We start from the raw sequence: 72,089 nt of genomic DNA on the forward strand, positions 1-72,089 counted from the left end.
TTTGAATTCGAATAGAGAGAATTTTTGATAGTAGCAGTACTTTGTACTTTGTATTCTGTTTATTTTGTTGTATTTTTCTTAGATTTTTATTATTCTTTGATACTTATACGATACTTATTGTATCACAAATATCCTGCAACGATTGAAAATCTTCAAGTATTTTCTTCAAAACAGAAATTCTTATCTTTGGTATTGTAATTGCAAACAAAATATATATATATATATATATATATATATATATATATATATATATATATATATATATATATATATATATATAAAACATATTATAATTACACGAATTTTTTTTTTTAAACTTCAAATTTACTGTTTTTACAGTAAAAAATGCAATCAAATTGATTTATTACTCAGGGAATCTCAAATATACGAAATGTTAGGCGCAACTCAATAATGACGTTCCGCATTTTCGCAAGAAACACGAAGATCGATTATACGAACTTCGACTCGCGAACGAAGTGTGCGTGAAATTAAACGAAACATTTCACTTCAGCGAACCCGACCGGTTTATCGGTACCACCTCTCTCTCTCTCTCTCTCTCTCTCTCTCTCTCTCTCTCTCACTCTGGCTCATTTCAGATTTCTTAGATTGGTTCTACCCTCTTTTGTCCAAATTCGCCGACTCACCGGCGTCTTCGATCTGTAACATTGCAGGCGCAGTACGAGCGAAACAAGTTTCGAAGTCCGGAGATGATTCGACAAAAAAAGCGAGCACCATCTACTACTACTTGCGAAGTTCGAGGCATGGCAGGCATGAGTACGCGATATTATCTGATTTCGTGTACAGTTCGATAAATCCAGCTTTACCGGTTGCATGGTAGATCAATGTCGCTATCTACGATATTCATTCTTTGCAAAATGAATATCTAAGAATTAATATCGAGCATCTCTCGAGAAGACGTGGATCAATCGTTGGATTATATTTAAATATTTGTTTTGGCTTTTGATAATTTCAACATTTCGAAAATATTTTTTTTGGACAATAGTTATTTATACAGTGGATAAAAGAGATGTTCTTTTATGAATTATAGACTTACTAATGAAATATGAATAATTATGACACTCGTAAGAAACAAGCTGCAACAAAAAGTATGGCTGCAACATTAATATATTCATTCTAGGATATTTTAGAATTACGTATCTTGATACATATGTTAATTTGTCTATATATGATAAACAATTGTACTGACAAATTTATACGGACATATGAATTTATACCGCATATAAATTGAATTTCATTGGGTCCTGTGATTGTATTAATCGATTCGCTATATTCAATTTTTCACCTCATTAATGCAAACTATACAATTTCAATTAATCTATTTATCAAAAGACAACATCGAAAGTCAATTTAGAGTTATTTAATTGTCTATTAATAATTGTATATTAATTATTTTGATTCAAATGTGTAATAAATTTTGTATATTTATTGATATATTTTTGTGTAATATAAAACGATTGATATTGTAGAAATAAAATATAGAATATAAATATAGATAAAAGATAGTTATTAAAATAAAGGCGTGCCAAACAAGTTGATACTGTAGAAATAAAATATGGAACCTGATAAAAACTTCATTGGAAAATAGTGTACACTAATATTAATGTATATTTACGCACATTTCTTGCTTTATTTATTTTATATTTAAAAATGCTTCGTATCTTCTTCGATTTTCTTTTGCCTCTTTAAAATGGAATCCAAATTAATCGAATTATTGTGTCGTATTCAAAAAATTAGTAAGTTTACGTCCACATATAATATAATAAAATTCATATCCTCCTTAACTATGATCTAAAGAATACAACCATCTGGCTAACAAGAAAGATTTATCGAACTGTACGCTCAAAGTGTAAAACTTTATTATTGTTTGATACGAAGTATGGAAAAGAAGAACAGAATTTTTTAACGAACCTCATGTAAATCGTATCTACATTGTTATGATCGCGATTTTTTTTCTGGTTTCAAAGCGTTACCACTTCTGAAATTATCTCTCCCTTCCAGACAAAGATATCATTTTAATTATGGCCTCCTTAATTGCACAGGGCGTTGAAAATGTGGTACAATTTCGCTCACGCAAAAGTATTATTCGAGCTTCGTGTATTCTTCGGTAGTGGATGGTGTAATTTTCGAGCAATCTTGTTGCAAGATTAATTTGCGTGTTTATATCGACTCTCAGATTTTGGCATAATAACCTCTTTAGTTTTTACTTTGCTTTGTTTATGTTTATATGTACATACATTAAACACGTTAATGAAATTTGATCGTCAAATTTTGAGAGAAAGGGATAATAATTCATGTTGTTGATACAAGTTTTTATAAATACAATAATAATAATTTTTCAAATAATAATTACAAATTCTATGACTATTTTTTTTTTTCTATATGTAAATAATATTAACATGTAAATTACCGACAGTATAATCTTCATGGAAAATCATTAATTGATTTAACTTTGGTCGATATTCATTTTTCTATTATTCAAATTTTACAATTTGCATGTATTCATTTCTTGTCATGTATTCACGTCTCATTTACATCCCAAGATCATTAATTAAACTAAATTCCGAATCAACCATTGAGTAACCTCGAATGCATTAAAACCAACGAAAAATTATACAAAAAATGTACGAAGAAAATAATTTGAAATATGTACAGTGACTCACCCTCAAACGAAAGATAAAGTAATTTCGAAGGTTATTTTTATTTTGTAGCTATATTGAATATTGAATAAAAACTGGATAAAACATTTTATTACATTATATATCATTTCTTTCCAATTTCCATCAATCCTCTAATCTAATATATAAAAACAAAATATCACTATACTCTATCAAAAATTTTCACTTAATTAAGAAGAGAGAAGAATCACGGAGTTTACATGAATATTACAAAAGGAAGTCGTGTTTCAAAACGCGGATCCCTAAAATGTCATAAAAAATAACGATAAGAACGATAAGAAAAACTCGGAGCCAAAATATTTCATAAATCCTGTATAATCCTTCCGTTTATTCTTCGATCTTTTATCTCCTCTATCTCATCGCCATCTCCCACCAATTCATCCTCCCCGACACATCGTCGAAACGGATGCGTATCTATTCGAATGCGACCCCCGGTTGCACGGATGTGTATCTGAAACTTATGTACCAGAACAAATATTTCCGGAGGCACGATGAGCCTTCCATTCGATGGACAAAGTATTTATAAGCACACTGAGTATTTATTCCCTTTCTTATCTTCCTCCACTTTTCCCCTTTCCTTCCCCTTCAAAAAATACGTGTGTATATATACATGTATATACGTTACAATGTACATTTTAACCTTGCTACTTTACACGCGACATGACCAACGCTTGCTCGCTCTTTAACTCGCTCGTGTATTGCTCTTCCGCAGGTGTATATAAAATCATCCAGGTGTATGAAATTCACCCTTGCCCGGCCAGCAGACCAGTAATTTTGTTGCATTAAAATACGAGCCGCGACGCGCAAAACAACCGCCTCAGGAACCATTACGCGATCGTGGTTAGCCTCAATGCTTGTTGTTGGTGGGGTGGTCGCGATCATCTTCGACGACGATCCCTTTACGATCACCTCACGATTTTCTTTCGACGTTTGGTAAAGGTGCAATTAAAAAAAAAAAAAAAAAAAAAAAAAGAAGTTTTAATGGTATGGGAAATTTACAGAAGTTTGTGAATGTTATAAAACGATCTTTGAATGTTATAAAACTTGAAATTGGTATTCACTTTGTAATAATATAATAAAGGATATGAAAATTGCATCGAACGTTTTCGAGAAAATTTTGATGATTTTGGTTAATGGATTGTTTATTTCTATTTTTAATTATGTCATGCTAAAATATTTAATTTTAATTGCTAATGTGCGATTAGAAAATTAATTGAGATGAATTTATCTATATGGTTTTTATATTTGAATAATGATGTAACAACATGAGGAATGTTAAATAGAAGAAACTATTTTTGGGTTTAAATTTGGTATCCAAATTTTTGGAATAATTGAATAGTATATTCTTGCCAATATTGAATAATTATTTTCAAATAGTTATTTTTTTAAGTATTTTAATTTGGCTTTTAAAGAATAATGAATTGTTTCTTTGGAAAAGTTTGAAGATTGTTTAAATAAATTCTCCTTCTTTATTAATAGTCAATAAAAACAGAAAGTAAGTAGTTTCAAAAACTTCGTAATATATCATGATTTTAAAATGGAACTTATAAAATAAAGCGTATATTTTACGATATAAAACTTGATAATTATGTTGCCAAGAACATATAACTTTTAGTATTTTTATGTTTTTCATTATATTTTACAATTTTAAAACTTTTGTAGCGACCGTGATAAAAGTCAACTAGATTAATGAGACAGACCTATGCGGGTTGTCAATCATTTTCAAGTTTGAAAATTGTACTTTTACTTATCAAGTTTACAAGCCATTGTTAAATAATAATTGGATAGTTATGTTAATTAAATTTATTTTTTTAATAATTATTGTATTAAAATCAATAATAATTAAAAATAAAATTATCAATCATCACTCGATAAGTTCGATACAAAACTGAATCAATTAATCTTTATCAAAATTTCATTTAATATAACATTTTCTATTATATGAATTACGAAATACACATCTGGATTAAAAAAACAATATAAAAATTTCGAATAAATCGAAGAATTTAAACGATCATTTAATTATTCTTTGAATAAATCTTAATTCTATATTTTCTATCCATGTTCTTACTATATGCGAACATAAGAAAACACGATTCCTTTATATCGTAAGCTTTTTCCTTCGTGCTCACCATCGATCGAACAAGATGGCTGCATTAGTTCTGCCTCGTTTCGCAGGTGCAACACACGAACTTGCCCCAGTACGAGTTGCCGCACTGCAATTTCGTTGCAATGTACTCCGCATAATGTTTCAGAAAATGTATCGTTAGCATGATTGAAACGTAAAACGCGGGGCCTCGATGAAAGCTTCACGCCGAAACTGGCCGAGGTCCATATTTCGGGTAAACCGTGTTTTTTTACAAGCCGAAGCGAATTCCTTTCCCCTTCAAGTTCTTCCTCATTTATTTCCTTTTTTTATTTACACCTCGAAACTACATAAAATTCATTTACAATCTAATGTCTTATTCTTTTTTCCAATCTCTTACGTTATAATAATTGTCCCAATAAAATATTTCCTCGAGTTCAATTGAAACTAACCGAATAATTAAAACATAACAGGAAAAGAAATTTTTGAAAAAAAAAAATAAAAATCTTCAAAAGCGCTATTCCTTCCAAACAACTTCCTCTAATTAATAAGAAAGTAAAAAAAAAAAAAAAAAAAAAAAGAAAACTTCCTCCTCAATTGAACATTCAAAGGAAGTGAACAATATCTTTTTATTAACCATTATTCCCTTCGAACGATGTACTAATAACACGTTATCAAAAGAGAGAGAGAGAGAAAAGAGAGAGAAAAAAAGAAAGAAAAGAGAAATTCGGTGCTAACCACGTCGTAAACCGTGGAGCAAAGCGCGAGAGGCGAGTTTCATCGCTGGTAAGAAATTAAAGGGATTAAAATCCCAACCGTTTCTTACTTAATTAATTCGCAATTCTCGCGGCACGTGTCCTCGTCTACTAGAATACTATTGCACGCTTCTCCACACGCGGAAGCCTTTAATCGCGCGATCTTATCATCAACGACCACAACGACGATGCCATCGTTCTCTTGCCCGTTGCCAGACCTCGCGCATCGCGATTTAATGCAACGTTAAGGTTAAAATAAAACGAACAGCCAATTAAATTTCTCCGAGTGACCTCGGACTTCCTTACCAAGTTTGCTCCTCTCTCCGGGATTTTTTAACTTCGTTCGAATGCGGGCGCCACCTGCTTACGCGGCTCTAGAAGAACCTGCGCACACTCCATTGCGCACATTCGACTGCGCACGCAATCTAGGATTGATATAAGAAATTCAAACGAGTTTGCGTTCAGACCGGTAAAATTTCAAATATATCGCGATAATATCGGGAAAATTGTGTATTTTTTATTCATTTTGACTCGTTAACAGTATTACAGGAAGAAAATCACAGGATTTTGATGATGTTAAAATATAGAACGTTCTAAATTATCTGGAATTGTCTATAAATTTATTCGAACAATTCTTTGGATAATCAGAATCAATATCTAACGAAACAAATAAAAATTAAGTTAAAAAGAACTTATTTACTTCAATTTGTCGTTAGAAGTTCTTTCCATTGATGAATGATATGTTTGCAATGATTTACAGAGAATTTTTTATCATATCCCTTTCAATTTTCTTTTATTTTCGTTCTGTTTCAAAGGAGAATCAAGAATATGTAATTTAATATTTCTATCGTAACGATTCTCAATTTGTGGATCGTGATCATGGATTTAAAGTAATTTTTCACGGACATTAAAGTTACGCGCAATCATTGGCACGTATGCCGAATTGATGTTGCACAGACTTGTCAAGGAAAGTTCATTGGAAAAATAGGAGAAAGTGATAATGATGGATAGATATTTTATATTATTTTGATGAATTAACGCTTGCGTGTAATTGTCTATCGTGTTTACCAGTAAAGGAAATCTCTATCTAATGCGGTTATTTTTGGCATAGAGAAAACACGCAACATTTAAGTTACCGATTCGCTTCAAATTTTATGCATAATTAATGCATATTTTGTATAATAGCGTATAATATAAAGTAATTTTTGAATGCACAAGCGAAGCAATTATGCTAACTTAAAATTCCATTAACTCAGTTGCATAATAAAAAATGTTTCTTTACCTATTTTAATTTATTTTCCAACGCTTCCTTCGTAACCTAACCATGTAATTTCCTCTTAAAATTTAATTAAACCAAGAAAATTGAAAAACGGTTCAAGGGGGTAAGGTAAAGGGGAAGAAAAATTTCCTTCGCTTCTACCATTTCAATTTTTAGTTCATTTCAAATTCCACCCGTATCTCGTGCGTATTTCTTATCCTTTACGCGACCAAAGTAAAATACAAAGTAAAATCAGAGGGTGAAGAACTGAACCGAACTGTTTAATTATTCTAGAAACGATTAAGGAAATGTTATTCTTCGAATAAGACAGACACGGAGCTGCCATAAAGAACACGGCTAGACGATCGATAAGAAAAGTAGGAAATGGGAAATTTAAATAGGTATCATTGGCGCCAAGTAATTAACGAGCGTGCCTATGTCGAACACGTGTGTAAACGCGATGCGCCGCTCTTAAGGAAGAAACTGCTTGGAATCGTTAATTTTCCGTCGAATCTTCCGAACGCAGGTTACTCGTTCACAAGGACACGCAACATATTTCACCATAATGGAAATTTTTCGATCGACTTCTGAACGTATCTCTCGGTTGCTGGAAATTCGATCACGATCGATTTAAATATTCGATAGGTTGAGGAATAGAAATTAGACCCTACCTACTTTCCTAAATCTTTGCGGATTGATGATCTTAATATTCGCTGTTCGTATGGAGTTAATCGAGTGGAAATGAAGTTATTGCTCAAACGAGCCAAAGTTGAAATTACTGTTAAGAAACTGTATGATTATTTTGAAGATCGAACAAGTGGAACAAACAAGTGGATAGTTTGTGAGAATTTTAAGGATATATTTTTAGCTAATGTAACTTGTTTGAGAATGTTACGTTATGATGTAAAATATTATAAAATATTGAATTGAAATTAAGTTATTTTTATAATTGAGTAATAATATTATAATATTAGAAAATTTATATTACTATTTGAAAATTGATATTTATTAAGAAATATTTTAATTGGAAATTATGTATGTAAAAAAATATTATAATTGTAAAAAATATTTAATTATATAATTAATAATTTTTACGTAATAGATAATTCATGGAATTATTTTTGACCCACATAACTTGAGAACTATGAATGAAAGGCTCGACTATAATCTGAATTAGAACTTTAAACATTGTACCGACTATCGACTAGAAAACAGGTTCTGGGTTTGATTAGAAGAGAATGTTAAATGTGTTCACACGAAATAGTTTTAGGCGGTGAAACTTTGAAAGGAACTAATCGAATGCGAAAACCTTGGAATTTAATACTTTGGACTATGTTAAAAGTTTCAAAGGAGAAAAGTTTTTTAAAGTTTTCTTTTTGTTTTAATATCTATTAAATTTATATTCAATTATATCTTTTGTAATTTAACTAATATTGTATGTATAATTATATTTTTAATGAAAATAATATAAATTTATATATTATTATTATTATATATATTTTTATATTTTCAAAAATTAAATTATTAGAATTTAAAAAATATAATATCTGTATTTTTTATCTTTAAAGAGTAAGACACATTATAGTTTTAAAAAAGAATAATCAAATAATAAATAATTTTGAATGAATGAAATTAATATCTCGAATTTTAAATGTAGTTACGCGGCAACTCCAAGATAAAAAGAGAAATAGTGTGAAAAAAGGACAGAGATAAGTAGAAATGTTAATACTAGCGCCATCTCTGGAGCCGCAAATGAAACACTTAGAAAAGGACAGGAAATAATGGAAAAGGATAGAAATAGCATAAAAGTAATCATTGGCGCCATCTGTTGAACGTTAAAGGTACTTCTTCAAAAGAATATAAAAAGATATTATCGACATTCAGAAGATAATAAACCTTATTCCATATTAAAAACAAAAAATATTTTATTCGAGAGATGGCGCTAATAGTCAATTTTTACTCTATCTCTATCCTTTTTTCGCTATTTGCTATCCTTTTCTTGTGTGTTTCACTTGCGGCATTCTAGAGATGGCGCTGATTTCAATATTTTTATTCTATCTCTGTCTTTGTTCAACTATTTGCTTTCTTTATCTATACCTTATGAAATTCATACGTTTGAAAGACAGTTCCGATATTTAATTAAAGTTTTTCTTTATCTCTTTTAAATACAAACTGCGAAGAATTATTAAAGATTATTAATCTTTTGTTTTATCGACAATATTAATATTTTGTTTTGTAATTAATTAATAAAAAATTAAAATAAAATAATTAATTTTAAAAAATAATGAATTACAAAATAATGAAAATAGAGATATAATAAGAAAATTAATCCTATAGTAAGACTAATAATATTAAATTTTTTTTAAATTTAAAAAAATTTGATAGAAATGAAATATGAAGAATATTGAAATGTTAGTAAAAAGAATATTAGGAAAGATAAAAATTTCTTTCAATATCTTATATACTTAATAGCTTTTATAATTTAATAATTTCACGTTTAATTATTTAATTCTTCTATTCCTTAATATTCTATCTACCAATATGGTATTACAAGTAATAGCTTTTCCTTTTAACTTGAGCATAGTAATTTAGGACACGCTTTGATTAAGCTGAACATGTTGACTTAAATAGGCGTGGAAATGGCATTAGTCTTGCATAATGTAAATTAAATAAGAGTTGCATATATTCTGTGTCGATTTCGTTTGTATATGTATTGTGCACAATACATCCTACGTAAGTACTTATAGAAGTAGTCATTGTAGAATGAATTGCACAAAACAAAGCTCTTCAACCCAGCCAAGTAGAGTTAAGTAGAACTAACTCTGAACTCTCTAATATCTTTGGCTTGTCATGAATTAATCAATTCGTGCCTCTATTAACATTATTGTAGGTAATAAACATTTTGTATGGGGAGAAATTCATAATATTTGATCATGATCAGCTTTATAATAATAAAGAGTAAATAAAATAATTTTTGCAAAAAAATTGTATTGTTAATATCTTATATTAATTTGGTATATCTTTAGATTTCTCTTTTCTCTATTTAAAATTTAAATATTTTAAAATATTTTTGAATTAATTATTTTGTCTGTACGAGCTTTCACGATATAATCTATAATGAAGATTATTTTATGATGATAAGTTTAACATAATCGTCATTTAAAAATTTTAGTTTTACCTTATGACAATTAAATGACAATTAATTAAAAATATAATTTATGTCATATTATTTAATACGCATATATTGATATGCATAAATATGTAAAAATAGAAATTGTTGACTGTCTGTATAATTGAAAGAAATCATTTTCTGATTATACTTGCTAAGTATTTTATGCTCTGTTTCATAAATAATTATCCAAGCATATTTAATTACTTAATAATAATTACTTAATCCGTAAATAAGATATCGTTTTTTAAAAAAAAAAAATGTATAAAATATTATGTATTAGAATTATACATATATATATAATTCTATTTTACATAAAAAACTTCAAATATGATTTATATTATTGTTAAATATCTGAATGAATTAAAAAAGAAAAGAGATATAACCTGATTCACAAACTTCTTTTTTTTTAGAATTTAACATTAAAGAGATTGACATGTACAATGAATAATAATAAAATTTTCCTCGTAATGCCAAAGATTAAAGATTTCAAAACTTCTGAAGATTCATCTATGTTCATTTACATATTACTAATCTCTGTTGAATCATTTTTCAATTGTATAAACACAAGGATAAATATTAATAGATATCAAATCAGAGGAAAAAAATATTCTAACACTTTTTTTATCGAATCAAATTATCCATTATTCTTACTCCGAATTCTTTAAAATTATTCATATTTCTCGAAACTAATATACATGTTAAAAATTAAAAATTAAAAAAAATTATAAAAACTAAATAAATCTATACAACCAAATTTACTTACATTTACAAATCGAATAATTTTTTTAATTTTTAATAATATATCACATAAAAATTATTATTAAAAAAAAAAAAGAACTTTAAAAGCAAAAAACTAAAAAGAAATCAATACAACGCGATAAGAAAATGAATCAAGAATTACGAAAAAATTAATTTTTATTAAAATTACGTTCTTCGTTGACTGAAAATATTACAGGTCTTATTCTGTCTGTATAAAAGGATGTGCATCCGTGGGCAAGACAGTTGCGCTGTTTGCGTGCAGTTTGCCGTTTACCAAGTCATTGTACTCGGCATGCACAGATCGTTATTACATATGCACATTGCATTAAGGCAGGTCGCTGATGCACGTCAAGGAAGCACTTTCGCGCAACAATCAACTCCCTACCGATTTCGCCTGTTTCCATTCGCGAAACACATCGAAAATAAAATCATCTCTCTTTATGAAAATCATCCATTCCCGTGGAAAACATCGACCATTATTATTAAATGATTGCACGACGACATACCGATTTCTAAGCTTTCTAGATTTGATTTTTAATATTTTTTTTAATGGTATACTTTCACCCTTTGATTAATATCCACTGAATACGATTTAATTTATGGATATGTGTCGTACGTAAGTACGTTTATCGTTTGTAATTTTTGATTTGATTAATTTGCTAGATTTTGAAGTGAGGAGAAATTGACATTAGAAACTAAGAGGTCATCAAAAGTATTTCACATGATATTCATGTGAAATTTGATGCAGAAGAAAAGTATTATAACTGCTTTCTAATGTTAATTAATCTAATTTAATATTTTAATTTTTTAACAAATATACAGAAGTTCTATTTTTGTTTCTAAAATTCTATATTAAATATGATTCGATAAAAAATTTTCATAAATCTAAGTTTCATAAATCTCCTTTCCTTGAAATCTTCTCAATTTTATCTTCATTGAATTATATCTCTTTTATATTAATAAATCATTATTAATACCTATAATTTTTATTTTCACAATAAAATTTTATGATTATTATTTAATAGAAATTTTATTATATGTTGTTAAGTAAAAAAAAAAAAAAAAAAGGAATTTACTTTTATTTTGCGAATATGCTTGAAAAATCTTAATCCCAAAATAAATAAACAAATATTACTTATGATAAAAGATTTATTACGAGCAGATTGCAGTTGCACGCGTAATTGTCGTCCTTTGAAAAAAAGGTTTTACCACGTGATTCACTCGAAGAACAAAAAGAACGATCGATCGCGTCGCTATTTACGTCGGGTAACTCGATCGTTAAAATTGCTCGTCTACCCTCCGTTTTCTCTTTTATCGTCGATCATTTAAATAATTCATACGCAAAATTATTCGCCGCCTAATGAATACAAATCACAGCTTAATTCTGACAGCTTTGAATTATTTCGATTTCGTTTCAATTCTTTTATCACTTCGACCTATGAATAAGAAATATATTTAAAAAAATTGCCATTTAACGGAGCCGTAGAAATCGTTAAAATTTAATTGCGAAAATGTAATAATTGCGCAACAATTTTGTAAAAATATTTAATGAGGAAAAGAAATTCTTCTTTTTATTTTATTTCTTTGAATTAATAAATGAATTATGGAATTATTACTAGCATATCATTATGAAACACAATTTAATATCACGTTTAATTCCTTCATTATTTATTGATAAAATTTCCTAATTTATTATTAATAATATTTATTATATTCGTTTAATGAAAATTATCGTAATGAAATGCTGAAATTCTTATCGTTATGATTCGTTAGAATTAAATTTTCATTTAATTTTTTAAAATAACATCTTTTTCAAATTCTTTCATGTTTATTTAATGAAGGAATTGTTTAGATTTAATTACAAATATATAATTACAATTATAACATGTTTTCATTATTTCAAAGTATTTATATTTATATTTAATTATTTGTATTTATTTGCCAATCAATCAATCTGAAGATATCGTTCTTCTATTTTATAATTATTTAAAATTATATCATTTTTTCTTATTTTAATTCTTTAAATTTTGATGAACTACTGTATAACAAATAATATGAAATATTTATAAAAAAATTATTAAAAAAAAAAATAAATAAATAAATATATAAAAATTTCATATTTTCTTAGATTTTTTTCGCGTTTATCACGATTCATATCAACGTATCCTAAAGACCAAGCTGAAAGATAACTGCTTATCGATGCGTTACCCCGCGATATTCACGCACATTGCTTTTGAAGGCTAAAAAGAGTTAATCTTCGCCATGGCATCGTGTAATCTCGCGTTACCTGCACTAGGTATTTTTACGTTCGTTGCTTCTGTATCGCGGTGCGTTATTACCGATGATTACCCAACGAATTCAACTTCGTAACGAGTTTCAATTCGAGCGAATATGATACAGGTATATTAATATTTATAGATCCGTTCGTGCATGACTTTCTTTACCAAGTTTCTTCTCATAGGTGATATGAGATAGACATAGACATAGACATGATTGTAATCGATATTATAATGTTTCATATTAATACTGCAAATTTTATTTTGCATATTTATGATTTTTCGTATGATATTTTATGCAAATAGTCTTGTTCTTTTGTTAAATATAATTTTTATAATTCGACAGAAAATTAATGATACGATAAGATAAAGAATCGAATTTGGATATTTTTTTTTAATCGAAGATAAAGAAATTTTTACTCTTTTTAAAAAATACTTATGATATTTAACTTCGTTAACTTCGTTAAATATCATACGAAGTTAAGATAAATGTTTATCGAGTTTTTTCATTCGTGTTTATGAAAATATGAATTTCCATAAACATCTGCAGTTTAGTATCCACTTAGAGTACATGTCGTAAAAGGCAAAGAAAATGCAAATTATTTTTAAAATAATAAAAGGAGAAATAATTTTTCTTTTAGAAAATTTTTAGAAAATTCATTCAAAATATATCTCTATGACTTTTTAACCGTTTAATCCGTAAAAAATTCATTTCCTATTTATGAAAATTATAATTTCGTGCGATATAATCTAGTTAAAGATAATATTCCAAAAGGAATCTAATTTATCATTTATTAGTAGAATATTGTTGTACTAGCCTTTGTTTTCAAGAAAATCACGCGAGACATGCACATGTTTCATTAAATCTTAATTAAATTCACAGTCATTGTACTTGTAATACATGCATGCGCAATTAAAAAAGAGCATTATGCTTGGACAAGTTATCTTATGTACTATTTTTATAAAACATTACACATGTTGATTCAATCGGTATTTAAATAATATATTGGAACAATAAGCATTGAAATAATATATCATAATTTACTTATTGCTTAATTATTATTTATTTTCAAATAATTATGCAACAGTATATTATTAAAACAATTTCTTTATTTGATATATTTTGTAAGAATTTGTTGAAATGATCTTTATCAAAATTATTAATTGCATCATAAAAATAGGTCTCTTTATGATTATAAGAAATTGTGGTGAAATCCTTACCTAAATAAATTTTACTTAAATAAATTCATTCAAATAAAGAATGATTTATTTAATCTTCTAAAGTAATTGAATAATTATTTGAAATTAATATCTTTTATCCTTATTACGAGTTCTCAAGCCTTAAAACTTCTATTAAAATCATTTTTATTTAGAAAACGAAATTAATCAAATCCTAATCTCTTTTAATTTAATAATGGAGGAATTACTTGTGAAAGTATTACAATATTATATTGCGATGTACAACTTGTGAAAGTGCGTGTTAAATTTCACTATATCATTCTGTGTACTAACTTTCACGAATATTACACATTATGGAAGACATATACATGTTAATACAGATATTGAAACAAATAAGAGCAATATAACAAGGTGCAAAGTCGGTTAATGAATCACTCTGCTTTTTCCCTTTTTTCTTCGAGCAATTGTAGAAAAATATTTATCGATTGAAAAGCGATGAATCACGAATTACGAAATGTTTTTACGTACACAATGAATTTGCGTAATGAAAACATAACAATTAAAATTATAAATATCACGAATTTTGGAAAATTTATTACAAATTTTTATTTGTTTATAAAAAATAATTATAATTTTTTATTGAATATTCTCGACTTATTGACCGATTATTATAAAATAATGGAAAAAAAAAAGATAAAAAAAATAGATTCAATTCTGTTATAATTTTTACTATTGAATTCCCTTATATATTAAATTCTGACTTCTTTTAAGAAAACACAAAAATTTTAAAACCAATTATACTAAAAATAAAGGATTGCTTAAACGCAGTATTAATCAAATCAAGTTGAAACATGTTGTTAATTGCAATAATTTATATGTTTTCTGAAATATATATATATATATATATATATATATATATATATATATATATATATATATATATAATATATAAAGTAATTTTTCCATTCTAAATTCATAAAATGGATATTTCAAATTATATTGATACAAGATATCGATCAAAATTCTCATGTTTTTATATAATTTTCGTTTATTATTTAAGAGACGAATTAACATGGCGAATAAATCAAACAGATTGATTTATATAGTTGTGCGGTGAAAATCTAATGTTTCAATCGAAGAAATATAAGTATCCATTAATCGGCATTTTTGTTGCTTTTGCATACTTTCATCACGAGGTCACTAAAAACCAATTTTTTCCTGCCTGATCGAGAATTAACGTATTTTCTTCGATTAAACAATTAGTCATAATTTTATACTAAAAATATTTTAAATAAAAATCGAAAGTAATTATTTTGATTATATCTTTTTAATAAATATTAATAGATAATTATCTAAAATAATTAATTTTAAATTTCAATTTTTTGCATAGATAAATAATTCGAAATCCAAAATTTTTTAAAAATTCATGACATATCTATCATACTAAAATAATATTTTACTTGATACAAATGTCACAATATTTTCGAATAAACCGTGAGTTATAATATAAACTCAGTTATAATATAAACTCAACGCGATTACTACACGGCACGTGTCTCAATTATTTTCTTTTTTCTCTGATGTTTGTTAAATTGCAAATATTCATTTATTTCTTTAACATAATAAACTCTACGTTCAATGATCATGACAAAGCTATATTGTTACTATTATACATCAAGTATTCAAACAACTCGTCATCAAAACGAAAAAAAAAAAAAAAAAAGTTTCTGAAAATATCTCCATTGTCTAGAGTACCATTTCACCTTTAGTTCTGAATAATCGAAATCACAGGAGAGGACGAGAAAATAGAAAAACCTACAGAGTGCACAGTGACGTACCAAGAGTGGGGGAGCGCCAGCTGACTGGTGAAACTGTCTCGTCGTTTGCCGCGCGCCGTTGCTTTGACAGTGTTATATCAACCTCCGCCAGAGTGAAGTCGTGTGTTCCCTTCGTTCATAAATCTCGCTCGAAAAAGAAAGAGTCAAACTTTGAGAAATTTTTTTTCTTGAACTCGAGTGATCCGCGTAAAGGAACCACCACGCTTCCTTTACGACAGTCTTGAAAACATTTTTAACAGAGAAAGAGAGAGAGGAAAAAAAAAAGGGAAGAGAAACAACAATTCGGTGAATAAATAGACAAGAACAAGGGAGAAGAGAAGAAGAAAAAGAAGAAAGAAAGAGGAAAGTTACCTCTTTCTTCTCTTCTTTAACCCGTTAGAAATACCCAAGACACGAGAGCAAACGAGATAAAACAAACATCAACGCGAGCATCACGGACACACAAGGGAATCTTTATTGAGACATTCTACGAATTTGTGCTGCGTGTTTTGTGAGTGATAAAAGCTTATCGTCGCGCGGCAACCGGAGACCTTTCGTGTCAGCATATAGAGAGGCGGATCGCTTTCCTTTTTCGAAAAGGCCTTCCCTCCACTACTGAGAAGAGGGTTGCTTCTTCCGGGGATAACCGGAAGTGGCTATTAAACTAAAGAAGGTAGAACAATGTCGACACTCGAGAACAGCCTCCCTTGAAGCTCCCTCTCACGTTCTCTCAAGATAATAATTCGGCCCTGTTAAGTCATGCTCTGTCTTATTGCCCTGCGTCGAAAGGTAGGTAAATGTTTTTTCTTATCCTCCCTCACTTCCCCTCTTCTCTCTTGCTTCGTTACAAATCTCGGATAGGAATGACTTTTGTTAAGAATCTTCATTGCGAAACGTGCACCTCAAAGAACGGTCATTACGCGCGGATTGAAGAAATTGCTACAAATTGCAATAATCGGCGCGGATAATACCGGGGATTCGTCAAAAGAACGTTTTCAGACCGTGACGATTATTTTTGTACTTATTCTATTTCTTTTTTTGTAGACTTCTTTTTTTCTGTAGCTGATTTCAAATTATCATGACAATTTAGTGATTAAAAAATATTTATTGATATTATAAAATATAGTTGCGAATATTATTAGTGTTTTTTGTGATATCTTTGATTATTTTGAGTATGGATCTTCTTTATTGAAAATATTTTATCCGGAATAAATTGTAATAAATTGTAATCACGAGAAATTATGAATAATTAGAAACAATGTGTCCGTAGTTTATATAGATTATCTTATATTATGTTTAATGTATTACAAGAGTAAGAGGAGATAAACGCAATGTGATTGAACGTAATAACGAACCAACAAAACGTTATTCTTTATTACATTATAAACTTGATCTCTAACTACGTTATAATAATAGCAGAAAAATCATAAATGAAAGTTATGAAATTATTTAGAATTTCTTCGTGAATGTAATCAGTGTTATTTTTCAAAACACATTATTCAAATTAAAATATGCAATTTAGAAATATCCAATAACCTTTAATCTATTGGAAATAAAATTTCAAATTGAATTTAATACAAATTCCTTTGTTGAATTTCATTCATTATTTATACCATGACTCTAATTCAATATGATAAGATATAAGGTTAACGAATTGATAAATAAAATACTAGGCAATTACAATAAAAACTTGATTGTTCTAAATAAATATAAATCTTCTTTAACTTTATCAACTACACACGATTCAACTATTGTAAAGGTTATGACTCGGAATTAACATGTTCTCTATCATGCAAATTTTGTTATTCATAATATTAAATTCGATTTGATTATAAATAATTCAAAAAATAAGAAGAAAAAAATACAATAAAAAAAAAAAGATAGAAGAATGTGACCAATGACAAAAATTCAGCTCAACAGAGGTGTCGGTGCGAACGAATTCCCAATTAAGAGCAATTAACGATAACGAGTTCGAAGAAGAGAATAAAAAATTCTCCAGAAGATAGCGAAATAATAGCGCGTAGAACAGAATGATCTTCGACATATGCATCAGTCTTCCGGCAGATGGAAACAAAAATATAGTTCGAAGAGGCCATACGCGTGAAAATATGAAGAGAAAATAGAAAAGAACTAGGGTAGCAAAATAAATGTTAGGATGTTTAACGTTTCAAACGATACGGAAAAAAATAGAAATTAAGCGAGTCTGCTCGCAATTAAGAATAATTAACGATAATCTTTTCGATAGGGAATGGAAAGAACACGAATATCTCGTTCGAACATGCAGGAAAAATATTTTTCAGCTTTTATCTTGACCAATATAATCAATAATTTATAAAAAAAGTAATTATCTTATTAGATTCTTCTCGAAATTATTCAACTTTTGTCTTTTATTTAAAAAAATATTTTCAAAAACACTCACGTAAAACACTCAATATAATTAAACAATCTGAAGAAATACATTTTCTCAAACAACAAAAGAATTCTTTTGATATATGAATACATTTTCCAAATTAATTTTATAATGCAACGATACTTTATAATATATATATATATAAATGTACCGATCACAAAGAATCCTTTTATACTCAATTTTGAAATTAAAATTCAAAATGCATCCTAACAAAAACAAATATCCGGATAGTTTTTAGCGCATGTATATGTAAGAGGAAAATCGTCTGACAAATCGACATCACGAAGGACAGGTTGGTATGAAATTGAGCCGTCACGCAGACTCGCGCGAATTTATTACTCGCTCGACTCGAGTTTCGCGGTTTCCTTTGTCCGACCGATAAAAAAAAAACTTTTCCAACATGAAAACACACGCGTCCCCCGTATGCATCTGGCGTATAGAGATTTCTATATTACCTCTCACTCCAATCTGCCTCTGTCCATCCCTCTCGGTTTCCCCAAGGATATAAATGGATCCGTCCTCGTCTCATCGAGAGGCCGATACGCACTTGACTTCCACGCGGAAATGAATCGTACATGTGATACAAGAGCCACTTCGTACGACAAAATAATTCATACATACATAATTTAGCGGAAAAACAAACAATCGAGCCCCGTTTCCATCGCGTCTAGGGGGTGAAAAATCGATTGTTAATGCTTTCGCGAATTCGTGCTTGTACAGCTTTGAATCGCGTAATCCATTAATATTTTGCGAAATATTCGTGAGAGGAGAGTTTATGGATCGGTGAATTGGTTCCTGATTTGGAGAAATTCGATTTCAATTCGCTGATTGCTGTAGGTGGTTGCGAAAGATGGAAATTAATCATAAATAATTATGATTCGAGTTTAATAGTAAAATATGATTGTATATTTTATGAGTAAGAATTTCAATATATTATTTCTGTAAAATGTAGATATAGAAGCATCTTTTTACTAGAAATTATTAAATATTTCTAATATATTTCAGTATAATAAATATTTAGAAAATTAATAATAGTAATTAATATAATTTTATTCAATTATATTATATTTTATAATTATATTTGTATGAAGTTCCGATTTGTTCGAATTTTATAAAATATCAATACTGAAAATCAAGCATACGATATTATCTACATTTTTCTTCTCCAATTAAAAATTAGAAATCTTTCTATCACGTTTTCTTGTAAATCCATCAATTGCATAGAATCATTCGCATGAATTATTAGTGATTTAAATTAAAATTTAAAATTAAAATATCTAGATTAAAAGAGAAACCGTGGATTTGAAACTGTAATTTAGAAAATTCAGATCAATCTTTGAAAATTTTGAAACGATTCGAAAAATAAAAGTTTTGATGAATAATTTTTAACACAAATCCAATTCTCGAAATCAATATTCAATTATGTTTCATCTTGTTAAAATTAATTTGTTTGCGCGGATAAAGGAAAATTATTTTTGATATAGGATGATTAATTTGATTTAAAAATAAATATATGTTCGTAATAAATATATATTCGTAAAAAACAGTTCATAATGCTATATTTATCTATCTGTGATGAATGATAAGATACGTTATTTATATTTTCATTCCCTTATTTATTTATTTATTTCCGTATATACGAGATAAATTCAATTATATACCAGATATTCATACAGTATTTATGTTATCTACATAAATTATCTACATAACTGTATGTGTCACGAAAAAAATTAAAGCAAATATTAATAAAAAAAAAAAAAAAGTTACACAAATTGAATTCATTGCAATATATCTTTTCCAGATACAAAATTTCATTTGCAAATAATTAATTAATCAAATATTTAATAAATTTAATAATAATGTAGTTAAATAACAACTTTCATCATTGTAAAAAATATTAACCGAATTTAAAAAAAAAAGCTAAAAAACAAAAGAAATTAAAAAAACTTTGACCGATACCTTCGTTAAAAATGATCACAATTAATTTTTTTCATTCAAATAGCATTCGTATCAAGATATTATTCATTAATATCCGTTATAATTATGATACTCGGCACATAGCAGCAAAAAGATATTATGAAAGAAAATAACAAGAGCAAAAAACGATGAAAAGAGTCTCAATGCTCGTGTGTCACCAATTTTTATGAAATATTTTTTTATTATATGTTCGATTTTTACGCTGAACGACTTTTATCGAATATTTGAAAGGATCTCGTCCCTTTTTCATCGCGTTCGTAAATTCGTGGGCAATGATATGTTATCAGATTATCGAGGCGTGTTGGTCGTAATCAGGCCGCTCCTATCTGTCGGCCAATTAACAAGTAGGTCATCCGCTCGTTTGTGGCAACCTAAAATGGGGAACCATGAATATCGGTTAACGGAGAATCCAGACGATCTACCTATATTACGTATTCTCTTTCAGAATTTTATTTAATCGAGTCAGAAGCATAATTTACAGGGAAAAGAATAGTATTTCTTATCTATTGTCAATAAATTTCGCTTTTGTTACGCATTCGTTCTGATTAAATCTCGTGATTCACTAATATTGCTGATTGAAAAAGCTTAATCCTTTGTGGAAACATATTTTATTATTCTTTTATATATGTGAAATGAATAATATATTCAAATATTTTCTTTATTTATCAATGTGTCTGAAGGATAATTAATTTATGTATTTTTGTAAAATTGTAAATACTTTAATATTAATAAAAATAATTAATTTCTTTTGTTTATTATTATAATATAATGAAATTCTTGAATTTATCTTGATTTTTTAAAATATTTTATATTTTCAATAATTTTTGAAAAAATTTACACTTATTTAATCTAACCAATTAAAGATTAAAGATTTTTTCGATAATCGAAATATCAATGAAATTTTTCTTATATTTTCTTATATTATTTCTTATAAATAAAAATTCAAGAACAATACTACAAAAGATATCACATATATTTTTAATTGATATCATTATAACCGATATCAATACAATACAAAGTATACATACATAGCGTAATATCGTCTTGAAATGGCCTTGGACTCGGAAATTTATTTCTGATTAAATAAGAAACATATTCTCTTCCTCATGAGTCATATGTGTAAGTTAATTGATATATATCGAGTATGTAAATAGCAGTTGATCCAAAATATTCTTTAAATTATCGGTCAACTAACGGAACCAGAAAAACAGTAAGACGCACACAGTGCAAAAGAATCGAAGGAATTTCTGTTAATCATGCATTATTAAGAATTGATGATGATTTGAATGGAAAATTTAATTTATAATGATCAATAGACATAACAGAATAATCAAATTCGAAAATAGAAATATTTTTCTGTTATGAGTTTATTAAATTACATATAAAATTTATTTCGAAATTATCATTATTTTACTGTTTCAAATCTACAAAATAATGTTTAATGAGTCTATCTGGAATTTTTCTATTTAATATAATTTCAAATATCAATAATATCGAATTCACTTTTATTGTTTTTTATTTTGACTTTTTTTATTTATACTTTTACAATTATTAATTTTCTAACCATAATTTTTCACATATATTCATTGAAATATATGAATTCTAATTCATAAAAAATAGAAAAATATAAGTTTTTGAAATTATAGTAAATAATTACTTTTTTATCTAGAACAAAAGGAGAAGATAAATAAAGATAAGAAGAAAAGCAACAATTTTCTTTCTCAAATCTTGGAAAACAAACTATATTTCATCCAAATGAATTGTCTTGCAGACAAATGGTTATGAATACGAATTTCCAGAGAACCCTGCTACTTGTTTGGTATACCTAGTTAAATCTTTCCAAGTTTGAAATTACATCGAGACCTAGCTAGTTCATGCTGCAAATTGGTATTGATTTTGATTCTGTAATAGAGCCACATGGCGTACTCATTTTACCGGTTAACTACGGAGAATTTCATCGATCGAATTCCATCGGATTGTTGCTGTTCCAGGTAGAAATTGATTCGCTAAACAGTACCGCATATAGTGCATTCTTGGTTAATAACCTTGACCTGATACAACATTTTGTGATTTTATACAAAATTTAATCTAAATAATTTCTATAAGTTACGAATAAAAAGTAGAAATTTACAAAAATTCTTATATTTCCAATATTTCTTTAATTTTTTTAATTATTTGGATGTTAAAATTGTACATAAGGATTCATCACATATAAAGAATAAATTTATTATTTCCTTTATGCTTTTTATATTTATGTGTACGTAATATATCTCTTTAATAAGGTATCATCTTTATCTTATTTCATAGAACATGTGCTCAAATAACCGAAACCTATAGGATATCCTTTACAATTAACTAAATTTTTACTGAATTATTTATGAAAGTTTAACCGGAAATAATCAACTTACACTGGTACAGTTATCTAGAAACAAATAGATAATATAGAAAGATAATGTCAACGTTTCTTACAATTTTTTTTCATGCAATAATTCGCCGAGAAATTGCTCATGATTAATCAAAAACAGAAACATTTTTCAAATGATTTTAAAAATTGGATTCGTAAATGAAATTAAAAAAAAAAAAAAAAAAAAAAAAAAGAATAGAGATCCACGGAAAAAACATAATGAAATTCGAATCATATATGTCATGATACTAGATTGTTTAAATACCGTACAATACGAGTAACCATGAGAACAAACCTGTATAACATCCTTCTATGGTGTATCGCGAATAGGCGGATGTGGCGTGATCATGGGTGTGGAAAGCATTATCGCACGTGTGCGGTTTGTATGCCATGACGTAATGATGTTTATAATGAGAAAATGTTAAAGAATGTACACGAAATAGATATTAACAGATCACAATAAAAATTAAATTAAAAAGAAATTCAAATATATATAGTTACGTATTGCGTGTAGTAATATATGTAATATATGTATATATGTATCTATTTTGAATATTTCAAAATTGTTTATAGAATAATGTAAAGTATATAAAGTATCGTTATTATAATTTTTACAATATTAATAAGATAATTTTATTTAATTACCTTATTAATATATACTTGGTGTATAATTAATTTTCATAATAATAATAAATTATAATATATATTTTACATAAATACATATACTGTGTAGAATTCTGAAAGTGATACGACTTATAACAACATGTATTATACATTAGAATAGCGTATCTATATATTAGAATTCTAAGCACATTTTTTTCATATAGCATAATGTTTTATATCAGTGATTTTTCGCTGTAAAAAATTAAAATTAATTCTATTCTTGAATTTTTATGCTCGAATTTTGAAAAACAAAAGATCATTCAATTTACGTAGTAATAACAATTGTTACGAATTTCATTTTTTTTTTTTTCCTCCAGACGACAAATATCGATCGATTTCTGTCAACTAATCGTGATCGTTTTGTAACGGTTCACTCCTTTTCTCCGTTTGCTTCATTTGTAATCAAGCACACATACACGTGCTTGTACATACGTAGAAAGGTTTGTCAAAGCAAACGTGTATGCGAGCAGAGGGGAATTTTGCTCGGAGGTTTCATGTCTTCGTCCGGGATATGACGATATCCCCCCTGCTTGGCCAGTGGCGTAAGCAACCATAAAAATATCCAGAGTACGTGTGATTCCTCACGGATGCAATGCCATCGAACAACAGATTACATAACGATTTAAGATTTGCTTAAAGAAATTTCATTTGTAATTTTACAATACGTTATAATACTTCCGATATTAATTTATTCAATGTTCAATTTTGTCTTTTTTTTTTTTTGATAAATTAAAATAGATTACATAAAGTACAAAGAAGATTGACTTACACTTTCCAGTCATACATAGTTATCTGATTATTACTAATTTTAAATATAATGTTTACTCGAATATTTACATCTTTAAAATATATATGTGTGTGTGTGTGTGTGTGTGTGTGTGTGTGTGTGTGTGTATATATCTCACTTTAGTTATTCTTGTAATTCTTATTCATTTAATTCGATTATAATAGGTATCTGATGACTTATGATTAGCAAATTTATATAAAAAGAAATTTTATGTTTCAAAAAGTATTATTTTGCTTATAAAAGTTTAATCGAACTTTAAGTACTTCATTAAAAAATATTTATTGCTAGCATAATCGTCAAGTAACCTGTACTTTACTTTCTATTCACATAAATACGCGATTCATAACTTTCTTCCTGAATTTTCAATTCATTTTACAATGAGAAGAGAAATGGCTCATTTCGTGTCTAAATAATTAAAACATTTTTACGATGATAAACCCTTTCATAGATCGTTCTCGTTCACATAATTGTCACGTGATAGCTTATGGAAAATAAGCATATCGCGTGAGAAACTTTCACGTCTACCGTATTTTGCCTCTACATCACGTAACTCCAGTATCAAGAGACACGAAACAGGAACTCGAATCGATCCATATATCTACTTATAAGAGGAAAAAGAGAGAAAAAAAAAATGAAGAAAATAAAATGGAAGAGAAGGACACGCTAACCATTGGATTTTGATCTATCTTGGAGCACGACAACCCTTTCTTCCCTTTTCTCCTATACAAATACGTTCACTGACACACGTCTTTCATTCATAGAACATATAGTAGAAATCAGAGCACCCGATGAAAGCTGTCTCCCGCTAATTCTCTATTGCAACAAGCCCACCGAGTCGTTCTTTGCCACTCTACCCTCTGGGATACCTGAATCATGATTACGAATCTATTCCGGAATATAAAAAAAAAAAAAAAAAAATGAAGATATCTTATCCGCAGAAAAAATCAGTTGATTATCAATTATTATCTAACTAATTGACAATATGTTGTTAAAATAAATATTATTTTTTGAAATGATCGAAAAAAAGATGGTATTAGATAATAAGAGTTCGATTTCTGTTGATTTAAATATAAATTTTTTTTTAGTTAGTTATTTTTAGATATCCACACATATTATAGATCGCGAATGTTTATGTAAATTCGAATTTTGATCAATTATTATACTAATTTATCTTAGAGATCTTATTTTTATTTTTTAAATGGATATTTTGTATTTTTTGCACTATGCACTATAAATTTTTGTACATTGTACAAATTTTTTATAAATGTATTTATAAAAAAATTATAATTAAAAATTCGTTAAAAATTTGAATCATTTGTTTTTGAAAATCATTATTCCTTATCACAAGTTTTGTCGTGAAACGTTTAATGAAACATGAATTCGTTGGAATTGTCAATTTCAATTTCCCTATTGATGTTAAAACCAAGTATTTTCGATCGGTAAATAAAATATGTCTCTATCTTTCGAGTACGCTCAGAAACGCTCTCGAATACTTTCGGATGACATCGGAAATCCATAATCCCTACTTTTAGAATTTCACGGTTTATGACACGACGTCTGATCGAGTTCCCAAACAGACAGATGATTCTGAAGTGGTTTAATTGGTTTATGGGGTGAACAGGATGGCGCAATTAATTCAATTAATTGATACGATCAATTGGCCATGATAAATTGATAGACTTCTATGTAACATTGATTAATAGGGTTCACAAGTGTTATTTTAATTGAATTGAGGAAAAATATAAGAGGAAAAATATAAGAGAAAAAATCGAGTAAATTATGCTGAAATCTTTACTTTTTTTAGTTTCCTAAAAAATCTATTTTAAATATAACGAAGAAAAAACTTATAAGATAAAAAATATTTTAACTATACAAGAGTTTTTATATTTTAATTTAAGAAAAATCTATATATTTATAAAACTTAATGATCTCATACAATTCATAACTATACTATATATATGATATAATGATAAAAGTAATTTACCAAAAAAAAATCATAAATTACTTTTTCATCAATCTTTTCAATTTCTTTTTATTTTTTTTTTTTTTATTTCTTTGTAATAAAGACGATAATTTAGTCATGATACATACATAGTACATGGTTTTAGATATTTGATTTAATACGTTATTAATGCTTGCATGGGAAGTTTGGTATAATCCGAGGTTCGGTCATTTCCTCTTTCCATCAGTGCCGCTTTTAATTAATTTGCCTCGTTCTTTAAGGAGGACAGGGCCACTGAAGAATAATAGCTTGCTCAAAGACCATGTACGATGCAAGTAATTTCTAAATTATAATTTTTTTTTTGACTTTTTAATTTTGTAAAGTGACTTTAATGCTACGTTAATGCATTTCTATTTAACTTTGAAATTTTAACGAAAAAAAATAAATAAATAAAAAAATGAATAGAGTGAATAATTAAAACTAGTACTACTATAAAAAAAAAAATAAATAATTTTTTCTAGTTTAATTTTTTTTATTATATATATATATATCTTTATTTTGATACTTTTGAATTTTAAGTAAGGATTTTACATCGTATAATTATTAATAGTCTACAATTTTCAGATATCGTTAACCATATCGATATGTACTTTACACGATGTACTAATTCTGTTATATCTGCAGTTTAAAAAAATTCCTACTGATATTAGATTGGTTTTATATTTCAGTTACTTGATACGAATGAGTCAAACAGACTTTAACTCTGTTCAAACAGAAACTGGGTGATCTGTATCATAGATCAATTAATCATTTTTTTAAACAGGATGATTCCAACAATTAATGTAGAGAAATATCTTTTAAGATAATTTTTTTATTTACTAAGCAGATTAAAATAAAAAGTGACAAAATACAATATATAAAAAAAGATATTTCTTTAAAATTCCTAAGTAAAAAATAGTCATCTACACATAATCATCTAAATAAAATAAAGAACCTCTTCTATTCCACCTGATAACCTACAAACTCAATAAAGTTTTGAGAAAATATGTATTCTTCCATGTTTCTCATACACCATTTCCCATTTCTAATTTCTCTTTCGATTTAATGATGGTATAACTTATTAACACGAATATTAGCACATCGCTTGTGGCCCTGATCCTCTCACTGTTCCGCAAATAATTTGTTAAGGAGGCCATCGAAGCATACCTCGTATAGCTAGCCTAGTTTAGAGATCGACCAGAAGACGTGTTACCATAATGCGACGTGTTGCTTCGATATGCGAGGAATACACCTTTGAATCACATACGTATACCTGGCAGGTATTTAAATCGCGTGCGTAGTTGCGTACACGTTTGCCTTATTAAGCACGCACGCTGCTGCGTAGCACGACTCATCACGCTCGTGAACGAGTGGCGTGCATAAGCGCTTGAGTAGACAGAGGAGGCTATTCCTTTACGTTGTTATAAAGTGAGTAAGAAATAGACTGTGCATAGCCTCCCTTGAACTTGGCTTGAACTCGACGAATCATGGTTCTCGAAAAAAATTTGTAAGTATTTAAAGAAAGGTAAATATAATTTGCGAAAAGAAGAATGAATTTTAAGCTTAATGATTCGTCGATTGTATCGTATAGTTGAAAAATTTTAAATTAAATTATGAATAAATAGCAATTTATTTGATGGTATTAAATGCAGTGAAAGCATTATAGATGTTTATAACGTGGAATATGGTACGATGTGTCATATAATACGTCAATGATGACACGTCTTCTTTGATCATATTTATTAAAATACAATTCTTATTAAAGAAAGATAAGATACATACGTATTTTGCAGAACTAACTAACAGAATTAAGCAAAAGTTACTTGGAAAGAATATTAGATTGACACGACTTATTAAACATAAAAATTATATATAAACTTCATATTACAATGTTATAATTTGCAAATTAAACACGTGAAAATCATTATTTTTCTTTATTTGCTTTAGTGATAGAAACTGTGGTAACTTTTCTCCATATTTACATAGTATTTATCTCATAACAGCGTTCTATACGCGGCGTGTACCTTATATAAGAGCGTTAATTCTTTCATATACATAAATGAGATACACATTTCATGACAGTATATCCATCATGCAAACTTATGAACGAGTTTCTCTATCTTTTTATCACGTGACTCACACTTGTTTTGTAATGCTACAAAAAAACCAAGTTTTTATAATATATAAAATTTTAAAAAATCTAAAGTATTTACTACGATAATCAAATTATGATTCTTAGACTGTTTATAGTTTTTCTAAATTCCCATTTACATTTATACTTTCTATGAGTAAAATTTAAAAAAAAATAAGTTGTATCTAGATTCATATTTATGTAAAATATGATAACAATATCTATTTTCTGGAAATATTCTGAAAATTTAGAATACAACTCTCGAGTATTTGTGATAAGTATTTGTGATATATAATTCTTATGATAATTGATTTAATGTGTCGTCAACACTATCATATTCAATAAAAATTGAATGGGATTAAGAAATGTTGTTATGAACAAGATATTTGTCTTAATGAAAAAAGCACATAAGATATCTCATCCATAAATTCAATAAGTAAATAATAAATACCAATAGATATGGATACAATGATGAATCGTATGGGTTCTAGCTATTGAATGATTGAACCAGAGTGATCCATCTGATTCTGGGAACTTTCATGGGTTCGTAAATTGGGTTTGCATGCAAGTATGAGTTCGTGAATAGATTTCATGCAAATATGCGGTGCACACTATGGTCGATCGTGGTTAGTGATTTATTTTCGGTGCAGGATATTTGATAGGCGAGCTTTTAATTGAAATTGATCGGTTGCGGTTTTTCTTGTTATTAAAGATAAAATATTGGATATACTTCTGTATAAAAATATCGATAAGAATATCTAAGAAATATTGATTTATTTTTTTGAAAAATATCGATTCAAAATATTATAAATGATTGTGAATTTATAATAAATTTTGTACTATAAAAATGATATACAAGTATGATAATATGAAAAGTTTCAATTAAATCTCAAAATATCAAATATCGTTTCTTCCCGAGAATATCAAATGTGAAATTTGAGTTGATCCTTTTTCATGATTTTTGTCCAAATTCCTCTCTTTTTTTGCAAATGAAAAAACATCCGATACAAAATTATTCAGAATTATTAACACAAACTAAAAATTCTTTGAATTTAAAAAAAAGAAAAACAGATACATAAAAAAAAAATTCTCAAAGAAATCAACAAAAACTCTATTTTGACAAATAAATCAGAGATCATGCATTCGATTACGTTACCACAACCGGTAGCACGAAAAAGAGGCGGAATGTTCCTGCAAAACCTATGATAAAAATCGAACCAGTTTATAATCCTTTGCTTCTTTCACTTTCTTCCACTCGATAAACCTGTTTATTAGCTCTGTCTTGCACAGTTCATCCTGAGAACGATGCAATGCATGAACCGGATAAAAACCATTCTCAATTTCTATTAATAATGATGGAAGGGAAGAGAAGAAAAATTGGCGGTCAAAGTCGTGATAATGTTCAATATATATATCTTCGTTGATTGTATACTACACATGTCTACATACTGTAAGTAACTGGTGGAATAGTCATCATGATTGTTGCTTCGCTTATGGTCGTAGCGACGAAAATTAAAGTTGACCGAAGGAAGGGAGAGAGAGTGTATCCGAGGGTCATGGTGGGAGGTGGGTGAGGGTTTCAATTGATTTGCTAGAATTGATACACAAAAAGGCCTTTAATAGGCGTCGATTATCTTCGCCCACGGTTTCCGACGATTATCCAATCGTGTACTTGAAAGAGGTGCAAAAATCACAATGACACCGCGACGATATTTAAACGATGCATCATGTAAACTGATGACTCTCGTCTTCTAAGTATACAAGATGACAAAATAATAAGAAATATACTATAAGTTATTATATATGTATATTCGATATTTTGTTAATTAATAAAATTTTGATGATTCTGAATTTTTGGTTGAATGCACATGGAATGATGTAATAATTTTGATACTGTCTGAAAATTTTATACTATCTGTTAAATTATTGTTAAATCATAATGGTTTGTTATGTTTATTGCAAAATATTGTTAAAGATTTCATAAAGTTATTGATGTATTGAAGTTTTTTGATACAACCTGTCTTCTTTTTGTAATAAAACGATTTCGTAAGCGAATTACTTCATCAAGTATAAATTGACTTTGAATATTATATATTAAAATACGAATGAAATTGTAAAATTGTAAAATACATATTTAAAGCTGTAATAAATCCTATCATAGATTTACTGTTGAAGTATTCTAGTTCATTTAATCAGGAAATAAAAGATACACTGATAATACATTTGTGATAATGAGTAATATTGGTATGTTTTTCGATTCTCTGCAAAGTGAGTTGTGAAATGTCAGAATTTTTATTCTAAAACGATAAAATATGTAATAACTTTGTTATTATATTATTATAAAATTATATATATCTTTTATCTTTAAATTTATCATAGATATATTGAAATTTTAATTTATTTGTTTGTAAAATTACAGACGATTTAATTATTTTTATAAAACAAAGAATTTTTAAAACTGATTTATATATCTTTATTATTGTTAACCCTTCGTATATAAATTTATTGACGTCATTTAAAACGCACAAAGGCATAAATTATTTAAAATACGCTCGTATGCAAAATAAAATATCGATTTTCTTAATATTTTTAATAGCTTGGAGTGCGTTGTCAACCAATGTTACTAGCAGTTGTTAATTATAGGGAATGAAAAGTTAACGCGATTTTGATTGTATAATAAAGTAACCTAATCTAAACTTATAAACTTTAGTATGCAATAAATTAATAATTTTGAAATTTAATAATTTTCAATTTTAATAACTCTCCTTCAAAATAAATAAATTATTATATAATATTAACTAATTTCAAAAAAAAATTTCTTATCTTTCAACTAAATATTTTACTTCAATATTTCATAAAAATTAAAAAAAAAAAAGAATTTTTCAACAGTTTCCAAAATTTCCCTGAATCAAAGACAGTATAAAAAAAACTTATCACATGTAAACTAAAATTTAAAAAAAAACATTTCGTCAAAAAGATACATATAATTTTAATTTCTTTTTAATTTTGCATGCACAAATGGATACTTTATGACACGTATGTTTTAACGGGAATGCAGTCATATTTTAACGATATACTAAAAGAGAGCATTTGCAGATAAGGCTAGGTCTATCATATGTGCTTCAAATACTAAATGTACGTGGAGGGTTTCGCGCATAATGTGGGGTAGGTGAGTGTAATGTCAGCAACGATTACTGCTTTATCGGAAAAATGGAAGTGAAATCACGATGGTTATCCACGTCGTTGGATGCTCTTTCACTGCTCGATAGATAATACGAACTAATTCTCTCTTGACACGGAATTTCCTTGAAGCAAATAACGATCTCTCCGTGTCTTATTTGAACGTGTCACTTTGTGCAACGGTCTAGGGGAGAATTGGAAGGTACGACGTTCTTCAAGTATATGAGAATTTCCATTTACATTGTTGTTGAAGATAGGAAATTGAATCTTTTTTTTATATAGAAAACTGAAGGTTAGAGGAACGTGTATTTGTATTATTTTTTAATTATTTTTGCTGTTTCCGGATATTTTTTACACGAGAACATACGCGAGCAAAAAAAGAAATATTTTTTAAAAAAGAAATCTTATATCTATTAATTAAATCATTGTTGTTGATTGTCTACTATAATGTTTAATATAATTTAATTAAGAACGACAAAAAATATGGAAGTTATAGAAAAAAAAATCGAATATTATATAATGAAATTATAATAAACAAAACACGATAAGATATTAAGCTATATTTTGAAATTTCTTCACTTCTACAACGCTTGCAATGATGAAATCTTTTTATCTTGTATTATTTTATAGAATTATATAAAATAAATCACTATTCAAATTCCAATTTTTTAATTGTGTACATAAAAATATAAATTTGCAAATAATCTATCAACAACGAATAAAACAACAACGAATTTTCATGTAATCCACAAATGGAACTGTCGTTTCAATATCACGTCTATCCCATAAGCGTTAACCCATAAAAGTATTGACACGAAAAATCCGAACAAAGCCGTTTAAATATTAACACGATTGATTCTTGGTAACTCGGTCAGTTTATACCCGGTCAGGCAATATTGTTCACCCTTATAAGTTTTATCTTGACCGTCAGTGACAACCCGTTGGTCTAAGACGAAAAAAGATTAGCGTGTCCCCCTCATGGATGAGTTGGTCATGGGATGTAGAGAATTTCTAAATTTATAATAGTATTTTGAAATACGTGTCTTTACTATAGCGATATCTATATTCCAGTGAACATTAGAAGTTTCAATATAATTGAAGTTTGTTACTTTTGTAAAAATTTATGTTTGCAGAACTTAATAAAAAATTTGAATAAATATCGAATGAAGGGAATACTTAATAAAAGAACAATATTTATTGTAAAAGCACCGACCTAGTAGTACAAATGAAAAAAGTTAAAAAATTTTGGAAAAGATAATATGTTTTTAAATTAAATACGATACATTATTCGTTATTTTCTAAAAGATATGCGATACTTTTGATAAAAATGTTAACCCAATTAAAATAAATTCCACTCAAACACGAAAAAATGGATAATGGATAAAAAGATGGATAAAAATTTTCCTAATGGTGAATTGCGCGTAATGATAAAGTAATTAATAATTTAAAACTATCTAATATATTAACAATTTAAAACTATATATATTTTGAACTATATCACACGTGTTAAAAGTTTAAAGTATTGATTAAAAATTTTACGTGTTAATATCCGTAAAAAATTGTTAAATTACTAGTTATTGTAAACCTCATTTCAAAAGTTTGTTTTCCCTAATTAAAAGTTTTTCCACTAATTCAAATTAGAATTTTATTTAGCAATTTTTAAACTAATCACATTCTAAACGTTTTCCTTTTAATTATATAATCAAAAAGAATATTCCACGTTAAATAATTATTATATATTCCTACAACAATTACGCGTAATTTACTTCAAAACTTTTTCAAATTTCTCATTAATTTAAACTCGCTTACATGTAATATAAACTTTCCACAAAAAATCCAGAATCCTTTATTACTCATAAAACAATCCTATCCAAGATATTATAATTACTCATAAAAGCCAACATATTTCTATAATCAAATATTCTCTATCAGAAAATAATTCTTATAAAAATTCCTTCGAATCTAAATCAATAATTTTCTCGATCTTTCGAACAAAGGAAAATTTCGAAATTCTAAGCGAGAGTGGAAATAGTGGTAGCAGCGTCACCTTGAGGTCGAACCGGTGAACTAACCCCCCATTGATTTTTCGCGCGAACGTCACGCCGCCACTGTCGTTTACCAAATAAGGAGAGGGCTCGAACCGCGCCACTACACAACGCAACCCCCTTACGAACAGCAATATGGCCGTCCGTTGAATGACAGTTGTTGCACTCGGTTCGCGTATACTTGTTGACCATCCCCGGCCTTCGACGTGCACCTGTCAGCGTCATGTATTCGCGTTCTCGAATGCGACCACGCCGACTCTTCTCCACGGTGAGTTCTCGAGGGAAAACTCTCTCTTCTCAACGTCTAAATAAAATTATCCTTCGTGCTATTAGATCCGTATCTATATCCTGCGACTTCGTCCTTCGAAGGTAAAAAATTTCACGATTTTTCGTCATCGTTCAATTTTATTCCATTTTATTGATTTATTTTTTTTTGTTACTTTTCGATCGATTTACAAACTTTTTCTTTAATCGTGGGTGAATTATTTTCCTGTGATTTTTAATTTTAAAACGCGAATGGCACGCGAAGAAGTGATTCGTTAAATGCGAGAAACGGTTTGGAACGGTTTGTTTGTATTTGATTGATCATGAAGGAATCACGCTGTTTGGAATCGTTACGAGGGAAGCGATGATTATTGTGCCGTGCCACTGTGGTAATATTTTCCCGATTCCGGATACACTTCTGTGTTAAATCGTCCGCGGAATTTTCAACGTAAACATTTATCCTCGTGCGGGATCGCAGTTATTTTCGATTGCATTTGATATTCGATGGGATAAAAAAGCGATCGATGGCGGATAGATAATGTCTGGAAGAGGAAGAGATACCAGTTACGATGGAGTATTTTTAAGGATTTCATTCAGGATATAATTGGTGAATCCGTGAGATTTAACGCGATGTTACGAGACTTTCGCGAAAGGGACACACACAATTTTCTGCTAAAAATAACGGAGACATTCGCCGGTACATTGGAATCCCTTGGTGCACAATTTTAGATCTAGCAAACTCGATCGTCTGTCCCCTCACGTGTGTGACAAGCTTTCACTCGAGCTCTTCTCATCGTCAAGATTTTATCGTTTCTACATATCGTCGATTACGACCACTTTACGCGATAAAAGGAGATTTTTTTTCTAAATTTACTTTCGATAATAAAACGATTTGATACGATTGCATTTCGCGAGTGAAACGAAACTAATTGCTTTTTACAACGAAAGTTGATAGCGTCGTCCCCTTATGTCACGGAAAACTAACTAGTTTCGCTGGTAATTTAAAATTGTTTTTATCTAGCTACTCGTTTCTAATTGCTTTTCATTTAAACGTAGAGTTTCTATACAGACACGGACAGAATAAAATTTTCCAGTTTTATTGGCGATAATTTCTCGATGTTAAAATGTACTTTTTATTTCACACATTAAACGCAAATGCATAAATTGTACGATATATGTATAAATTTTTGTACAAATGTGTATTTTATAATATTATTATTGTTACGTATTATGATAAAATTGTTATAGTTATTTGCATTAACAAAAATATTTTTTAATTCGGTATTGCGTGATTCATAAGAGTTTAAATTACTTAATTTTAAAATAGTTTATTTGCGCGATAAAAATTATCAGTGATTGGCAATTTACCACGTAAAAAAAAAAAAAAAATGAGATATTAACAATTACATAGATTATCGATTTGTAACGTTGTCGTATTATAGTATCACAAATTTGCTATTTTCCTCTTTTATCAATTTTTTTAATAATCCTGCTTGAACAATATCATCGAATCTAAATTCAAATCTAATTCATAATTAAAAAAAAAATTAAAAAGTTCATAAAACTTTTTAGTTAAGATTAGAAAAGTTTTCCTAGTAAAGACAAAACATAACGTAAAAAGTAAACTAAGTAAATTATGTAAAATAAAAACTTTGCTTTTCTTAAAGATTTCTCAAACAAGGGTTAAAAATGATCAAAAATCATCTTTACACGAGTGAGAGGAGTTAGTAGTTCTTAAAATCCCTAAGCGTTTCAGGTGAGGTCAGCATAGATTAACTTTGTCGGTTGGAATTAACAGAAGGTTCATCCCTTGTTGACGAGTTCGCAGAATTCATTCGCTCCGCGATCCTGACACGCGCGATTTGCCTAATGTGCACGTATACTTACACGTACGTACATTAAACACTAACGTGTATGCACGCGTCGTTTGCCTGGAATTAACACTTCGACATGTACAAACGGATCAGTATAGGGATCGAGCCAGAAATTCAAATTCCGTTCTGACTCAGACCAGTCACTACACAAACTCCGACCAGGCCAACTGTCTCATAGTACGTAAGTACTTCGTCGTTCCATTTTTTTCCTCATCGGTTTTGGCAATCGTTCCAACATTTCTTATATTTTCGTGATCTATTATACAATATTTCTCAACGAGTTTTCCTTTAAAAGTATTCTTCAACTTCAAATATTTGTCTTGACTCGAAAAACTTTGATTAGACTTCGATGTATATCGATTTTCAAATTATTTTGTCTTTTTTCCGTTATTATTTTCCTTTTTTGTTGCGTAATTTATTATTAAAAATAATTTGAATTGTTTAATGAGAGAATTGTAATTAAAAATTGTGGTGTTGGATTTGAAAATTGAGTATTAACTATTTATGTTTTAAGATATATTTAATCCCATCATTATGCGAAAGAAGGTAACGAGATGGTGAAATTCTAAAGGAAAATCATGCGCAAATCCTTCTTAAACGTTTTAGAAGAAATGTAATTCTAATTTCGATGGCAAGGAGTTAAAAAGAGCCGATTAGCGCGGATCGATAGATTCTTCCTAAGAAATTAAATTCGTTTTAGTATTCCATAAATTTTATTTTCGTTAAATGTATTCGAGTAATCTTTTTTAGTAATCTTTTCTAAACTCGGCATTTCTGCATTATCCTATAAATCGTACTTACAAATATAATAAGATAAAAAATCTATTTATTTATTTTTTTCACGTCATCTAATTTTTCAATATTTCAAAGTTAGAAAGATGAAAAATTTAACACGCTCTAAAGTGACAGAGAAATAATTCGAACTTTAAGACTATTCCCACTAGAAATGAAGATTTATCTCATTTTTCTCTTATGCTTTTCAATTCATTAAATGGATGAAATCAAATAGCGAGTTATTTTATTTTTTCAATTGATTATTAAACTTTGCATTTTTGTCTGTTATAATTTAGATGCCTTTCGTGTTGTAAATAATACTGTGAAAAGAAACCTCAGACCGAAGATGGGCAAGCTTTTGAGCCTTCTGGCTCGAGATGAGTCTACCTGTTGCACCCCTCAAAAGTACGACGTCTTTTTGGATTTCGAAAGTAAGTTGGATGAATATACTCGTATAAATCGTTTCTTTCAATCGTTCTTTGAACTTTTTTCTTTGATTTCTCGCAAGTTTCTCTCGCTATAAATGAAATTACACGATATATTGGACGATTTTTATAAAGAGAAAGCTATTTTTAAAGAATAAAAGAGGATTTCTTATCGAATTTTTTTTAGATGCACAACCTTCCGATATAGAACGGGAGACCTTTGAAGCGGTGCAAAGAGTTTTGAAAAATTCAGAATCTATTTTAGAGGAGATTCAATGCTACAAAGGTGCCGGAAAAGAAATCAGGGAGGCGATTTCGGCTCCCACGGAAGAGTGTCAACGAAAAGCTTACCTGACTGTTGCACCTCTAGTCGCCAAGCTGAAAAGATTCTATGAATTTTCATTGGAACTTGGTGAGTCTCAACTTTTGTACATAGTTTTATTTCTTCCGTTTCAAGCATTGTTTCAAAATTTGTTTGTACAGTATGTTTTAGAATTTTATTTCTATAAATTTAGAAATTTGATTTCAAATTTTTGATTGATAATATATCTATCTATTCTTATGTAAGTGAACAAAAAATTTCATGTGAAACGAAGGAGAGAAATATTTAAATTTGCAAAGTTTAACGTTTAAAAATTAATAGACGTTCACTCTTCATTTCTCTTATTATTGAGTATTCAAATGATTTCGTCTAGACTATTTGCTTTTAATATTATATAGTTCTAAGGGACATTTTTATTCCGGTTGCCTGTTATGCAAAATAAAAGCAATAAATGCATCTGAAGTTTATAAACGGTTGAAAGTTTCGTTCGTGCCAATGCAACGATATTGGATTTCCAATCACCGTGTGTACGGGAATATTCAAGCTACATTCAACCTAAACAATAATCTCCCGCAGTTCGTTGCTCAACCAATATCGGCATTTAATTTCTTACGCTCTTGTTTGATTTCAGCGAATGACATCGTAATTGAAAGTAAACAAAAAATGTATTCTTCGTGAAAAAAAGAGGAAAGGTATAATGAATTTCAGCGAAAATTGAAATTTTTCAGCGGAAATAAGAATATAAAACTTGAAGAAAAAATTATTCGTCTTAATATTTCATTTTTTTCACTTACTTGACTTTTTGCTAAGTAGTGATTTTTGTTAATGCATCATCATCACATTTAAACTAATTCCAGTAATTTAACAAAGAAATAATTAAAAAAAAAAAAAATATCACTGATACCGAAGTAATTATTTCTTGATATATTTATTTAAAGAAAAGAAAAAAAGAAATAATTTAGCTATTTGCTTATTTATGATTTTTAATCTAATTTAACTATTTAAAGATAACAATTATTCTAATTATTTATACAGAAGAAATTATTTCCTTATTTATAATTGTTTTTTGTATAATTTTGAAAGAATATTAAAGAAAAATATAATCATTTAAAAAGATAAAAGCTAATATTGCAAAATTTTTCTTGTTAAATTATTAGAATGAATCCAAATATTACAAAAATTCACTTACTTATGCAAACTCTCTACGTAAATTAAAAAAATTATTAAATTAAACTAAAAATTAATTGGAAAAGAATTCTTTTATCCGTAAAAATTACAAAAAAAAAAAGAAAAAAAAAAGAAAGAGATCAAAAGAATCGTAATCCTCATCTTACAATCACCGTTTTGATATTTTCCAGAGAAGGTAGTACCAAAAATCTTAGGCCAACTGTGCTCCGGTAATCTCTCCCCGACCCAACATCTCGAGACTCAACAGGCATTGGTGAAACAGCTGGCGGAAATTCTGGAATTCGTCTTGAAATTCGACGAGCACAAGATGAAGACACCCGCTATTCAAAATGATTTTAGTTATTACAGAAGAACGTTGACCAGAGCATCTCTGGCGCGACAAGAAAGCGCTGAAAAGGACCTCGTGGTCGGGAACGAGCTCGCCAACCGAATGTCCTTGTTCTACGCCCACGCGACACCCATGCTTCGTGTTCTGAGTCACGCGACCATTACTTTCTTGATGGACGTAAGTGCTATCTATCTCTTCTTTGTATTCTCCCCTATCTTTTCACCGTTCCTTCACTACTATCGATCCATCCGGAAGCTAATCGATACCAGCCGCGATGAATTCTATTAGAATTCTATAGTTAGAAAGTTTTCTCGTATTTTTCTTTAACGCGATGGAAAAGTAGTAATTTGAATATGAATTTTTCCCGATCAACAACTTTTTCTGTATCTTCTTTGCGAAATTTATAAGAAGAACATAGCAAACCAAATATCAGCAAAATACGAATTGCTTTTTCTCGTTAAAAAATATTGAATGGGTGTATAATAAATGTAATTAAAATTCTCTGAAGCGTTTTCACTAAAATTAAATTAAAATTCTTCAAAATGCTACTAAACTGCACATAATAAACAAAGAAAAAGTATTCTATCCTATATACATAAAACGTAATTTCATGCGGAATTATCATCTTCTAACCATTCAACATGTTGTAAAATCAACTTTGTTAAAGATAAAAAGCTCATAACGGGGAGTGGAGAAACGTAAAAGGTCTTTAGAATCTTTGAAAATGAATTTACCTGGTTCGGTAACACTGAATAGACGGCATTGACGCGAAACCTATTCTTCGCCTACATATGTGCGCCTGCCTCTGTATAACTTGCTTTCTATTCTATAATAATAATAATAATAATAGATACCGAGTTTTATATTTTGTTTCGTTGTAATTGATAATTAACCTTTTTTTTCTCTATTCTTTATTGAATCTTTTAAAGAAAGACAAAAAAAAAACATTGCCTCGTATGAATATTAAACGAGAGATTCATCAACGATCACGAAACTTGTGGCAATGCGAGCAAAATAGGTCGGTATAAATAATGACGAGCACTGAACCGGAAAATTAAAAGCTATTATTCCAAGTGATTCAGGATAAAACAGTTCTCGGAACATTTACCAGCATAATGGATAGCAGATTCGTAGGCAATAAATGTATATGTGTATTTTAATTGGGACGATAGAGGAAGTGATTGTTTGTGATTTCAACCTCAAATTTTAAGCCTTGAGATTGAGGAAGCCGATGATCTTTGTATATTATTGTGTTTAACTTTTTAACTTGATTGCTTCTTCTTGTTAGCTTCTTTTTTTCTTGGTTAAGTATTAATTCTTAGATTTCTTAGTCTTATTCTTAGAAACGAAAATTAACGGAAGTATTCGAATTACATTTATGAGAATAAACATCATAATTGGATCCATTTTCGTACAAAATCTATTACTATTTAAAAAAGGATTTTCACAATTACGATTTGAAAATTTAAATATCCAATTGATACATAAATATCTAAATACTTCCCGAACTATTTTTAATTCTTGAAAGATTAAAAAAAGAAAATTGAAAAATTTTAAAATGAAAATATAAAGCAGTAGTGAAGATAAGTTCAGAATATTGAAATTAACAAAGTTAATTTATTATTCTTGTTAAATTTTACAAGATGATATTATTGTTCAACGGAACAAAAGATTTAATTATGAAAGAATAGTAGATACGTTAATGTCAGAAATAGTACTATTGTGTACGATTCGATTAATTATTCTGAACAATGCTGTTATGTTAACGGACTAGCAACTAGGTATTAAACAAATGATGGAAGTTTAGAGTAACGAATACAATAGATACGATACTCGATCGCATGGATACCGACACTATTGTAATTTGACTTTCTCTACTTCGCGTTTCTCTGTTCACATTAGACTTGTCACAATAATAACAGTTATAAGAATTTATTATAATGTAACGTGAAAAAAACAATACCTACATTATTTACCGTGAATGATGTTGGAAATATTCAAATTAGAACTATCAAAGAGATCGATCATCAAATTTTTCGTTTTTGCAATAACTAAAAGCGAATTAAACTAAAATTAACATATCATTATATCCATGCATAATATATTTAATTATCCATTATTATAATACATAAAATTTTTCCACATTTTTATCACCGATTGAACGATTAATTTTTCCCCCGTTCAATTATTATGTAGATAATATTGTTATGACATTAGAATCTCATCAAATTTAAATTATTAATTAAAAATATACGTATTTATTTCAGAACGAAGATGTAGCACGTGAAAATATTACTGAAACTCTTGGCACCATGGCCAAAGTTTGTCTGCGCATGTTAGAAAATCCGTAAGTGATATTAATCTGACGATACAATTGAGTCAAAGAACTTTCGTCTAGACAGAAAGATTTCTGAAGAAAATAAAAAAAGAAAGCTGTTTCAGATAAGATATATTACTGTTCTTAGGAATTTATTGGCGCAATTCCAACGAGAAGAAACTCAACTCTTTGTTCTGAGAGTGATGGTAGGGTTAGTGATCCTTTATGATCATGTTCATCCCCAAGGTGCCTTTGTTAAGGGTTCGAATGTCGATGTAAGTATAGATCTTTTGAAATAAAAATTAAACTACGTCTAATGTCACGTGTATTGGAAAAAAAGGGACGTGTTTAATAGTATACTGACGTCAATTGCTGGATTAAACTATTTTAGAAAAATAATTTAAAAATAAAGTATCAGAAATTAACTGAAAATATTGTATCGGAAAATTATGGATATTTATATCCGAGCAAAAATAACTATTAGATAAAATTATATTCGCAAAAATAAACAATACAGTACTTTTATCGTGAAAATGATTATTTCAAATCGATAATTAATAGAAGAAAATTTATTAAAAAAAAAAAAAAATGAAGAAAAAACTATAAAATGAATATTTAATAAAAAATTAATTAATTAATACGAGTCACTGTATATCAATTTTTCATTGATGAAATATTTTTCTTTCAACTTGAAAAACGATTTTACGAATCTAGAAAAAATTTATTCATCTATATTTGCATAGAACGATCATCTCACTGAAGTATAAAACTATTCTACGTCTCTTTTTCTATATTCGAGCTTTTTATAAATGCTAAATTTATTCATATTTAATTTAAATACAAAATTCTTGGCCACATATACTTCACAGAAAGTGCATTACTTTTCCAGGTTAAAGGCTGTGTAAAGCTATTGAAGGATCAACCACCTTGCAAAAGCGAGGGTCTTTTGAATGCTCTTCGCTACACCACCAAACACCTGAACGAGGAGAACACACCGAAGAACATTAAGAACCTTCTAGCAGCATGATTACCAAAGCAGCGCGGATGCTGCATCAGAAGCTAAGACAAATTGAACGAATGACATCCATTCAAATTTTGTGTGTACGAGATCGTCGAAGCGACTTTATATGACACCAAACAAGCAATCTCCTGTTTCTGATCGTGGCTGGGTGGTGGACCATTAAAAAAAAAAAAACGTGTCTTTCGTAATAGAGTCTATAGCTGCCCGAAAACTGCCGACTTCTACATACCTTCTGACGAAAAAAAGAAATTAAAAAAAAATAAATAAATAAATAAATAAATAAAAAAAACAAAAAAAAGTAAAAAAGAAAAAAAAATAAAAAAAGCAAAAAAACAAAACAAAAAAAAGTAACGAAAAAGAAAAAAAAGAAGACAGATAGGAAAATCGTAGAAAAGCAAACGAATCGAAACGACTGAACCATCAGAGGAATTGCTGCACTCGTTTTCTTAAGCGATGTCTTTGTGAGAGTGCGAACATTTAAGTTATTATTATAACATTACTAATCTCTTTCTCTCACACACATTACATCTTGATTATATTATTGATCATTGCTATTAATTATTGCTATTATTGCAATTTTTCACGTTCGTTCGAATTATTATTGTCACCCAAGTATTATTACCCTGAAATAATTAACATCATCACGTGTATCAACAATTATGTATTTGTCTTCCCATGTGAAAAATGGGAAGGGATCGAGTTAATTAGACCATATCAATAGTGTGTATTTTAGGGTAATTTTTACGATGATCATCGAATGATTCTCGAGAAAAACGTTACAATGAGATGTTTAATAACGTTGTAAGATATATTGCGCAGATTTTTACTAATTGTTTTGTTTGTTGAACGATTGTCATCTAAGGCGAATGGACGATTAAGAGAAATTGTTAATAAATACAGGGGGCTGGATATTGAAAATTAAAATAGAAGGACAAATGTTTTACTTTGTTTCGTTGATATCGATGTATTTTATTATAGATTTTGTTTTATTAATTTGTTAATAGTAAGTTATTAACACGTATTTCGTTGAAAAATGAATTACGCTGATATATTTTCTTCTTTTGTTTTTTTCTTTTCTTGTTTATCTTTTCTTGTTCGTTTCTATATATTTCGTATATAAAAGAAAGTTAATAACCAAAGATATTGTTGCTGAACATTTATAATGTCACTGATTTTATTGTAAATTTATTATCTTAGTATTTTTTTGAGGAACACGCGTTATTTATAAGGGGAAAAAGTTATCGAAAATGATTTAATGTGAAAAAATTCATCTGTTTTTTCACAAAAAAAAAAAAAAAAAAAAAAAATCTATGTGTGAATAATATTGTTGTTGACGCTGAAATTCGTGTCGCATACTCTTTTTCAAAGTGCACATTTAAGGATTCTAAACGTACATGACCGATTTACATCGTAAGTTTTCTTGCATCAAGAATTTTACTATATACCAGAAGTTATAAAATTATATTATTATGTAAACTATCCGTTTTTAAAAGCTGTCTATTTTCATTTGTCAAATTTAATCAATACATCATGTTTTACTTTGAACTTTTACGTAATTTTTAAAAGCTACATTATATAATTAATTAAAAATACAAAAAAAAATATTAATAATTTTTTCAATTTCCAGATAAAATTAAAAATCTGAATTTATCTTTTATACTTTTACAAGTATATGAAAATAAAATTATTCTTATTAAAAAATAGATTATGTAAAAAAATAAGAGAAAGGTAAGACAGCTTTTAGAAAAGGAAATTCTCAAGTATTAGTTTGTAGTTCGAATTTTTTCAGTGATATTTATTATAACCTCACGTTGCTTTCATATGGAGCTAATTACGAATACATTTTTTTATATTTACTATATAATTATATAATTGCATAGATCTTTTGATACGATATATGCAAGACAGACTGATGACAAACTATTTTTCTGTGAAACATTATCTTGTAATATGTAAATCGCTTGTCGTAAAGACAATTTTAATTATCAAGTCATCCGATTGATCGTTTTTAATTAACAGTCTTCCCTCATTTGTCTTCTATTTAACAAATATTTGTTATTAAATAATTTCATATCGTAATATATTATATACATCTTTCTATGTAAATAATTTGTTCAATTATAAAGACAAATAAAAGTAATAAGTAAATTTATAAGTCTAACTTCGTATAAAAACATAAAATCTCTGATAGTAGACTGCAATTAAAGATATTTAACTAACTTCCAACTAACATTATTGGGTCATACATTGCTGTTAATTATCTTAAAGACCCAAGAAAATATCGATTAAAGTTAAAGCAGAACAGAGAAAAATTATTCAATTTTATATTTCATATACACAAATACCTATTTTCAAATAGGCTATTTTCCTAAGTGCATAGAAAATAAAAATGAAAAATATTATACTTTTTAATTGCAATTAATGATATACAGAGTGTAAATATATTCACAGATTCATCTACTGGAAGATCGATTCTAGATTGAAACAAATATAAAAATTAGTGTATAAAAATGTTAGTTGAGATTTATTTATTAAATTATAAGCAATTTAAGCTTATGTTAAATGAAGCGAAACAGATATTAGTGTCTCTTTCGAAATAATTAAAAAAGTCTCAACAGAAATTTTTATACATTAATGTTTCTGTTGTTTCAACTACTGAAACTAACACTTCGAAGACATTTCACGAGTATATTAACATGCTGTATAATGTTTTCCATGCCTATTATTCAGCAATTGTATTAAAGACGATCAATCTATGTTCCATCTTTTTAATAACAGCATAAAAAGAAAAAAAGATAGTTTGCAAGATTGTCGTAACTAAAAAAAATGTTACTAACTATAGTTATGGAAATATATTGATTTTTACAATCATGTTAATAATCGATACTCGAGGTTTATTACGCTTCCATTGATCTACGAATTTAATTGCATCGTTGTACAAAAAGGATCAACAAGGAAGCGCGAAAGTTGCATAAAATAAAAATTTAATATAATAACGCGGATATATCTCTCGAGGAATACAATTTTTCAGAGAAATGAAGAAATAAACGAAATAAATTCTGCGTATATATAAAGGATATAAAGGATATTTATGTGTGAGTGAAAATATTGTACGAATACAATATTTCTTATAGACAAATATTTGCATTTGTCTGTCAATAAATTTGCTATGAATATTAATTTGAGTAAAAATAATTCTTATTTCAGAAAAAATAAGAATTATAAATTTTGTTTCGTATGCACATTTTTTATAAATGTATTTTATTTATATAAAATTTGAAAAATTTCTACCAACATTTTATGTTAAATTAAACTAAGATCAAGTATATTTAATAATAGACGAGTCGTGCACTGGAATTTTGGATTTTCAATCTATTTATGTTTAAGTAACATTTATTATTAATATTTTAAGATTATTGCGCTATATTATGCATTTATAAATATTGTTATTTGAAAATGAAATTGTAGAAATCCGAAAATTAATAAAATACATTATATAAATATTTTTGTTTTCATACTATAGATAAAAAGAAAGTGAAAAAATAAGACGAAAATGAGAAAAAAGGATTATATATTCTATTCCAAATCACGTTGATTTTTATAATATATAGAAAATTCGAATAATTAATTTACTTAAAATATTACTGAGTATGAAAAAAAATTTTCGTTATTAATAAAACGCGATAAACGAATTTATGTCTAAAATAATTAACGAAATAAAAAAAAATATTACTTTATAAGAGTAACAAATATCTACGATCACAATGCTCATAAAAGAATTTGTAATATATCAGTTATTTATGTCGATTCATATTTCATCTTGCAAATTATGATATTATAAGATGTGGAAGAATTTTCTATGATAGTTATTGACGAAACTGATATCCATCGAAACGTGATTTGTAATATTTTATAACGATCTCATGACGATTTGTAGCAAATATATATATATATGAAACCTATGTACCAAATCCAATCTAGATGTAAAAAATACTTGAAGAGAATTTTTTCAAAGTCTAGATTGGATTAGGTATGCGTAGTTCTCAGCTTGCCATCGTTTTCCAAATACTATTACTGATAAATATATAAATGGTATTTTTATATTTCCAAAATTTTTTAATGAAATATTTCTAATATATTCTTTTAAATGGGAAATATTTTGAAAAAAAAATTCAGGAAACCGATGCCAATTACCAGGTCTCACCGATGAGGAGGTGACTACATTGAGACCCATATAATTATAAATCGTAATGACATAAATTAAAAATTAAAGGAAATTAAAGGAAATTAATGCAAATTAAAAATTGAAAATTAAATCGAATTAAAAATTGAATATTAAATAAATTAAAAATTGAAAATTAAATGAAATTATACAAATTAAAAATTGAAAATTAAATCAAATTATATAAATTAAAAATCTAAATTAAAAGTAAAGTTAAATATTAAAAATTGAAAGTTAAAACAAATTAAACTAAAAAGTAGATCAAATTAACGAAATTAAAAATTAAAAATTAAAGCAAAATAAAATTTGGAAATTGAAATAAATTAAAAATAAAATTTAAGATATATAAATAATATAAATAAATAAATAATAATAATAATAATAATAAATAATATAAATAAAAAATTAAAATGTAAATCAAATTAATCAGATTAAAAATTTAAACTAAAGTAAGAATTAAAAATTAAAAATTAGATAAAATGAAAAGTAAAAGTAAAATGAGAATAAAGTATATATAAGAATAAATGATAAAAAATTAATCTCTATATTGTAAAAATTTAATTAAAGTGTATTAATATCAACGTTATCGTCAAGCGAGTCGATTAAGAAATGCTCGTCCTCTCGTGATTTGCCTCGTATTTATAGACGAGCGCGAACCAAAGTCTACCGAAAACCTACGATTATTATCGATTTCATTAAAATCGATTTTTCCAATGTATTTGTCAACAACTTATCGGTTTCTACATTTTTTATTGTTAATTCATGGACTTAATAATTTTTTACGATATTATATGTAATAATTAAAATATATTTTTACGAAATAAAATAAAATTTACTATTTTATGGTTTTATTAATTTTCGATTTATAACTATGTTAAAAAATTCTAACTATTATTTTACGCAAAAAATAGTTATAAAAATAATCACAAGTATTTTTAATGCTTAATAATTTAATAATTTTTAAATTTTTATTTAAATTTTTACAAATTTATTACGATAATAAATATAATAAATCGCATATACTTTTATAAACTTTTTATAATAATATCTTCTAAAATTAAATTTGCTTATTATTATTATTATTTTTCGAATCTTTTGCTATAATACAATAATACAATATATTCTAATTGTCATTCTACACGAAGAATAATTATAGATTAATTCCGCAAATATATTTATAATATAAATATACTATAATGTAATAAATCAACAATTCAACAATTTTTATATTTTTACTGCTAATTTATGCATCGAACAATTTATTAGAATAAATATAATGTATTATTAATGTATATCTATATATAGATATACGTATAGGCTACTAAAAAATAAGAACAAATAATAGTAGTAGGATAGTAGTGCCATCTCTAGAGTGCCGTAGATAATACAAACAAAAAGGATAACAAATAACAAAAAAAGGATAGAGATACACCACAACAATTTGAATTTAGACTGCAGTGCCATCTTGCGAGAATAAAAGAAATCTTTTTTAAGAATTATTTTTCTAAAAATATTCACGAGATGGCAGTGAAATTTAATTCCTAACTCTAACAAGAGGAACAAATTAGATATATTTTTAATTCTTATTTCCTATTCTGTAGTTATAACAATTTTCTCTATTATCGACTATTATCGACTGTGTTTATTACCTTTATGTAATGTTCGAACGACAAGCATAACATCTCCAGGATTACGCATTTTATATCCTCTGCAATTTATTATAGTTGGCGTAGAAACTATAATTATCTCATAAAAGACATGCATATTAATGTATGCTCGCAAAAAAGTTGTGAATTAAAAGAGGAAGTAACAAAAGATCAACCAAAACCATATCGATAAAATATATATGCATACAAAATAAATTTTTAAAAATTAAAATAAAAGTGCTATCTATATAACTCAATAAATCATAATAGCTATGTAAAAAAGTAATAGTTGCAATCGTGTGCGCAGCCAATTAGCTCATATTATTTGCTATAAAATTTATAATCATATCATAGATACGATTATGAATTATGTAGTAAATAATGATGATTTCCCAGGTCTCACCACGGGGAGGTTGCTGCGAATTGGAGACCCACCCTATCCACGATCCCATCCACCCACCTTTACGTAAAAATTTATTTAAATATCAATGATAAACCTTCCTTTTGATGTAGCTTTGCAAAACGTTCGATCTTTGATCGTTGTGCAAAACAAAAAGCAAAAGGAATTCTAAAGAAAACCGACGCGACAAGCTAAACCTGAAAATAAAAATTAAATTAATTGTATATAATTGTATATAATTGTATATATATACAATTAATATATAATTGTATATATATACAATTAATTGTCTACTTGAAACATAAACACATTATATTTCTAAGACATATCAATATTTTATATTTTCATTTTCATAAATGACAATAAAAGGTATAAAATATTGATAAATAAGAGGTTTAAAATGAAAAAAAAAAAAAAATAAAAATAAAAATAAAAATAAAATGTATTTCACACAGAGTTATATTTATTTTATTTTATTCACCATCATTTTTAACACTACTATTCCTACTACTACTACCATGCATGCATCTTCTAATATATATTCTATTTTAAGCATTTCTATAGCAGCAATTTTACAAGCTATCTACTTACATTCTAAAAATGTTTAGATTTTCATTTAAAAAAAATTTCATGAACTTAATTAAATTTAACTTAAGTAATAATATTTTAATTGATCTTAATATGATCCTTAAGAAACATCCTTAATTTAAAATAGTTTTATCTAAATTCACAATATTTTCTAGTTCCTACGTATACAGTTAAATATTTCTTTTAATTCCTGTTAACCATACATATCTAAAAGTAATATACTCCTACCTATAACAACTTTAAAAAATTCTCTCTCTTCTTTAGCCTACCTAAAAATATAAAGAAAAATTTTAACAAAATTAAGAGGACTGTATAAAATACGATAAATAAAAGAGTATCCTAAAAGATTAATAAAAATCTTCATAAAATATAATTATCCCCGATTTAGTTGCAATCTAATTATATAATTCCTATCTACAGAAAAACTTTAATTTCTTTCTATTCCTAAAGAAAGATACTATCTACCTATATAAAAATCTAAGATTTGTTTAGAGCCCCTCCTACAGAAAAATACTAACAAAAATATTAACTAATAATTTAGGATAATAGTGGAAAATAAAAGAGATATTGTATAACGATAATAATATATAAGATAAACGATAAATGACAATTCTCAATAGTATTTGAAACAAATCAAAACAAAACTAATAAAATTAAACGATGGATATAATTATATACTGATCGATGATAGATTCAAATATAACATTTTCTTGAAATATATAATAATATATGATAGTGTCCAAGAGATATAAGAGATAATATATATGAAACAAAATTATGAATATATTTGAAAGATGAGTATAACAAGAAAAAAAAATATATAATATAGTAAGAAGAAAGAAAAAAACAATCGAAATAGTAACATCTAAAATAATATAAAAAAAAAATTTTTATAATATTAATAACATTCACCATTATTGATCTCAAAAAATTTTATAAAAGAAATTTAAATTCGATATTTTTAAAAAAGATTAACTTCTCACCAATGAAAAATAAAAATATAAATACCATAGCAATATTTTTTGCAATAAATGCAAAAGATGATAAGAAATGCTGAAAACAATAGTATACAGTTAATAGTCAAAAAGATTACCAAAAAAAAAAAAAATATTTTCCACTCGATATAAACGCGAGCAAGAAAAACCGCGAGTGGAATACATAATTTTACATCGCAAGATTAATAAACTAATATTTTTTTTTTGAAAAATAAAAAATTTTTCAAATCAATCGCGATGAGTGCTTCATTATATTGGCAATATTAACGACTTTACAATGATAAAAAAAAAAAATCATAAAAAAAAAGATCAATTATTTATGCAACAGTATTCTAGGCACTCAAATTTAAATAACGCAACGCTATTATCGAAAAATCAAGTGCAATCTGCTATCGTGCAGCCTCCTTGACTGCTATCGTGCAGCCTCCTTGACTGCTATCATGCAGCTTCTTTGACTGCTATCGTGCAGCCTCCTTGACTGCTATCGTGCAGTCTCTTTGACTGCTCTATCGTAATCACCCTAGTAGCTTTTTTAGCCACTCAAGATGATTCAGGAGTACTTCCACAATTCCAATGGAAGAAATTTGGGCATTCAATATTCGCAACACTACTTGAACAAACGCGATTATTTATTTATAAACGCAACACTACTTTTAAAAATGAATTCAATCAGAATTATTATTTCTGACTAAAGAAAGTTTATTTAAATAATATTTAATAATTAAAAAAATAATTCATGATAATGACTTTTAATTGGAAAAAATATAAATTTTATTACCATATACTTTATAAAAAAGTTAATAATATAAAAAATTTGTAAAAATAGAAATAATTTACAACAAAAAAACCGTGATATTTTATAATTCGCAACACTAATGCAAACGCGATTCTCATTTTAACGCAACACTAATGCAAACGCGATTCTCATTTTAACGCATTTCTAATTCAATCCGTAATTAATCATTCGCAACACTAATAAAAAAATCGCGATGCCCACGATGACTTTGGATTTGGATGATGGGCCGGCATGCAAATCGGCCAGACAGCACAACAACAATTACTACATATACTAAAACGAGCACAATAACAAAATAGTAACAATGACTTCCCATTCTTTGGACCCAAAAAGATACAAAAAATGAGAAGCCATTCGTTGCAGCCCTCTTCGTGACAGTTTGTCGGGCCTCTTCGGTCTTCCTCCTTCGGGCGCAATGCCCGCTGAAACTTATATCTAGGCTCGAGATTCACTAATCGCAAACCAAAGAAAAAAAGAGAAAAAAAAAAGGACTAAATCGCGGAAGCTAAGTGCATGGACGACCAACGATCGCAATGATCGTTCTCCGCACATGCACAGAATCTCGAGCGCAACGTTCGTTTCGAAAGCAAATCGCGACCGCGACCACGAAACTCGAAAAATCGAAAAGCAAAGCCAGAAACGACTAGCATTATCGTCCATTCGTCTCAGCTTTACCCTCGTTTTCTCAAATTTTATTCCCTGAAACAGATTGTCACGCGAAAACGCGCCTACCCGACCAGAGACTGTGACAATCTGCCCGGCCCTACCTACTTATAATTAACATTCGTACCAGAAGTATACTACCTATCCTACCTAGCTCTATATTTAAAAAATGGCAAAACAGGCACACCAACACACTCATTCCACGATTCTCACACATAATACTCGGGCGCAAAAGCCTAAACTAGGGAAACGTCCCGGGACGCCTCCGACACCCGAGCTTGGCACACAACTCGCATACTCTAACTTTACGTACCATTTTCCTGAAATCGACTGACGATAGCTAGTGACCATTGCGTGAAATGGGATAAAAACATATATACGTACATATAACGTATATATAACGTATATTTCTTATATAAATTTAAATTTTTTAATTTAATTTAATAATAATTTAATAATAAAATTATTGAAATTAAATTTCAATATTTATTAATGAAAACTATAACAAAACTATATATATTTTACTATAGAACTATATAATTTCAATTAAATATACAATCAATATTTATTAATAAAAAGATACACCTTTTAAGGTGTTTATATTTTGATATATTTTCAATTTAAAAATAAAAATTATAATATCTATTGGAAATTTTAAATAAAAATTGAATTAATCATAAATATCTTCAATATATTTCAAATTATATTGCATGGAATGATATACGAAACGACGCAATTCCACAGCCTAACAACACACACAATGTGGAAAATACGTCGTGCACGATACACTACGCATCGTCAGTCGCTGAAAAATTATTATTATCAACTTATGAACTATGATCATCATGCCCATCGCCTTTCTTTCACTCAAGTAGCACCTGGGCACGTGAGTGAGATCCTGGCAATGAACATGGAAAGGGTTAAACCTGAAAATCCTGAGCTAAAAAAAATATTATTGTATTTATTTTCTAACGGACTAACGTTCTTTAATTCAATATTTGCTTCCTTTATTTCAAACTATATATATTTACTTTAGAAATATAATTGAAATCACTTCATTTTCATTTATGCCAATAATTTTCAATTATGCCAGTAATTTTTCTATTAGAATTCATTTATATATTTATATATATATATATATGGTTCTTTATTATTATTAATTTTAAGAAGAAATTAAGAAATTTATATTTATATTAATTAATGATAAATTTATGTATGAAAATTCATAATAAGAAATTGACTTTAAATGGAATATTAATAAAAATAACCTCAGGCGATCTCTTCATCAAAGCATGTTTTTTAAAAATATAAAACAAACGTTCAAAATTTCTTGCTTTGATTTAGAAATCTACCTGTCGCGAAGTATCTTCTTGCACATAATATCTCATACATTCCTTTACGATGAATATAAAATATCTATTTATTATTTTTATATTTCTAATCATTCTTAAGTTTATATTAAAAAATCAAATATTGAAATATTACAAAATAAAACAGTAGATAAAATTAACAAATGTTTATATTAATAAACGATAATGCATTGTCAATATTATTGTATAGCAATTGATATTTCTATTGTAACGAAGTCGGAGGACATCCGACTTCTATACTACATGAGGTTTAATTCATATCATTTCATCATTATTTCATTTTCATTTATTAATTTATTAGAATATTAATTTTTCAGATTAATATTTTTTCAGAAATATATATTTTTATGGTTCTTTATATTTCTTAATTATTTATATCATTCATTATATATCATTCATAATATCATTCATAGATGTATTATATTATATTAATATGTTATTTAATATAAAATTAACTATCAATATCATCTCATAAACGCGTCGTGCAAGAAGATCTATCCTGATCTAATAAATAAAATACAAGAAAAAGAAATGTTACTATTCACGGGTTATAATTAATATCCGCGGTCATTGTGCTCGTGCAAAAATCTACGTATACAACCAATCACTCGTGTCGATTTGGATCTTTCATCCTACGACATGATTGAATGATCGGAGGAACATAAATGCATGCGACTCACCAATAGATGCGAAGAAGTGCCGTGACCCATAGGATGTCATCGCCAAGTACGTGGAAATGAATCTATATCAAAACATGAAATAACATAACTTAAATACAATGTTCATTCATTTGAAAAGATAAAATAAATGGAAAATATAATACAATAATTACCTCTTCGCGTGGTGGATGACCGCCTTATTCTCTTGAGAAGCACTGACTCTACCATATACCGAATATGAAATATATAAATATATTTAAGAAAAATAAAAAAAAATTATAAATAAACTATTAACACATTTGTTTAATTTATAATAGGCGAGCAAACACTGACTCTAATTTCGCGATAATAATGAATTTAATTGGAGTTATTATGCTCTAAATACATTTAAGAGAAATAAAGAAAATTATAAATAAAAAACTATTAAGACATTTGTTTAATTTATAATAGGCGAGCAAACACTGACTCTAATTTCGCGATAATAATGAATTTAATTGGAGCTATATATACATTTAAGAGAAATAAAGAAAATTATAAATAAAAAACTACTACGACATTTGTTTAATTTATAATAGGCGGGCAAGCACTGATTCTAATGTCGCGATTATAATAAATAAATTCAATTGGAGCTTTTATGCTTTAAAATATTAAACTATTACGGATCAAACACTGAATCTACCGGCCGCATTGCACGCGGTCACAAAAATCAGCTGGAAATGAAAATGTATTATAATAAAATAAAAGAGGTATTATTTAACAACAACAATAATATATGAGACAAATGATAACTGACAATTCTCAGTTCTATGGTAACTGAAACAAAACAAAACAAATAATTAATAAAATTATAATCGTTGTGTAATTATTTATTGAACAATGATAGATTTAATTATATTTTCTTGAAATATATAAGTGTTGTCCGAGAGATAATATATCTGAAACAAACTTGTAACATAAATTAATTTATTTAAAAAATTAGTAAAGAAAAAAAAACAAACGAAACAGTAGTATAACGGAATATAAGAAGAAAGAAACTTTTATAATGAACATTCAGCATTATTGAACTAAAAAAATTTAATAAAACAAATTTAAATTCGATGTTTTTAAAAAAGATTAAGTTCTCACCAATGAAAAATATAAATATAAATACCATAGCAATATTTTTTGAAATAAATGCAAAAGGTGATAAGGAATGCTGAAAACAATAAGAAAAAAAGAAAAGAATAGTATACAATTAGTAGTCAGAAGGACTACTAAGAAAAAAATATTTTCCACTCGATATAAACGCGAGCAAGAAAACCGCGAGTGGAATATTCATTTTGCATCGCAACACTAATAAACTAATTTTTTTTTTTATAAAATAAAAAATTTTTTAAATCAATCGCGATGAGTGCTTTATTATATTTGCAATATTAACTAATTTACAATGACAAAAAAAAAACAAAGAAAAAAGATCAATTGTTTATGCAATAGTATTCTAAGCACTCAAATTTAAATAACGCAACACTATTATCGAAAAATCAAGTGCAATCTGACTGCTATCGTGCAGCCTCCTTGACTGCTATCGTGCAGCCTCCTTGACTGCTATCGTGCAGACTCTTTGACTGCTATCGTGCAGCCTCTTTGACTGCTATCGTGCAGCCTCCTTGACTGCTATCGTGCAGTCTCTTTGACTGCTCTATCGTATATAATCATCCTAGTAACTTTTTTAGCCACTCAAGATGATTCAGGAGTACTTCCACAATTCCAATGGAAGAAATTTGGGCATTCAATATTCGCAACACTACTTGAACAAACGCGATTATTTATAAACGCAACTCTACTTTTAAAAATGAATTTAATTATTATTTCTGACTAAAGAATGTTTATTTAAATAATATTTAATAGTTAAAAAAATAATTAATGATAACGATTTTTAATTGGAAAAGATATAAATTTTATTACTATATACTTTATAAAAAAGTTAATAATATAAAAAATTTGTAAAAATAGAAATAATTTACAACAAAAAAACCGTGATATTTTATAATTCGCAACACTAATGCAAACGCGATTCTCATTTTAACGCAACACTAATGCAAACGCGATTCTCATTTTAACGCATTTCTAATTCAATCCGTAGTTAATCATTCGCAACACTAATAAAAAAATCGCGATGCCCACGATGACTTTGGATTTGGATGATGGGCCGGCATGCAAATCGGCCAGATAGCACAACAACAATTACTACATATACTAAAACGAGCACAATGACAAAATAGTAACAATGACTTCCCATTCTTTGAACCCAAAAAGATACAAAAAATGAGAAGCCATTCGTTGCAGCCCTCTTCGTGACAGTTTGTCGGGCCTCTTCGGTCTTCCTCCTTCGGGCGCAATGCCCGCTGAAACTTATATCTAGGCTCGAGATTCACTAATCGCAAACCAAAGAAAAAAAGAGAAAAAAAAAAGGACTAAATCGCGGAAGCTAAGTGCATGGACGACCAACGATCGCAATGATCGTTCTCCGCACATGCACAGAATCTCGAGCGCAACGTTCGTTTCGAAAGCAAATCGCGACCGCGACCACGAAACTCGAAAAATCGAAAAGCAAAGCCAGAAACGACTAGCATTATCGTCCATTCGTCTCAGCTTTACCCTCGTTTTCTCAAATTTTATTCCCTGAAACAGATTGTCACGCGAAAACGCGCCTACCCGACCAGAGACTGTGACAATCTGCCCGGCCCTACCTACTTATAATTAACATTCGTACCAGAAGTATACTACCTATCCTACCTAGCTCTATATTTAAAAAATGGCAAAACAGGCACACCAACACACTCATTCCACGATTCTCACACATAATACTCGGGCGCAAAAGCCTAAACTAGGGAAACGTCCCGGGACGCCTCCGACACCCGAGCTTGGCACACAACTCGCATACTCTAACTTTACGTACCATTTTCCTGAAATCGACTGACGATAGCTAGTGACCATTGCGTGAAATGGGATAAAAACATATATACGTACATATAACGTATATATAACGTATATTTCTTATATAAATTTAAATTTTTTAATTTAATTTAATAATAATTTAATAATAAAATTATTGAAATTAAATTTCAATATTTATTAATGAAAACTATAACAAAACTATATATATTTTACTATAGAACTATATAATTTCAATTAAATATACAATCAATATTTATTAATAAAAAGATACACCTTTTAAGGTGTTTATATTTTGATATATTTTCAATTTAAAAATAAAAATTATAATATCTATTGGAAATTTTAAATAAAAATAGAATTAATCATAAATATCTTCAATATATTTCAAATTATATTGCATGGAATGATATACGAAACGACGCAATTCCACAGCCTAACAACACACACAATGTGGAAAATACGTCGTGCACGATACACTACGCATCGTCAGTCGCTGAAAAATTATTATTATCAACTTATGAACTATGATCATCATGCCCATCGCCTTTCTTTCACTCAAGTAGCACCTGGGCACGTGAGTGAGATCCTGGCAATGAACATGGAAAGGGTTAAACCTGAAAATCCTGAGCTAAAAAAAATATTATTGTATTTATTTTCTAACGGACTAACGTTCTTTAATTCAATATTTGCTTCCTTTATTTCAAACTATATATATTTACTTTAGAAATATAATTGAAATCACTTCATTTTCATTTATGCCAATAATTTTCAATTATGCCAGTAATTTTTCTATTAGAATTCATTTATATATTTATATATATATATATATGGTTCTTTATTATTATTAATTTTAAGAAGAAATTAAGAAATTTATATTTATATTAATTAATGATAAATTTATGTATGAAAATTCATAATAAGAAATTGACTTTAAATGGAATATTAATAAAAATAACCTCAGGCGATCTCTTCATCAAAGCATGTTTTTTAAAAATATAAAACAAACGTTCAAAATTTCTTGCTTTGATTTAGAAATCTACCTGTCGCGAAGTATCTTCTTGCACATAATATCTCATACATTCCTTTACGATGAATATAAAATATCTATTTATTATTTTTATATTTCTAATCATTCTTAAGTTTATATTAAAAAATCAAATATTGAAATATTACAAAATAAAACAGTAGATAAAATTAACAAATGTTTATATTAATAAACGATAATGCATTGTCAATATTATTGTATAGCAATTGATATTTCTATTGTAACGAAGTCGGAGGACATCCGACTTCTATACTACATGAGGTTTAATTCATATCATTTCATCATTATTTCATTTTCATTTATTAATTTATTAGAATATTAATTTTTCAGATTAATATTTTTTCAGAAATATATATTTTTATGGTTCTTTATATTTCTTAATTATTTATATCATTCATTATATATCATTCATAATATCATTCATAGATGTATTATATTATATTAATATGTTATTTAATATAAAATTAACTATCAATATCATCTCATAAACGCGTCGTGCAAGAAGATCTATCCTGATCTAATAAATAAAATACAAGAAAAAGAAATGTTACTATTCACGGGTTATAATTAATATCCGCGGTCATTGTGCTCGTGCAAAAATCTACGTATACAACCAATCACTCGTGTCGATTTGGATCTTTCATCCTACGACATGATTGAATGATCGGAGGAACATAAATGCATGCGACTCACCAATAGATGCGAAGAAGTGCCGTGACCCATAGGATGTCATCGCCAAGTACGTGGAAATGAATCTATATCAAAACATGAAATAACATAACTTAAATACAATGTTCATTCATTTGAAAAGATAAAATAAATGGAAAATATAATACAATAATTACCTCTTCGCGTGGTGGATGACCGCCTTATTCTCTTGAGAAGCACTGACTCTACCATATACCGAATATGAAATATATAAATATATTTAAGAAAAATAAAAAAAAATTATAAATAAACTATTAACACATTTGTTTAATTTATAATAGGCGAGCAAACACTGACTCTAATTTCGCGATAATAATGAATTTAATTGGAGTTATTATGCTCTAAATACATTTAAGAGAAATAAAGAAAATTATAAATAAAAAACTATTAAGACATTTGTTTAATTTATAATAGGCGAGCAAACACTGACTCTAATTTCGCGATAATAATGAATTTAATTGGAGCTATATATACATTTAAGAGAAATAAAGAAAATTATAAATAAAAAACTACTACGACATTTGTTTAATTTATAATAGGCGGGCAAGCACTGATTCTAATGTCGCGATTATAATAAATAAATTCAATTGGAGCTTTTATGCTTTAAAATATTAAACTATTACGGATCAAACACTGAATCTACCGGCCGCATTGCACGCGGTCACAAAAATCAGCTGGAAATGAAAATGTATTATAATAAAATAAAAGAGGTATTATTTAACAACAACAATAATATATGAGACAAATGATAACTGACAATTCTCAGTTCTATGGTAACTGAAACAAAACAAAACAAATAATTAATAAAATTATAATCGTTGTGTAATTATTTATTGAACAATGATAGATTTAATTATATTTTCTTGAAATATATAAGTGTTGTCCGAGAGATAATATATCTGAAACAAACTTGTAACATAAATTAATTTATTTAAAAAATTAGTAAAGAAAAAAAAACAAACGAAACAGTAGTATAACGGAATATAAGAAGAAAGAAACTTTTATAATGAACATTCAGCATTATTGAACTAAAAAAATTTAATAAAACAAATTTAAATTCGATGTTTTTAAAAAAGATTAAGTTCTCACCAATGAAAAATATAAATATAAATACCATAGCAATATTTTTTGAAATAAATGCAAAAGGTGATAAGGAATGCTGAAAACAATAAGAAAAAAAGAAAAGAATAGTATACAATTAGTAGTCAGAAGGACTACTAAGAAAAAAATATTTTCCACTCGATATAAACGCGAGCAAGAAAACCGCGAGTGGAATATTCATTTTGCATCGCAACACTAATAAACTAATTTTTTTTTTTATAAAATAAAAAATTTTTTAAATCAATCGCGATGAGTGCTTTATTATATTTGCAATATTAACTAATTTACAATGACAAAAAAAAAACAAAGAAAAAAGATCAATTGTTTATGCAATAGTATTCTAAGCACTCAAATTTAAATAACGCAACACTATTATCGAAAAATCAAGTGCAATCTGACTGCTATCGTGCAGCCTCCTTGACTGCTATCGTGCAGCCTCCTTGACTGCTATCGTGCAGACTCTTTGACTGCTATCGTGCAGCCTCTTTGACTGCTATCGTGCAGCCTCCTTGACTGCTATCGTGCAGTCTCTTTGACTGCTCTATCGTATATAATCATCCTAGTAACTTTTTTAGCCACTCAAGATGATTCAGGAGTACTTCCACAATTCCAATGGAAGAAATTTGGGCATTCAATATTCGCAACACTACTTGAACAAACGCGATTATTTATAAACGCAACTCTACTTTTAAAAATGAATTTAATTATTATTTCTGACTAAAGAATGTTTATTTAAATAATATTTAATAGTTAAAAAAATAATTAATGATAACGATTTTTAATTGGAAAAGATATAAATTTTATTACTATATACTTTATAAAAAAGTTAATAATATAAAAAATTTGTAAAAATAGAAATAATTTACAACAAAAAAACCGTGATATTTTATAATTCGCAACACTAATGCAAACGCGATTCTCATTTTAACGCAACACTAATGCAAACGCGATTCTCATTTTAACGCATTTCTAATTCAATCCGTAGTTAATCATTCGCAACACTAATAAAAAAATCGCGATGCCCACGATGACTTTGGATTTGGATGATGGGCCGGCATGCAAATCGGCCAGATAGCACAACAACAATTACTACATATACTAAAACGAGCACAATGACAAAATAGTAACAATGACTTCCCATTCTTTGAACCCAAAAAGATACAAAAAATGAGAAGCCATTCGTTGCAGCCCTCTTCGTGACAGTTTGTCGGGCCTCTTCGGTCTTCCTCCTTCGGGCGCAATGCCCGCTGAAACTTATATCTAGGCTCGAGATTCACTAATCGCAAACCAAAGAAAAAAAGAGAAAAAAAAAGGACTAAATCGCGGAAGCTAAGTGCATGGACGACCAACGATCGCAATGATCGTTCTCCGCACATGCACAGAATCTCGAGCGCAACGTTCGTTTCGAAAGCAAATCGCGACCGCGACCACGAAACTCGAAAAATCGAAAAGCAAAGCCAGAAACGACTAGCATTATCGTCCATTCGTCTCAGCTTTACCCTCGTTTTCTCAAATTTTATTCCCTGAAACAGATTGTCACGCGAAAACGCGCCTACCCGACCAGAGACTGTGACAATCTGCCCGGCCCTACCTACTTATAATTAACATTCGTACCAGAAGTATACTACCTATCCTACCTAGCTCTATATTTAAAAAATGGCAAAACAGGCACACCAACACACTCATTCCACGATTCTCACACATAATACTCGGGCGCAAAAGCCTAAACTAGGGAAACGTCCCGGGACGCCTCCGACACCCGAGCTTGGCACACAACTCGCATACTCTAACTTTACGTACCATTTTCCTGAAATCGACTGACGATAGCTAGTGACCATTGCGTGAAATGGGATAAAAACATATATACGTACATATAACGTATATATAACGTATATTTCTTATATAAATTTAAATTTTTTAATTTAATTTAATAATAATTTAATAATAAAATTATTGAAATTAAATTTCAATATTTATTAATGAAAACTATAACAAAACTATATATATTTTACTATAGAACTATATAATTTCAATTAAATATACAATCAATATTTATTAATAAAAAGATACACCTTTTAAGGTGTTTATATTTTGATATATTTTCAATTTAAAAATAAAAATTATAATATCTATTGGAAATTTTAAATAAAAATTGAATTAATCATAAATATCTTCAATATATTTCAAATTATATTGCATGGAATGATATACGAAACGACGCAATTCCACAGCCTAACAACACACACAATGTGGAAAATACGTCGTGCACGATACACTACGCATCGTCAGTCGCTGAAAAATTATTATTATCAACTTATGAACTATGATCATCATGCCCATCGCCTTTCTTTCACTCAAGTAGCACCTGGGCACGTGAGTGAGATCCTGGCAATGAACATGGAAAGGGTTAAACCTGAAAATCCTGAGCTAAAAAAAAATATTAATGTATTTATTTTCTAACGGACTAACGTTCTTTAATTCAATATTTGCTTCCTTTATTTCAATCTATATATATTTATTTTAGAAATGTAATTGAAATTATTTCATTTTCATTTATGCCAATAGTAATTTTTCTTTCAGAATACATTTATACATTTATATAATATATATATGGTTCTTTATTATTAATTTTAGAAGAAAATATATGTAAAAAATAAGAAATTTATATTTATATTAATTAATGATAAATTTATGTATGAAAATTCATAATAAGAAATTGACTTTAAATGGAATATTAATGAAAATAACCTCAGGCGATCTCTTCATCAAAGCATGTTTTTTAAAAATATAAAACAAACGTTCAAAATTTCTTGCTTTGATTTAGAAATCTACCTGTCGCGAAGTATCTTCTTGCACATAATATTTCATACATTTTTTTACGGAGAATATAAAATATCTATTTATTATTTTTATATTTCTAATCATTCTTAAGTTTATATTAAAAAATCAAATATTGAAATATTACGAAATAAAAGAGCAGATAAAATTAACAATTATTTATATTTAATAAACGATAATGCATTATCAATATTATTGTATAGCAATTCATATTTCTATTGTAACGAAGTCGAAGGACATCCGACTTCTATACTACAAGAGATTTAATTCATATCATTTCATCATTATTCATAATTTTCATTTATTAATTTATTAGAATATTAATTTTTCAGATTAATATTTTTTCAGAAATATATATTTATATGGTTTTTTATATTTCTTAATTATTTATATCATTCATAATAATTAGATGGATTATATTATATCAATAAATTATTTAATGTAAAATTAACTATCAATATCATCTTAAAAACCCGACGTGCAAGAAGATCTATCCTGATCTAATAAATAAAATACAAGAAAAAGAAATGTTACTATTCACGGGTTATAATTAATACCCGCGGTCATTGTGCTCGTGCAAAAATCTACGTATACAACCAATCACTCGTGTCGATTTGGATCTTTCATCCTACGACATGATTGAATGATCGGAGGAACATAAATGCATGCGACTCACCAATAGATGCGAAGAAGTGCCGTGACCCATAGGATGTCATCGCCAAGTACGTGGAAATGAATCTATATCAAAACATGAAATAACATAACTTAAATACAATGTTCATTCATTTGAAAATGATAAAATAAATGGAAAATATAATACAATAATTACCTCTTCGCGTGGTGGATGACCGCCTTATTCTCTTGAGAAACACTGAATCTACCATATACCGAATATGAAATATATAAATACATTTAAGAAAAATAAAAAAAATTATAAATAAAAAACTATTAACACATTTGTTTAATTTATAATAGGCGGGCAAGCACTGACTCTAATTTCGCGATTATAATGAATAAATTCAATTGGAGCTATTATGCTTTAAAATATTAAGAAACTATTACGGAGCAAACACTGAATCTACCGACCGCATTGCGCGCGGTCACAAAAATCATCTGGAAGTGAAACTGTCATTATAATAATGGGGGATCCATAAAAAAGAAATAAAATATTTTCCTTCTTTTTTCTATCAAATATTTATTTCAGAAAATATTGCTACTTTTTTCTCAAATTAACTTAATAAGACTTATTTTATTAATTTTAAATAATAATATTTGTAGTAAATGTTCATTATAAAAGTATAAAATATATTTCGAAATGAAGTATATTATATAAGTGCGATCGAATAAAAACAGAATAAATACATATAATACATACGAGCGAAAAATCATATTTTTCTTTGAAAAATGTAATGATATCCGTAATTGAAATTTTTCCCACATTTGAAGTTGGACCATAAATCAGCTAATAATCTGTTCAAAAAAAAAAAAAATAAATAAATAAATAAATAAAATAAAATTTTAACAAATAAATATATAAAATTTATAAAAATTAATCGATCATATTAAAATAAAATAATACTCGAGATACAATATCATTTTAAAAAGTCATAATATAAACTAACTGGAATTATAATCGTCAAATAAGAAAATAAAAAAATAACGAATAATTTGAATCTTCAACTATTAGTATTAAAAATTTCAGTAAAAACAATATAATACGCAGCAAATAAGTCATATTAATTTTATACAGATTCGAGACGAGTCCATTTTTCCTCGAGGGGAGAATGGAACAGTTCAATCAATATGAATATCGATAGTACAATGACGCGTCAATTTAGATGAAATAAAATTAAATATTTCAGTAAAAAAAATATATTAATTAAATGATAATATACGAAAATTAAATTACATGTAATTATAAAAGAAAATATGTATGTACTACGCAGCAAACAGGACATATTCATTTCATATATATTGGACGAGTCCACTTTTCCTCGAGGGGAGAAAGGAACATTCCAATCAATATGAATATCGATAGTAAATGACGCGTCAATTTAGATGAAATAAAATTAAATATTTCAGCAAAAAAACATATTAATTAAATGATAATATACGAAAATTAAATAATATCTAATTATAAAAGAGAATATGTACGTACTACGCAGCAAACAGGCCATATTCATTTCATATATATTGGACGAGTCTACTTTTCCTCGAGGGGAGAAAGGAACATTTCAATCAATATGAATATCGATAGTAAATGACGCGTCAATTTAGATGAAATAAAATTAAATATTTTAGCAAAAAAAACATATTAATTAAATGATAATATACGAAAATTAAATAATATCTAATTATAAAAGAGAATATGTACGTACTACGCAGCAAACAGGCCATATTCATTTCATATATATTGGACGAGTCCACTTTTCCTCGAGGGGAGAATGGAATAGTCCAATGAATATGAATATTATAATATAATATAATAATGCGTTACAATTTCGATGAAACAAAATTAATTTTAGATATTCGTTTTAATACGGACGAAAGAATTATAAAAATTTATTCTAATAAAATCTACATTTCTTAAAAATAAAACATCAAAATCAGCTACAAACCATGGTAGCATATCAATATATAAATTTTTCCTTCGATTCCGACAATCTAACGATAATTTTTCCAAATAAAAATCAAAATTATAAAATAAAATGTGTAAAAAAAACTATTATATTAAAATGGAACAACAAATTAATTCTAATCAAGGCTCAAACAAAAATGAATTATTACTGCGCAATTTCGACGGAATAATGATGACGTCATAATTATCGACAAAGAAACTCACGATATTAATTAATTTCATCATTGTAATTATAAACGGATTATTAAATAAACAAAATTCATAATAATTTATAAAATTTGATAATAAAATATGAATAGAATTACTTACTGCGTAGTAGAATCACCGAAGCTAGTCGATCAGCCAGTCACATCACAGAGTCACAATCACACGTCCTTTCACGATGACTTTTCACAGGAGACTGATCCTGCGCAGCTAAAAAACCGCCAAAATTCTCTAACAAGCTCTCTGATTGGTTGACATTGGTAAGCCACTTCGATAATCGAAATCGAGTAGGAAAATTAATATATCATATAATATATTTTAATTATTTTAATTAACAATACATGTTATTAATATATTTATATATTATTAAATTTTAATTTATAAATTATTTATATAAGTTTTATATATTTCTTTTAATAATTTACTTATTTATTATTTTATTTATCGATTATCGATTTATCGATTTATTTATTTATACATTTTTATTATTTATTTCATATATATATATATATTTATATAATATATTAATAGCAAATTATTAATATATTTATATATTATTAATTTTTAATTTATAAATTCTTTATATAAATATTATATTTATATATTTTTTTCTTACTAATTTACCTATTGTATACGATTTATTTATCGATTATCGATGTATCGATTTATTCATTTATATATTTTTATTATTTATTTTATTTATATATATGTATATAATATAAAAAATATAAATGCACTTTATTCATTTTACTCGTTATTCCTATATTTATTTATTAATTTATTTACTTATTTAGTTATTAGCTTTCATTTAACCTATTGATTTTCGTACAACTTTTTTCTATCTACTTTGTACGTTATATATGTATTAATTTATTAATTCAAACATTTTTCTATATTAAAATTTTATTTATTTATTGCTTTTGTCCATTTATCGATTTTATCATTAATTAATTTGTCTGATTCATTTGTTCATCTTTTTATTAAAATTCTACTTTTGTTTCCTCATCCATTTATCAATATATTAATTAAATAATTTTCTCATGTTAAAATCTTTATCTTCATTCTTTAATTTTTGTCCTTTTATTTATTTTATCATTTATTTATTTTTCTCTTGATTCATTGATTCATTTGTTTAAAAAGAAGAAATAAAGTTCTCAAGAATGTAACTGGACAAAAAAAATGAAAGAATAAGAAAAAAATTAAATAAAATAGTAACTAAATAAATGAAGAAAGAAAAAAGAATTTATATGAAAAAATAAAGAAAATAATATAATTGTCCATATAAAAATCTTCAATTATTTATTGTTTTTATTCATTTATTCATCTTACCATTTATTGCTTTGTCCATTCATTCATTTGTTCACCTCTTTATAAACATTCTACTTCTGTTCCTACATTAATTTATCAATTTGCTTATTAAATAACTTTTTCACATAAAACTCTTCATTTATTTATTGTTTTTGCCCATTTATTAATTCTATCATTTATTTATTTGTGTATTGGTTCCTTTCTTTACTTTCTTTTTATAAACATTCTACTTGTATTATCTCATGAATTTTATTAATATACTTTTTGAATTATTTTTCCATATTAATACATCTTTCTCTGATTTTTATCTGTTTTTTGATTTTTTCATTAATTAATTTGTCTATTGATTCATTTGTTCATACTTTTTTAAACATGCTACCTTTATTTCCTCATCTATTTATCAATATATTAATTGAATAATTTTCCCATGTTAAAATCTTTATCTTGATTCTTTAATTTTTGTCCTTTTAATTATTTTATCATTTATTTATTTGTCTCTTGATTCATTGATTCATTTGTTTAAAAAAGAGAAATCAAGTTCTCAAGAATGTAACTGGACAAAAAACATGAAAGAATAAGAAAAAAATTAAATAAAATAATAACTAAATAAATGAAGAAAGAAAAAGGAATTTATATGAAAAAATAAAGAAAATAATATAATTGTCCATATAAAAATCTTCAATTATTTATTGTTTTTATTCATTTATTCATCTTACCATTTATTGCTTTGTCCATTCATTCATTTGTTCACCTCTTTATAAACATTCTACTTTTGTTCCCACATTAATTTATCAATTTGTTTGTTAAATAACTTTTCCACATAAAACTCTTCATTTATTTATTGTTTTTGCCCATTTATTAATTCTATCATTTATTTATTTGTGTATTGGTTCCTTTTTTTACTTTTTTTTTATAAACATTCTATTTGTATTATCTCATGAATTTTATTAATATACTTTTTGAATTATTTTTCCATATTAATACATCTTTCTTTGATTTTTATCTGTTTTTTGATTTTTTCATTAATTAATTTGTCTATTGATTCATTTGTTCATATTTTTTTAAACATGCTACCTTTATTTCCTCATCCATTTATCAATATACTAATTAAATAATTTTCCCATGTTAAAATCTTTATCTTGATTCTTTAATTTTTGTCCTTTTATTTATTTTATCATTTATTTATTTTTCTCTTGATTCATTGATTCATTTGTTCAAAAAGGAGAAATAAAGTTCTCAAGAATGTAACTGGACAAAAAAAATGAAAGAATAAGAAAAAAAATAAAATAATAACTAAATAAATGAAGAAAGAAAAAAGAATTTATATGAAAAAATAAAGAAAATAATATAATTGTCCATATAAAAATCTTCAATTATTTATTGTTTTTATTCATTTATTCATCTTACCATTTATTGCTTTGTCCATTCATTCATTTGTTCACCTCTTTATAAACATTCTACTTCTGTTCCTACATTAATTTATCAATTTGCTTATTAAATAACTTTTTCACATAAAACTCTTCATTTATTTATTGTTTTTGCCCATTTATTAATTCTATCATTTATTTATTTATGTATTTGGTTCCTTTTTTTACTTTCTTTTTATAAACATTCTACTTGTATTATCTCATGAATTTTATTAATATACTTTTTGAATTATTTTTCCATATTAATACATCTTTCTCTGATTTTTATCTGTTTTTTGATTTTTTCATTAATTAATTTGTCTATTGATTCATTTGTTCATACTTTTTTAAACATGCTACCTTTATTTCCTCATCTATTTATCAATATATTAATTGAATAATTTTCCCATGTTAAAATCTTTATCTTGATTCTTTAATTTTTGTCCTTTTAATTATTTTATCATTTATTTATTTGTCTCTTGATTCATTGATTCATTTGTTTAAAAAAGAGAAATCAAGTTCTCAAGAATGTAACTGGACAAAAAACATGAAAGAATAAGAAAAAATTAAATAAAATAATAACTAAATAAATGAAGAAAGAAAAAGGAATTTATATGAAAAAATAAAGAAAATAATATAATTGTCCATATAAAAATCTTCAATTATTTATTGTTTTTATTCATTTATTCATCTTACCATTTATTGCTTTGTCCATTCATTCATTTGTTCACCTCTTTATAAACATTCTACTTCTGTTCCTACATTAATTTATCAATTTGCTTATTAAATAACTTTTTCACATAAAACTCTTCATTTATTTATTGTTTTTGCCCATTTATTAATTCTATCATTTATTTATTTGTGTATTGGTTCCTTTCTTTACTTTCTTTTTATAAACATTCTACTTGTATTATCTCATGAATTTTATTAATATACTTTTTGAATTATTTTTCCATATTAATACATCTTTCTCTGATTTTTATCTGTTTTTTGATTTTTTCATTAATTAATTTGTCTATTGATTCATTTGTTCATACTTTTTTAAACATGCTACCTTTATTTCCTCATCTATTTATCAATATATTAATTGAATAATTTTCCCATGTTAAAATCTTTATCTTGATTCTTTAATTTTTGTCCTTTTAATTATTTTATCATTTATTTATTTGTCTCTTGATTCATTGATTCATTTGTTTAAAAAAGAGAAATCAAGTTCTCAAGAATGTAACTGGACAAAAAACATGAAAGAATAAGAAAAAAATTAAATAAAATAATAACTAAATAAATGAAGAAAGAAAAAAGAATTTATATGAAAAAATAAAGAAAATAATATAATTGTCCATATAAAAATCTTCAATTATTTATTGTTTTTATTCATTTATTCATCTTACCATTTATTGCTTTGTCCATTCATTCATTTGTTCACCTCTTTATAAACATTCTACTTCTGTTCCTACATTAATTTATCAATTTGCTTATTAAATAACTTTTTCACATAAAACTCTTCATTTATTTATTGTTTTTGCCCATTTATTAATTCTATCATTTATTTATTTGTGTATTTGGTTCCTTTTTTTACTTTCTTTTTATAAACATTCTACTTGTATTATCTCATGAATTTTATTAATATACTTTTTGAATTATTTTCCATATTAATACATCTTTCTCTGATTTTTATCTGTTTTTTGATTTTTTCATTAATTAATTTGTCTATTGATTCATTTGTTCATACTTTTTTAAACATGCTACCTTTATTTCCTCATCCATTTATCAATATATTAATTGAATAATTTTCCCATGTTAAAATCTTTATCTTGATTCTTTAATTTTTGTCCTTTTAATTATTTTATCATTTATTTATTTGTCTCTTGATTCATTGATTCATTTGTTTAAAAAAGAGAAATCAAGTTCTCAAGAATGTAACTGGACAAAAAACATGAAAGAATAAGAAAAAAATTAAATAAAATAATAACTAAATAAATGAAGAAAGAAAAAGGAATTTATATGAAAAAATAAAGAAAATAATATAATTGTCCATATAAAAATCTTCAATTATTTATTGTTTTTATTCATTTATTCATCTTACCATTTATTGCTTTGTCCATTCATTCATTTGTTCACCTCTTTATAAACATTCTACTTTTGTTCCCACATTAATTTATCAATTTGTTTGTTAAATAACTTTTCCACATAAAACTCTTCATTTATTTATTGTTTTTGCCCATTTATTAATTCTATCATTTATTTATTTGTGTATTGGTTCCTTTTTTTACTTTCTTTTTATAAACATTCTACTTGTATTATCTCATGAATTTTATTAATATACTTTTTGAATTATTTTTCCATATTAATACATCTTTCTCTGATTTTTATCTGTTTTTTGATTTTTTCATTAATTAATTTGTCTATTGATTCATTTGTTCATATTTTTTTAAACATGCTACCTTTATTTCCTCATCCATTTATCAATATACTAATTGAATAATTTTCCCATGTTAAAATCTTTATATTGATTCTTTAATTTTTGTCCTTTTATTTATTTTATTATTTATTTATTTGTCTCTTGATTCATTGATTCATTTGTTTAAAAAAGAGAAATATAGTTCTCAAAAATGTAACTGGACAAAAAACATGAAAGAATAAGAAAAAAATTAAACAAAATAGTAACTAAATAAATTAAAGAAAGAAGCATATTGAAAAAGGAGTTTACATGAAAAAATAAACAAATTAATAGCTAAATGAATAGGTTATAAGATTGAATAAGTTTAAATAATAAAAAAAGAATTATATAAGTAATTATATAAATCTGCTCCTGCTCGTATATCAATTTATCAATTTCTTTATTGAATAATTTTTCTACGAAAAAATCTTCATTTATTTTTTACTATAGTCCATTTATTGCTTTGTTTTTTGTTTTATGTAGTCAATTATTATATTGCATAATATATTTTAAATATTTTAATTAGTAATAGCAGCCGCAAGTTATTAATATATTTATATATTATTAATTTTTAATTTATTAATTATTTATTATTTATAAATTGATATTTATATCTTTTTTTTTTCTAATTTCTTTACTGTTTGATTTATTTATCGAGTATGGTATTATCGATTTATTTAGTTATACATTTTTATTATTTACTTCCTTCATATATATGAATATAATATATAAATTCCACATTATTAATATACTTAAATATTAATTTATATATACTTCAATTAATTTTTATTATATAAATTATTTATTTAAATTTTACATTTATATATTTATTTTATAATTTCTTCAGCTTTTGATTTATTCGATTATTTATCGATTTGTCGATTTATATATTTATACATTTTTATAATTTATCTTATTTATATATATATATATTATGAAAAATTATAAATTAAAATTTTATTCATTTTTTTCGTTATTCCTATATTTATTTATTAATTTATTTAGTTATGCTTTCATTTAACGTATTGATTTAACATGTTATTTGTATATCTTTTTCTATCCACTTCTTCGTTTGCATGTATCTTATGTATATATCAATTAATTAAATCATTTTTCCATATTAATATCTTTATTTATTAATTGATTGTGTCTATGTATTTAATTTATCATTTATTTTTAACTTTTTTGATTTATTTCAGTTTTCTATAGATTTTCCTTTCTCTAAGCATTTAAATATTTATTAACTCTTTATTTACTTATATTTTTCATGTATTATTTGATTCTATTCATTTACTCAATTATTGATTTATGTGTTAAATTTGTTTATTTGTTTATTTATCATTCTCGGTGAATTAAATATGTATTAAAATTATTTAGCTATCCAATTATTCATGTAAGTATTATATATTTTTATAATTTATTTGTTTATTTATTTATTTTTCTAATGACTTCTCTCTTTTTTTTTATGTGCATCATTTTTTTTAGTTATTTATATAATTCTTTTTTTATTATTTAAACTTATTCAATCTTATAACCTATTCATTTAGCTATTAATTTGTTTATTTTTTCATGTAAACTCCTTTTTCAATATGTTTCTTTCTTTAATTTATTTAGTTACTATTTTGTTTAATTTTTTTCTTATTCTTTCATGTTTTTTGTCCAGTTACATTCTTGAGAACTTTATTTCTCTTTTTTAAACAAATGAATCAATGAATCAAGAGACAAATAAATAAATGATAAAATAATTAAAAGGACAAAAATTAAAGAATCAAGATAAAGATTTTAACATGGGAAAATTATTCAATTAATATATTGATAAATGGATGAGGAAATAAAGGTAGCATGTTTAAAAAAGTATGAACAAATGAATCAATAGACAAATTAATTAATGAAAAAATCAAAAAACAGATAAAAATCAGAGAAAGATGTATTAATATGGAAAAATAATTCAAAAAGTATATTAATAAAATTCATGAGATAATACAAGTAGAATGTTTATAAAAAGAAAGTAAAAAAAGGAACCAAATACACAAATA

The 72,089-nt window shown here is 26.8% G+C and overlaps 1 protein-coding gene across 4 annotated transcripts; it reads left to right on the forward strand.

Annotated features, from left to right (window-relative positions):
* The first annotated feature begins 16,078 nt into the window (after positions 1-16,078).
* On the forward strand, positions 16,079-43,396 carry LOC550655 (protein FAM49B). 4 transcript variants are annotated; one of them, XM_026443653.1, is made up of 7 exons: positions 16,079-16,791; positions 36,785-36,919; positions 37,101-37,325; positions 38,594-38,928; positions 41,019-41,098; positions 41,217-41,343; positions 41,958-43,396. In XM_026443653.1, the coding sequence occupies exons 1-7, from the start codon at positions 16,758-16,760 to the stop codon at positions 42,093-42,095; spliced, it is 1,074 nt and encodes a 357-aa protein (XP_026299438.1). In that variant the 5' UTR covers positions 16,079-16,757; the 3' UTR covers positions 42,096-43,396. The 4 variants fall into 4 exon arrangements, with proteins under 4 accessions (XP_026299438.1, XP_006564304.1, XP_006564303.1 ...); XM_006564241.3 differs by having other exon boundaries at positions 16,079-16,787; XM_006564240.3 differs by lacking the exon at positions 16,079-16,791 and adding an exon at positions 33,680-33,844.
* Positions 43,397-72,089: the final 28,693 nt, after the last annotated feature.

This window comes from Apis mellifera, linkage group LG11 (genome assembly GCF_003254395.2).
Source record: "Apis mellifera strain DH4 linkage group LG11, Amel_HAv3.1, whole genome shotgun sequence".
Classification (NCBI taxonomy): Eukaryota; Metazoa; Arthropoda; class Insecta; order Hymenoptera; family Apidae; genus Apis; species Apis mellifera.

Coding starts and splice junctions, on each gene's coding strand:
- LOC550655 (XM_006564240.3), top strand. CDS start 33,727: ATGACAGTTGTTGCACTCGGTTCGCGTATACTTGTTGACCATCCCCGG. Junction 36,920..37,100: donor CGTCTTTTTGGATTTCGAAA/GTAAGTTGGATG, acceptor AATTTTTTTTAG/ATGCACAACCTTCCGATATA. Junction 38,929..41,018: donor CCATTACTTTCTTGATGGAC/GTAAGTGCTATC, acceptor TATTTATTTCAG/AACGAAGATGTAGCACGTGA.